This window comes from Cupressus sempervirens, chromosome 11 (genome assembly GCF_028749045.1).
Source record: "Cupressus sempervirens isolate cs-2001-9-10 chromosome 11, ASM2874904v1, whole genome shotgun sequence".
Lineage (NCBI taxonomy): Eukaryota > Viridiplantae > Streptophyta > Pinopsida > Cupressales > Cupressaceae > Cupressus > Cupressus sempervirens.
The window spans coordinates 190,024,838-190,096,926 of NC_143128.1; the positions used below are offsets into that span (position 1 = coordinate 190,024,838).

General features: G+C 33.6%; 2 pseudogenes; both read right to left on the reverse strand.

The window, feature by feature from the left end:
* Window positions 1-26,445: 26,445 nt before the first annotated feature.
* On the reverse strand, window positions 26,446-32,203 carry LOC149528831 (stearoyl-[acyl-carrier-protein] 9-desaturase, chloroplastic pseudogene; annotated as a pseudogene).
* A 1,793-nt stretch (window positions 32,204-33,996) lies between these two features.
* Window positions 33,997-34,641, reverse strand: LOC149528832 (stearoyl-[acyl-carrier-protein] 9-desaturase, chloroplastic pseudogene; annotated as a pseudogene).
* Window positions 34,642-72,089: the final 37,448 nt, after the last annotated feature.

The following is a 72,089-nucleotide window of genomic DNA, read 5'->3' on the forward strand; positions in this document are numbered from 1 at the left end:
GAGTGGGAGCAATGGTAGAAAAGGGTAAGCTGAGGGTTGATAGGTTGAATAAGTAGAACTTCCAATTATGGAGGATGCAAATGGAAGACTATCTTTATCAGAAAGATTTATGGAAGCCACTAGAAGGCAAAGCCAAGAATTAGGGATCTATATCAAATGATGAATGGGATCTTTTGGATAGAAAGACACTTGGAAACATTCGGTTATGCCTAGAACCATTGGTGGCATTTAATATTACGAAAGCAAAGATGATAGAAGAGTTGATGAAAACCCTAGTGACACTATATGAAATGCCCTCTGCTTCAAACAAGGTATTTCTCATGAAGCATTTATTTAATATGAAAATGGTAGAAGGTGGATCTATTGTAGATCATTTAAATTAGTTTAATATTATTACTAGTCAATTATCTTCTATGGGTTATTTTGATGAAGAAATTAGGGCTCTCTTGATTTTGTGTTTTTTGCCTAAAAGTTGGAATGGCTTGGTAATGGCTATGAGTAATTCTATTCTTGGATCTAGTACCCTAAAATGTGAATATGTGATCAATGTTGTTTTGAGTGAGGAAACTCATAGGAAAACCTCAAGCGGATCTACATCAGGAAGTGCTTTGAATGCAGAAAGTAGGGGTAGAACGATTGAGGAGGAAATAACTCTAGAAATCATGGGAATTCAAGAGGAAAGTAAAAGGGGAAGAGGTCTCAATCAAGAGGACTAAATGATTGCTAGTACTATGGGAAACCAGGTCATAAAAAGAAAGATTGTTGGAATTGAAAGAAAAATGAAGGAGATAAATTAGATGGAGACAAGGAGGAAAATGTGGTAAGTAACAAATCCAAAGAGGATGCTTTTGTTCTATCTTTAGAAAGTGTTGATGATTCATGGGTTTTAGATTCTAGTGCTTCATTTCATGCTACACCTCATAGAGGTTATTTCATTGATTATGTCCAAGGGGGTTTTGGACTTGTTTACTTGGGGGGATAATGAACCCTATCAGATTGTTGGAAAGGGAAAAATAAAGATTAAGTTGTAGAATGAGAATCATTGGGTACTACATGAGGTAAGACATGTTCCAAGACTAAGTAGGAATTTAATTTCAGCAGGGCAACTTAGTGATGAGGGTTGTGTAGTTACTTTTAATGGTAAAAATTGGTAGGTTTCAAAAGGTTCCCTGGTAGTATCAAAAGGTGTGAAAGTAGGCACCTTATATCTTTGTATAGGTCATATTTTTCCTTCTACTTTAATTGTTTGAAAGAAAAATGAATGTTCATGAACAATTGCTGCAATTGAGCAAGGAGAACAAATAGCTGATGTAGATTCTACTACAATGTTATGGCACGACAGACTTGGGCACATGAGTGAGAAAGGTATTAAATTAATTTATTTAAATAAAGTTTTACTAGGTATAAAATTTGTTAATATGGATTTCTATGAAAGTTGTGTGTATGGAAAACAAAAGAGAGCGAGTTTTGTAAAGATTGGGAAGGAAAACAAAAAGGAGAAATTAGAGCTTGTGCATATCGATGTATGGGGACCGGCTTAGGTATCTTCCCTTGGATGCTCTCATTATTATGTTACTTTTTTTGATGATGCAATAAGAAAGGTATGGGTTTATTTCCTTACATAGAAATCTGATGTATTTCAAACTTTTAAGAAATGGAAATGCTTGGTTGAAAATGAGACTGGTAAGAAATTAAAATGACTTAGATGTGATAATGGTGGTGAGTATTGTAGTCATGAATTTGAAGATTATTTCTCCACTAATGGTATTCATAGATAGAAAACTATTCCAAGGACTCCATAGGAAAATGGAGTTGCTAAACACATGAACATGACTATAATGGAATGTGCAAGGAGCATGAGGTTGCATGCTGGGTTGCCCTTACACATGTGGGTAGAGGCCATCAATACTGCTGTATATTTGATTAATAGAGGTCTCTCTAGTCCTTTGGGTTGTGGTATTCTAGAGGAAGCATGGACTTGTAAGAAGGTGAGTTATTCTTTTCTCAAGGCCTTCAGTTGTGAAGCATTTTCTCACATAGATTCTGAAAATAGAATCGAGCTAGAAACTAAGCCAAAGAAATTGTATTTATTGGATATCACATTAATGAATTTGGTTATAGGCTTTGGGATTTTGAAAATAATAAAATTGTAAGAAGTAGGGATGTAATATTCAATGAGAATATGTTGTACAAATATCTGTTGTACCAACATGAGAAGAAAGAAGATGATTATGTAGTGCTGGATGATACTTAAAATGCTAATTTTCCAGCCATTGCACATGATGTGAAACAACTACAACAACAACTATCACACACACTAGTGAATGTTAGATGATCAACAGGGCAAATTAGACCACCACAAAGATTTTCTCCCTCATTGTATTCTATTTTACTTATTGATGTTGGTGAACCAAAAAGTTATGATGAAGCTATGCAGGTGGATACTAAGATTTAGTGGGAGTCTATAATAAAAGATGAAATGGACTCTTTGCTAAAGAATAAGACATAGGATTTATGCAAGTTTCCAATAGGTAAAAAGGCTTTACAGAATAAGTGAGTTTACTAGTTGAAAGAAGAGGAAGGAGATAAGAAAAGATATAAAGCTAGGTTAGTTGTTAAAGGATTTGCACAACAAAAGGGAATTGATTTTGATGAGACATTTTTTCTTATTGTTAAACTGATTTCTATCCATACAATTTTAAGAGTTGTGGCTACTAAAGACTTGCATTTAGAGTAGCTGGATGTTAAAACAACTTTTCCTCATGGGGATTTGGATGAAGAGATATATATGGCTCAGCTACAGGGATTTGTAGTCAAAGGTAAGGAGAACTTAGTGTGCAAATTGAAGAAAAGTTTATATGGCTTGAAGCAAGCACCTTGGCAATGGTATCTAAAATTTGATAGTTTTATGCATGAGGATGGATATAATAGGTGTCATTTAGATTATTATGTTTATTTTAAGAGGTTGGATGATGATAGCTACATTATTTTATGTTTATATGTTGATGATATGCTTGTAGATGGGTTTAACATGGATCACATTAAGGGACTGAAAATACAATTAGCACATGCATTTGCTATGAAGGATTTGGGAGCAGCAAAAAAAATCCTTGGTATGAAGATTTGTAGAGATAGGAAAAACAAAACATTGATGCTATCTCAGGTTGATTATGTTGAGAAGGTGTTGCAACGTTTCTCTATAGAGAATGCTAAAGCTGTCAACACACTTTTACTTGGTCATTTGACGTTAACTAAGGAGATGTGTCCTAAGACATATGAAGAGGAGGATAAGTGTTAACCTCATAATGGTTTTTGAAACTTGAGTGCCAATACACTTAACTACTTTCTATATTGGAGCCGAGTACACCATGTATGTCGAGCCACAACAAAAGCCGAGTTAGGAAAGACTTCAGGTGTCGAGTGATCTTGATGTGCCGAGTAGTCTTCAAGTGTCGAGTGAAGTTCAAGTGCCGAATGACTTTAAGTGCTGAGCAGAATAAAGTGCTGAGTAGATACAAGTGCCAAGTGATATTCAAGTGCCGAGTCATAGATGATGCCAAGCAATACAAAAATGAAACAAGTGTCGAGTAAGCTAGTTTGCTATTAGTGTCAAGCATCTAGAATCAACAAGTGCCAAGCAACACAGAATGTACATATGAGTTTGTAACTTCATTGATTCATATGTAAATCATTTTCATGGCCAACATGTGATGAATCTTGAAGGATTAAATGATAAGATCAAATCTTTTTATTTTTCCTATGCAATCTATATGCAGCCAATAAGAAAAATGATGAAGGCATGCAACCAATGGAAGAAGTGCAAACAATGAGTGAGAAATAGAGACTGAATATGGATCGTAGATCCATACCTAACCCTAAAACCTTGAATGTCTTTATAAGGAAGATGAAAATTTTCATTGTAAAACATATGAGTGGATATACAAGGGTGTGTAAGGAAAACTACTTTCAAAGTAAGGACTATCAGATCACAAAGGATCAAGATTAGAAAAAGCAGATCAAGTGCCTATATTCAGCAATCAAAGGATTTTAATCTATTAGGTTTATTGTACCTAATAATTTCTAGCAATTTTATTAGAATGAAAATCCTATGGTAATAGTTTAGCTTAACAGCTATTTCATAGATCCTTTAAATAGGTGATTAAATCCTTTAACAGGGTGACACTTCATGTAAAGTGTTTGTAAATCCTCTAACCAGGTCACTATTGATACAGTGTAAAGCCTTTAACAGGGCAGACCATCAGAAGTGGTTAAAACCTTACCACTGTAGCAAATTTTGTGGGTATTACCCCCACCCCAGTTTTACCTTCTTATTCCTAGAGGGTTTTTGGGTTACCAAAATCTCAAGTGTTATGTGGTGATTCTTATGTGTTTCTCATAATTGTTTGATAGGTTTGTATGTATGCAATCTACTTTTAGTTTAAAGATTTTAAATACATTACTTCTGATTCATCCCCCCCCCCACCCTCTCTCAGAAGCATTCTTTCCATTTGAATATTCCAAGAATTGGTATCAGAGCAACTGGTTCTCACAAAAAGAAGTCTAACAACTTGAAGAAAAAGATCTAAAGATGGAAGTCTTCAAACTTGGGAAGATTATTGAAAATCAAGTGATTGATGTGCAACTGGCTCTACACAGAGTAGAGGAAGCAAGGGAAGAATTGAGAAAATCCTTAAAGAGAAGGAAGGATATAGCCATAGTTGAAAATGATATAAACTATAAGGAGATTGATACCACAAAACTATGTGCCAATGGAGACACTAAAGAGTTTGATGCAGCAATAGTAGAACTGATGGAGAAAAACAAAGTTTAAGCAGAGGAGATAAGATCTCTCAAGATGGAACATGAATCACAGGCCATAATGATATGTGAAATCACTAAACAAAAGAAAAGAGTAGTTGAGGATAGAGTCATGATAGAAAATGACAAAAGAAATCTTACAAACAGGCTTGAAGAAAAATATATTGAATTAACAAGGATCTCAAATATGCAGATGGATACACTTGCCCAAATGATGAACCTTCATCATGAACTCAATATGAAAGATATTGAGATGTCTACTTTGAAGATACATAATGAACAACTACAGAATTAATTGAAAAGAGAAAAAGAGGTAGCTGATAATCTCGACAAGTCAAGTGAAGCCATTAAGTATTTTGAATAGTTGCTAAAATCCCCAAAATTTGCCCATGATACATCAGGACTAGGATACAACAGCACTGAGGTTGGAGAATCATCAAAGAGTGTTGAGCACAAGGATGGCATAGGTAAGAAATCAAAACCCACTTGTCATTACTATAATAGGAAGGGGCATACTGCTAATATTTGCAAGAATAGGAAATTCAATAAGCAAAATACACTCAAGAGCAAGAGTTACTGTCACAAGTGCAACATGCAAGGACATATGACACAAGATTGTAGATCCAGAGTTACAAGGACACAAAAATATGATGGACACTATCACAATTGCAAGAAGTATGGGCATAGAGCATTTGAATGAAGATCAAAGCCTATATGGACATCAAATCAACTAGCAAAATCAAAAGAGAAAGAAAGTCACTATCATTGGGATTACAACACTAGGTATAGCGATCATTATTGTTAGGAATACAGACATATACCATAGAACTGCATAAGAACACATTTCAAAGGGAAATACAAAAGATGGTTGAATCAAACCACATGTTTCAGTTGTTTGAAAGTTGGTCATATCAGCAGAAACTGTCCTACAAGATCAAAGGCACCCAAGACTGAAGAAAATAAGGGCAAAGAAAAGATTGATGTCAAAAAGATAAGGGGGCAAATGAATAAGACTTGGAAAAAGAAAGATGAATGCAACACACCAAGTGGAGGGATCACTTCACCCAATAGGTCAGGTGATCACACTTCATCAAACTAAGCATGAGAAGTATACGGGACTGATATACAAAGCTATATCACACATCAGTCCCAAGACAAAGAAGCAATGCAAAGTATAAATCTGCATGAGACAAGATGTCAAGAAAAAATCCAAATGATGTTGCCAAGCTATCTTTGGATGCCAAGTTAAACTCCAACACATGTTGAGCTCCTAATAGCGATCGAGTTGATAATTGATACCGAGTTAGGTTAAAAATTTTTAGAAGATGAGTTGGCAGTTGAGCATTTAATACAATGAAAATAGGGTATATTATCGCGATTCTAATCAGTTTTCCTCATCGTGATCAAGATGCAAAGAAGAGAAAGAGAGCAGAGCAACTTCATAGCATAGAATCCAACATTTTAAGTAGATTGAAACATCTCTCAACATGTTTTCATCGATCTTGAGGTATTTTTCATTTGTGCCGAGCTACACAGTTTCATATTTTGTAAAAAGGAAACCCTAGTTTGCATAAATGGTGTCAAGTTCCAAGAAAATTGAGCACAAAGAGTCATTTGAAGTTTAGTTAGTGTCCAATGAGGTCAATCAACTTGATTTTTGCCCTATACCTGAAGTTGCATACAAAAATGACCCAGCCAGAGATCTCTCCCAAATACCCCCAAAAGGTGTAATGGTTCAAGACATGAGGATATGCTACAATTGTAAAATAAGAGCCCTAGGAGATTTGGAAATAAGGAAAGCATATGAGAAACTATGCGTAGATGGAGTCTGAAAAGATGAATTCAAAATTGTTCAAAGAAAGGGTTTGACCCAAGTTTTGAGCTTTCCCACCGTATTCAAGACAGAATGGGTTAAACTTGTGTTAAGCAGAATTCATGGTTGAAGTTTATGGTTAGAAGATACTCCCATCAAATTAACCAAATAAATTATACATAGAGTAACAGGGTACCCTATGCTAGATCGGTTCAAAACCTTGAGAAGTGAATTGAAGGAGGTTATTGAAAAGAACACTGGTGCTCAGTGGAATAAGAGAGGAATGACAATTCACACAATTTAGGATCCTCTAGTTGAGTTTGCTATTAGAGTCATTGCCCATAAGTTCTATCAATCTAGTGAACTCAACAATGTGCCATGTATTGTAGTAGATGTAGGTTACAAATTGGTGAAAAGGGATCATGCTTATGATCTTGTAGAACTACAACTACAATAGATTACTGAAAACCTAGCTGCCATAAGAAGGACAAAGGGTGCTCAATGCAAATTTGGAACAATTCTAATTTTTATGTTCTTCTATGTTCAAAATGACTTTCCCTCTTTTGGAAAAATTACATGGAGGAATGATAGAACTATCATTGTCCAAATCGATGAATGTATAGAACAAATGGGAGAAAATTTTGATACCCTGACGACAAGTTATTTCAAAGATTTCAGGAAATCCATGAAACAAAGGGTGAGAATACTAGTTTCTTTGGTAGAAGAACATGTTAATGATATATGCTTCTTGGTTGATATTGACTTCACATACATTCAAGATGCAATTCCAAGAGTGAGATGGCTAAGGCCATTTGGATATGAAATCAATGTTGATGAGGCATCTGTAGCAATAACTGCATTATTGGAAGAAGAAATAGATAAAAGTGCTCCACATTTTGGCACTTATGATGTAGTAAGGTCAAAAATAAACATGGAATTAAAGACTGCTTCCACATTAACGAAGAAAGACAAATTGTTAAAGAAGATGAAGAAGAAATTTGGTGAAGAAATTGAGGTTGAAGCAGAAGAAGAAGAAGATGAAAATGATGATGAAGATGAACAAGAACAAGGCCCAGTGGAATTAACTCAAGGCCTAGGTGAAGAGAAGGAGGAAGGTGCAGAAGACAAAGAAGCCAAGGAAGCACCAACTAAAGCTGAGACAAAGAAAAGAAAGGCAATAGAACAACCTCCATCTCAGTAAAAACTAAAGGAATCTACCATGCCATCACCTCAAAAGCCTACAACACGAGCTGCAACAAGGGCCTCCACTCAAAAAGCTAAAGAGGAAGTTACAAAGAAGAAACCAATCAAGGAAACACAAGAAGAGCCAAGGAAAAGAAGAAGATATGTGGCTCAACTTGATTCTGATGAAGAAGATCAATCTGAAAAGGTAAGGCATTCTTCAATTGATACTTTATGTAAAAAGATTGGAAATGGTGATTTAAGCAACTTGAATAAAGTTGATTTGAATAAGTTTACTAAAGAAGAATAGAATAGGATAGAAGAAACAGTTTATGGAATGATGGCACAGTTCAAGTACACTCCACTTGAACTAGATGGACAATTACCAAAAGAACTGTCTAAAATTGTAGAAGACAGATGGCATTTTTGTTTGAAAATGGAAAAGGAGATGGGTGAATCAACCCTAGCAAGCATATTGCTAGATTTGACTAGGGAACGAATAAAGAAAATAGTCAAAAGGCATAATAATAGGTTTACACCTAAGTACAGGGCATTCTTCATACTCCAAAACAAGATGGAAGAAATTGTTCAAAGAACAATGAAATCATGGAAAAAATTGTACAAAAAGATTGAAGGTTTTCTTGAAGAAGAATACAAGGAACAAGCTACTTCTCCACTAGAAGAGAGGAGAAAAAGGAGAGAAGAGAAGACAATAGTAGAGAAGGGAGAAGAAGAAAAGAAAGTAGAAGAAGAAAAGAAAGTAGAAGAAGAAAAGAAGGTAGAAGAAGAGAAGAAATAAGAAGAAAAGAAATATGGAGAGGAGGAAGAGACACAAAAATAAGACGTATCAACAATAGCTGAGCAAGAGCAGCAACCAAATTAGAGTGTGCAAGACACACAATTGCCACCCACTAGACTTCCTCATGTGCCAATCACACCTGAAGAAACTATAACTATTGTTGATGTTCCTGATACTTTTGGTTAGAACATCAATCCATTAAGTACAGAAGATCTCAAAAGAATCCTTGACCAATCTATACAACAAGCAATATTATGTGTAGATCCAGTATTGGTTAGTATGGATAAATTTCAAAAACTATTAGAAAGCACAATTAGAGATAAGGTAAATCCACAAGAACCACCTTCCATCATCTCTACAACTACTAGTAGTCAACTTCAAATGCCAATAATTATTTCAGCAAGCGTAGTTGGCACTATAATATAGAAGCAGAGTGCAGCTATAGAAAAAGGAACAGAACAAATAGGACAGACTATTACATCTAATCCTACAACACAAACACAAGGTGCACTTCCTAAGATTACCATAATTGATCAAGATAGTAGATAGCAGGAGGAGAAAATAGTGGAAACCCCTAAAGAGCAGGAGGCAATACAAACATTGATAAATTTGCCTACCTGAGGAACTCTTTCACAATAGCCATTGCAAATATCTATACCAACATCTAGTACTACAAAAGTTGCAAGGGTACTTCACTATGGAGACCCTGAATTAGATGAGGAGATAGTCATACCAAGCTATGACTCAAAAAAAATAACCATTGATCAAATAAATGAGGTGCAAGAAGCACTGAATAGAAGAAAGAGAGAAGAGATACTCAGGAGGGAGTATAAACAAAAGAAAACACTACATGAGATTAAGGACATCTTTATGGATGCCTTCAGTTTGCAATCACCGAATGAGTCAAAGCATATCACATAGTAATTACAAGATATTGTTGACTAGGTGACAAATGAAGACCAAGAAACAAATGCAAAACATATGGACTGGTTTGAAAGAAAATTTCAAGGGAAAGTGAATGAGAAAGTATCTAGTGAAATAGCACTTTCACAAGTTGAATTGGAAAATTTAGTAGACAAAGTGAAAAAGGTACTTGAGAATATATTCTCATTGTACAAAAAGTTGTGTGACTTTTCATACTTCACACAAGAGACAAGCCAAAAGACACTGAGCTTGGAAATAAATTTAAACATTCCAAGCATACAGCTATCAAATGATCCAGCTCAAAGTGAGAAGCATTTTTCTCAATCACTTCAAACTCACAAAGAAATAGCCATATTAACAGCAGATGAGGCCAATATCAAAGCAAAACTGATACAGCTATAGTCCTCCATTACCCCACATTTGGAATTACTCCACAAGGAACAAGTCAATTCAAAAACCGTTCTTAAGAAAGATTCTAATCTTTCTACATCACATGGACTTATTCATCTTGCTGCAGAGACTACTATCCAGCATAAGTCACTAGAAATTTCTTTGAACAATTGGGATATAGTTCTCAAGATGATTATGGGGGTAAACAACACATTTTTTGTGAAATACAGCCTTAACCCTTAAAATCCTTTGACATAAGTGTCAAAAAGGGGGAGATAAGAATAAAAGGAGGAGATAAGAATAAAAGGGGGAGATATTAACTAAAGAGGAGATACTATATGATGTATGAGGCACAACCAACTTAGGGGGAGTTACAATAATTTTGAGGTATCTATTGTAAGTTACAAATTTTGATCAAGTTTCCTTTAAAATCTCTATATATACCGAACAGATTAGTTAATGTACTCACAAGGTCAATTAAGTGTTTTTGTCACTCATGTCAAAGGGGGAGATTGTTAACCTCATAAGGGTTTTTGACATTTGAGTGCCAATACATTTATCTACTTTCTATATTGGAGCCGAGTACACCATGTATTTTGAGCCACAACAAAAGTTGAGTTAGGAAAGACTTTAGGTGCCGAGTGAAGATCAAGTGCTGAGTGAAGTTCAAGTGCCGAATGACTCTAAGTGTCGAGCAGATACAAGTGTTGAGTGATATTCAAGTGCAGAGTCATAGATGATGCCAAGCAATATAGAAATGAAATAAGTGTCGAGTAAGCCAGTTTGTTATTAGTTCTGAGCATCTGGAATCAGCAAGTGTCGAGCAACACAGAATGTACATATGAGTTTGTAACTTCATTGATTCATATGTAAATCATTTTCATGGCCGACATGTGATGAATCTCAAAGGATTAAATGATAAGATCGAATCTTTTATTTTTCCTATGCAATCTACATGCAGCCAATAAGAAAAATGATGAAGGCATGCAACCAATGGAAGAAGTGCAAACAATGAGTGGGAAATAGAGATTGAATATGGATCATAGATCCATACCTAACCCTAAATCCTCGAATGTCTTTATAAGGAAGATGAAATTTCATTGTAAAACATATGAGTGGATATACAAGGGTGTGTAAGGAAAACTACTTTCAAAGTAAGGACTATCAGATCACAAAGGAACAAGATCAGAGAAAGCAGATCAAGTGCCTCTATTCAGCAATCGAAGGATTGTAATCTATTAGGTTTATTGTACCTAATACTTTCTAGCAATTGTATTAGAATGAAAATCCTATGGTAATAGGTTAGCTTAAAAACTATTTCATAGATCATTTAAATAGGTGATTAAATCCTTTAATAGGTGACACTTCATGTAAAGTTTTTGTAAATCCTCTAACTAGGTCACTATCGATATAGTGTAAAGTCTTTAACAGGGCAGGCCTTTAATACGGCAGACCATCAGAAGTGGTTAAAACCTTACTACTACAGAAAATTTTGTGGGTATCATCCCCACCCCAATTTTACCTTCTTATTCATGGAGGGTTTCTGGGTTACCAAAATCTGAAGTGTTATTTGGTGATTCTTATGTTTTTCTCATAATTGTTTGATAGGTTTGTATGTATGCAATCTACTTTCAGTTTAAAGATTTTAAATACATTACTTCTAATTCACCCCCCCCCCCCCCTCTCAGAAGAATTCTTCCCATTTGAATATTCCAATAGAAAAGATGTCCAAGGTACCCTATGCTTCAGCGATAAGAAGCTTGATGTATGCTATGGTATGTACTATGCCAGATATTGCACATGCAGTGGGAGTTGTTAGCTGGTATATGAGTCATCCAGGAATTGAGCATTGGAATACAGTCAAGTGGATTCTTAGATATTTGAGAGGCACATCCAATAAGTGTTTACACTTTGGGGATTCTACTACTAATTTATAGGGCTATGTTGACTTATATTTGGAAGGGGATATTGATACTAGCCAGAGTACTATAGGTTACATCTTTACTATTGGTGGGGCATTTGTGAGCTAGGTTTCTCAGTTACAAAAAATTAATCCTCTATACACTACAAAGGAAGAGTACGTTGTTGCTATAGAGGCAACCAAGGAGATGATATGGCTTTAGTTCTTCTTGGAAGAATTGGGACATCCTCATATGGATAATTATTTGTTTATAGATAGTTAGAGTGCCATTCATCTTGCAAAGAATTCAGCTCTACATTCTAAGACCAAACACATATAGTTGCGGTACCATTTCATTTGATCAATTTTAGAGGAGCGATAGTTAAAGCTGGAGAAGATACATAGAAATGAAAATCTAGTAGATATGTTGACAAAGGTAGTAACAAGGGAGAAGCTAAACTCCTCTTCAGCTTCAGTTCATTTTCTAGACTGAACATGAATAAAAGAACAACAGAGTCTAGGGTGGTTTGATCCATTGAGAGCCCCATGTGGTAGTGGTATTGCTATAGGATCAGTCTCCAAGTTGAAGATCATTGTTTAGTGTGGAGCCTGATCACTCCCTAAGTGGGAGATTGTTAGTCTGTGGTGACTGATCAGGAAAGTATTGTACATACTTCATAAACTCTTTGGGTTTTGGGGCAATGCCTCGAAAAAGAAATTTTGGGCCATGGCTAATGTATGGCCGATGTTGTGGCTGACATGTTGTAACCCTAAAATAGCATAAATTACTTGTATAAAAGGAATTAGGTTTAGATATTTTTCATTATTATGTTATATTGTGATGCGAAATTGGTTCTTACGATGGTATTAAGCTGTAAGGGTTTACTGATTGTAATCTTGTTGTAATTACTAGATTGTAATAAGATCGGACTTGCTGTTTGGTGGACATAGGCCATGGATTGGGTGAACCACATTAAATCTTGGTGCCTTGTGTTCTTTTTTGTATGATCTATTATTTTTCTATTATTGGTTATATTTGCATTTAGTTTTTATTTCTATCTTTGGATAAATCCTAACAAAACTAGGGTGGGGATGAAACCCACAAATCTTTATTGTTGCAACAATAAATTTAACCTATTAGAGTTACAATGTTTGATTATAACCTATGAACTACCCTATGAGGGTTCTAACCTATTAAAATCTACAAGACTATTATGTTCTACCCTATTAAACGATTTCACACTTAAAATTAAGTAAGCTATCTATTAGGAGGTTTACATAGATCTCTTAGGATCACTCAGTTAAGAGATTTTCCCTAATTGAAAATTGATTTCATGCGTAACCCTTGGTTTTCTTTGGAAGCTAATTTTGGATCTCCTTTGTATAGTCTCTAATGCGATCTCTCAATCTATCTCTAGTTTTTCCTTATTAACTCCTTCACTTTTTCTTTCATTCATACATACACATTTTCCTCTATCACACACACACACACACACACACACACAAATTTGTAGGTTAGAATCCTCCTAAAACAAATGTTATGTGAAAGTTCTAGATCTTGATTGATGATTTACAACTCATGATCTTTTTCCATTTCTATCTAATTTTTTGACTGGTTGAATTATATTTTTTTAGGATCATTGCCTTCTGTGATGATGCATAATATCCATCTTGATTGTCTGTATAAATATTAAATCTCACATGGAAGCTAGGTAAAATGGTTTACATATTTTTTTGTTTAATTAAAAACTCATATGACAAAACTAAACTACTTGGCGCTCATTCATTATTCACGTTCATACTAGAACATAGTTTCTATATGCATGTTATTCTCTATTTTTGTAGCAAATATTGTCTTTCCAATTTACTCGATCTCTACTAAAATAACTTGGTTCATGTATATGAGCAGTCTCCACCCAGGTGCTCAGAAATCATTAATGTGTTTGACATGTTATGCAGAATATACAAGTCATTTTTTATGCTTGGCCTTTACTACATGACTCATTTAGAGTGATGATCGCTCATCCTTTCCTAGAAAATGACTATGTGTTTGGATAGTAATATACAACATAGGTTTAGACATCAATAGTAGAATTATCTTATAGGGATTTAGGAGCCAACACCTATATTTACAAGATCTTACTCTCAGTCCATCCTTAAACTATATCATCTAGGGAAGTATCTACCACCTTGTGACCTTTCTAGTATAAGTTCTAGACAAGGTTTATTTACCAGCCTATATTTCTATATAAATACTAACCATAGATGGGCTAAATTGTCAGTTTATTTAACCAAGGTTTTAGGTTTTGAGTACATTAATATCTCTAAGCATGCATGCATAGAATGTAGATTGAAATGGTGTATTAGTTATGGTAACATGGTTTTTTCAAGTGCCTAATGCAAGTCAATGAATCAATGGCGCAAGGTCAAAGTTGAAATCTTTCTATTTTGCATAAGCACTAGAGACTCATTAGAGTTGTGTATTCTTTTTAACTTTTCTCATTAAGGAATCAAGAAACCTTATTCCTCATTATTTTATCTCATGTCTTAGTCTCATACAAATTCATGTCAAACATTTCCCTAAAAAATAGGATACTATTATATTACCCCAACTCTTCAATGGCCATATTCTATATGCAACATTCCCACCTTAATTAATGTAGAAAAAGGCTATTATATATTTAATGAATAATATAAAAGGTTCACATTTTACTATAATTAAAGAGGGGCCCTTATAAAATAATATTATGTAGTAAAGGAAGGTTTTTCTTTCTAAAAAGAAAGGGATGGGGGATGTAATGTTAAGGAATTGGCCCATATCCTATAGCCTCTAAAATTTTACAAGCAACCAACCTAACTATTTGAATACCATAGCCATAGAATTTTAATGATAGGGTCATCATTTGTAATAATCTATTTGATGGCCCTTCAAATAGTACACAATATGAAGGGGGTGAAGGTGAGGGGTATAAACTTCTAAGGAATTTATTTGGAGCATAATCCTACATGCATATCAATTCTATGAAAAACATATGATATGTAATGGTTCACCCCTATTAATTCAATAGATAACTAATTATTATAGACCTTATCCATCTAAGAGTTAGTATATTTTTTGAAATGCCATCCTATTGAAACAATTGAACTTGTGTTAGTATATTGTCAAATCAAAATTTGAAAATTAATAATTTTAATCAAACTATGAAGCCTATAAAATAAAAGATTGACCTCTTGAAAAAAAATTGCCTTAAAAAATGAATCTTATAAGCCTAGAGAAAATGAGGGATTCTTTTACAAATGAGATCATAAATGAGATCCATAATGCTATGGGTAGGGCAAAGGGAAAACCTAAGACTATTTAAACATGAGTTTAAGGACGTGCTAAAGATGTGGAGATAGTAGTAAATATGAATATTCCTTTCAATGATGAAATATATATTACGAATGAAATATGTGGGTAAGTGTCACACAATAAATTTATCATTATTTTCTTATTATTTACATCTAAAAATAATTGATAGATTAGATTAATGAACAAGAAGATTTAGTTTAAGCTTTAAAATGTTAATAATTCATAGAGACTTTATGTTATTAGAAACTAATTTGTGTGTTCAGGATGTCTTATGCTAGGGAAAATTATATAAAGATAAAGATGATAGTTGGACACAAGATAACCAAATAGAAGGTTATAGTTAGTAGATGTAAGGCTATGTTCATACTAGAGGATTATGAGCTTGGGTTATTTAAGGAAATAAAGAATACAAAGTAGAGAGATTTAGAAACAAGAGAGCACAGATAAGATTTTTATAAGATACCATTATATTTTGACATCATGATTTATAAAAATTGAAGGTTGCTCGATACTTTAATGGTCTAAAAATTAACATTGCAGATGAGTTAAGTATGTTCAATATTGTTTTAATTTAAGAATATTTCATAATCTAAAAAGAAAATAAATTGCTCTTTTTATTATGTATAGAATAATACATAAAGGTATTGGAAAACTAGTAATTAGGGAAGAACCATTACCAAAAGAATCACGAAATGAGTATAGCTAATAATGGATATTTATAGGGAACTTTTTTAAAACATGGGAGTTTTAGTCATGTGTGTTTTTAATGTTTGGTTAGTTCCAAGAGAAAATAGAAGCTAGTGACACATGAGGAGAAAGTTGAGAAGGATAAACTTAATGAAAGAGAATTTTAAATTTAGATGAGAGAATATTCAATTTAATTATTACAGTTATGTTGAGAAATGGGGAACAAAAGACTTTTAAGAGGACATGGATGTTCTAAACTATTTGCAACTCCAATGGAAAATATTGTAAAGTAAAATGTGATTGCAAAAATAAAAATAACCTTGTTGCTAAGGAAATGGTATAGATGTTCATTTTGAGAACATTCAAGCATCCTTGTGTTAGTAGAATTAGTTGGGTTTAGGATAAAGATATTGTATAAGTAAAGGAATAGTGTTGGGTTATTTCTAATATTACACAATACAAGGATAATATCATGCATAATTTATTTGATATGAGAAAATTGCATGTTTAATGGATAGACCTTGCCATTATCATGTTGGTAATATTCATTATTCTCAAAGAAATGTATTTACAATAACCAAATATGGAAGATGATTTTTTTGTATGTCTTTTATTCGATGAAGGAATGAATTATAAGACCATGAGAATCATCAAGAATTCACCTTAGCTGATAAATCTATTTTATATAAAATTAAATGGATTCGCAAGAAGTACTTGAAAGGATTTCAAAGGTTTAAAATTTCTTGAAGGACTTGATAAACATAATTTAATCAATTAACCTAGATATACATAATGACAACAAGGTAATGTTATAGTTAGTTACTGGGTATGTTCAGGATCATGGTGTGCCAAAAAGTGGCGATCTAAAACATATGTAGTCCTTAAATGCATCAAAGAACTTCAAAATCTATTCAAACATTTTTTCCACCCATACTAATACTAAATGAAAACAATTAATACCTTTATAAGGCCTACTATATCTTTTGATACCAACCCTATATGATCAACTTAAAAAATCCCAAAATTGTATTTTTTGCCTATTCTTGTGTGTTTTTTATATCAAACATGTAATTGATGACTTTGTTTTTCACAAAAACTTGATGAAATAAAAAGGGTCTTTTTGATAATGTTCTTAGATTTTCATAAATGTAGGGTTTCTTAAATTATGAGTTTCATAAGTAACTATTACTTATTTTTTAATGGAGTTATGTATAAAGTGTTGATTGTCACACTACTTGAAAAATATGTATAAATTTCAAATGGTACAACAATTTTGAAATCCAAAAGATGCATCACATTCTATGCTTCTTCTACTATAAGGGGAAAACAAAAAACAAAAAATAAATTTTGTAAACTTTTAAGTAGTTAAGGTGTTTAGACATGAGAGTTATTTAATTCTAGAATAATCCTACAGTAGAAAATTAATAATTAATAATTTATTTAGAATAGAAAAAATAAAAAATATGTGCCACATCAAGGAATGAGTCTACTTCTTCTATCTAGAATATCATTTAAAACTATTATCATTTGGTTTTGATTAAGGTGGTCATACATACATCTACTTCTTATTTTTACCCTAATTTTTTAATAGTATTGCATTAAAATTAAAAATTTTGACCAGTAAATTTTACTTTCTTCAAATAAGACCTTTTAGTTTAGAAACTAAATTCAATTTCCTAGGGATTATTTTCTCTCAAATGTTTGATATAAAGTTTATAACAAGTAGAAAATTGCACGTCAAGTTGACATAACCTTGATTTGTTAATTTTTTATTGCCACTTAAGAGCATAGTTTGGTTGACCATGATCCTGCATATACCCTAATAGAGATGATATAGTAGCATTAGATGAGATTTAGAGCTTTCTAAACTTTTATTTAAGAGAAGTATGTCTCTTTATTTTAGAGGTAGACTCAAATATGAGAAGGTGATATTGATAATACTAATTAACTGTACAAGTGAGAGAGGTAGATGTAAGTGGACAAGTAAAATTTTGTCAGAGTAGAGATATTTGTAGAAGTAGATTTGTAGGGGTGGGCTATGATATCTAAACTTATTCATTATTCTATTAAATAAATTTTGAATACTTACAAAAATAATAGTACCGTAAGTCATGGGTATAATCAGAGTTGGAGTTATGTCATGCCTTAATACGGACCTTGAGTGAACAAGACAAAATGTTACTATGTTTAGTGGAAGGATTTTTTTAACACATCTATTTTACATAGATTTCAAAAAAATAATTTTAAAAATTACTAATAGGTTCTCTAAATGTGATGTTTGCACTATATGCATTCATTTAATTATTGAGATTCATGTTCAAAATAAAATTACATAGATATAAATTGCATACACTTGAATGAGAATTTTGTTTCCCTTTTAAGATAAGTTTACTTATTTCATATTAATATAATCTATAAAAAAATACCTTTCATTTTCAAGAGTAATTCTAACTTCATTTTAAAAAATAAAACCTTTTAACATTACATCAATAGTCAAAGTTTTCCATTAAACTTTTTAATACAATGGAGGAATGAAATATACATAATATACATGTTCATAATACACTTATCCTTATCAACCTACTTTAAACTAATATCTTAAAATGCAGTGCTTTTCGTTAAATATACATAAAAATGCCATTAGTCTTAAAAAATGTAATATTTTTACATTAATTAAAAATAATCAGCACAAATCACCATCTTTAATCAATGATGACTTGAAACATGAATATTACCTTAAAATAATTTAACACCCAACTATGTGAACCTTAATGATCCACTCCCTTGATATAGAATATGAGACCCTAATCTACATAGGTTCTATGGAAATCTAAAGGACATGCTTTACCAAACAAAACATTCAATGTATATGGGAAAATGTTCACATAGACTTCTAGAATTTATCAAACAAGATTGAGGGTATAGAATGCGACTAGGAGAGTTTTGTCACACTTTCTTTAATATTCAAATCAACCTCCTCAACTAATGCCACATGTCATATCTTAGACCTACTACATGATGTCATGCAGTTCTAGTACTCCAGTAAGGCAAGTATAGACCCAATATATTGTATCCTAATTAATGTTTGAATCCTAAAACACCCACTAACCCATTCATTTAATTAATTTTTCCTCTTTTAAAATTAAACTCATATGTAGATACAACCTACTATAGGTTCTATCTTGATGGGGTCAAGCTCGATAATAGAATGGACACAGTAGAAAAGGAAAAACTTTATTAACTATGAAAATATGCTAATACACTTAGTACAGAGAAAACATACTTCAAAAAATGCCCTATGGGCTTACAATAGTATAAATCTAGAGATAATTTCTCCTTCTAGTACCTCTTCTCAAACTCCACTCCAAACTTCCTTTTACAATGCCAAAATTTTTCTTAAATAGACCCCAAAGGGTTAAGGATTAGGAATACATTATAGAAAGTGCTAGTTGGAAACAACCACCCAAATAGAAGGCTCTAGAAGTCACATTAGAAGTCTAGGAAGAATTAGAAGAATAAAAAAATGGTAGCCCAACTTTCGCAAGGAAAAACTTTTAAACCATAGCTCTGATTGACGAACCATTTACATTTCTAGAAAGCTCCCAGAGTGCTCTATGGCCCGGTGGACTAGATTCACTCATACCCCATTTTTTGGTCCTATTCAAGGTCATCTAATGTCCCTAACCTTTCTTTGAAGCATTCTTAGGAGGTCCTCCAAAAGCTGAAAAATTGCAATAACTTTCAAACCGTGGGGCCTTTTGACCTGATTCTTTTTTTGGAATGTTCTAAATTACAATTACAATCATCTAACAAATTTACACCTTCTAACTAACAAAAATTATGGCTCAATTATATACTCCTATTTTTTTGACATTTACACATATCCCAAGGTGCTTAAAAAGTCTAACCCAAAACACCAATAGTGGAACTATGAGAGTTGGAAATTTTATTTGACCCAAATGGGTATCCAGAAATGAAAAAACATGAAATAGAAACTATATCTAGGTATTTTTTTTGGGTGACACGAGATTTCCCTTATACCTTTGGATGCTCCTGCATCAGACACTCAGGGTAGATTGAAAACTGGCCTTGTCACTAGATGGATGGTAGAGGAAATCCCAAATGGGAAACCTTAGCTCTTGATATCCAAGTTTAGTTCTCTATTGGCCATCCTTTCCACTTAACTAGGTACTCTTCATACTTCCTATTTTTGGTACTCTTGCCCACACGACTATCCAGAATCTTTGTTATCTCCTCTATCTTAGAAGTAGGAATTGGATATGGCTCCAACATCAAACCCTCATCTGCACCATCATCGTGATACTCTGTTAAGTCGACAATGTTGAAGATAGGAGATATGTGAATTCCATTTGGCAACTCCACCTCATATGCATTTCCTGAGTCATGTTTCTTTAGAATTTTGCAAGGGCCAAATTTCTTCATTTTTAGCTTATTGTAAGTACCTACTAGAAATCTTTCTTTTCTTAAGTGTACCATGACTAGATCCCCTACTTGGAAAAACTTATCTCTTCTCCTTTGATCAGCTCTAGATTTATACTATTGGTTCATCTTGGTAATGTGTGCTTGGACCTCCTCATGTAGACGCTTGATATGTTTAACAAATTCTTTTGCTTCAGCACTTGTCCTCTCCCCTTTCTCCATCTTCCTTAATTCTAGAGCAGTCCTTGGGCTATTTCCATATACAATTTGGAATGATGATCTACCAGTACTCCTATTTATAAAATTATTGTAAGAAAATTTTGCTTGTGGTAGAATCAAATCCCATCCCTTGAGCTTATCCCCAACTAAACATCTCAACAAATTTCCCAAGCTTCTATTTACCACTTCAATCTATCCGTCAGTTTGTAGGTAATGTGTAGAACTAAACTTCAAGTCCATTCTCAACTTCTTCCATAATGTTCTCCAGAGATACCCCGCAAATCTAGTATCTCTGTTAGAAACTATACTTTGTGGGAGACCATGTAGTCTAACCACCTTTTCGGAAAACAAGTCTACAATATGGATAGCATCATGAGTTTTGTGGCATCAGATGATATGTGCCATTTTGGAGAACCTATTGACCACCACAAATACTGAGTCATTACCCCTTTCTGTCCTCAACAATCCATGAAAAAAATCCATACTTATTTCCTCCCATGGCTTTGATGGAACAGGCAATGGCTGATATAGTCCAATATTGTGACTAAATCCCTTGGTCGCTTGACAAACCTAGAAACTTAGTACAAACTTCTTCACATCTTATGACATTTGAGGCCAAAAATAATGTTATCTAAGAATGGAAAAGGTCTTACCTCGACCAAAATGTCTTGCCATCCCTCCACTATGTTTCTCCTTAAAAAGATTTTCCCTCATGGAACTCCTTGGAATGCAGAATTGACTGCCCTTGAACAACATACCATCCTAAATAGAATATTCTAGCCACTTGGTTACATGTATAGCAATAGGTTCTTTACAAGCTTTCCACATTTCAACAAAATTAGGATCCTTAGGGTACAAATTCTTGAGTTCATAAAACCTAACTACTTCAACCTGCATTATTGTAAGCAACAACTGCCTCCTACTCAATGCATTTGCAACCCTATTTGACTTTCCACTTCTATGCTTCAACACAAATGTATAACTCTACAAGAACTCTACCCACTTCATATGCCTCTGGTTCAATTTACCTTTGCTATTTAGGTAATATAATGCCTGGTGGTTAGTGTACAAAAAAAATTCCTTTGGCAATAAATAATGCCTCCATTTCTTTAAGGCCTGAACTATCACATAGAACTCTTGATCAAAACATAATACTTCTTCTTTGAATCATTCAATTTTTCACTAAAATATGCAATAGGCTTACCTTCTTGGCTCAATACAACCTTAATAGCACTGCTGCTAGCATCACAATCCACCTGGAACACCTTACTAAAATTAAGAACTACCAACATAGGTTGTTCTATCACCTTATTCCTTAGTATTTCAAAACTTCTCATAGCTGTCAGAGTCCATTTAAACTCTTTTCTATCCCCTCTTATTGTGTCAGTTAGGGGTGCACATATGCCACTGAAATTCTTAATGAACTTTTGATAAAAACTAACTAGTCCATGGATTGATCTTACCTCAGTAGCAGAACTTGGAGTAGGCCACTCCAAGATGGCTTTTACCTTCTTTGGATCCATTTTGAGACCTTCAGGTGATTTAAAAAACCCCAAGTAGACTAACTCCTTTTAAGCAAAGCGAAACTTCTTCAAATTAATTAGTAGTTTCTCTTCCCTCAATCTCCTAGGAATACTATGAATATGCAATAAATGTTCTTCCAAAGTCTTGCTGAAAATTAAAATATCATCCAAATAAACAATAACAAATTTTCCCAAGAACTTCTTACGTACCTCATTCATAAGCCGCATGAAGCTTCTTGGGGCATTTGTCAATCCAAAGGGCATGACTAGCCACTCATAAAGACCGTCCTTGGTCTTGAAGGTAGTTTTCCACTCATCTCCTTCTCGTATCCATATCTAGTGATAACCACTCTTGAATCTATCTTTTTGAAGTACTGAGCTCCACTCAAGAAGTCCATAAGATCATCCATTCTTAGCAAAGGAAAGTGATACTTGATGGTTATCCTATTTATAGCTTTAGATTCTATACACATTCTCCACTCTCCATCCTTCTTTGATGCCAGTACTGTAGGTACTAAACATGGACTCAGGTTCTCTCAAATCAAACTCTTCCTCAATAGCTCCTAAACCTATCTATTTAGTTCCTTAGTTTTAGTAGGAGTCATCCTGTGAGTAGCCTTATTAGGAAAACTAGCTCCAAGGATTAAATATATCTAATGACTAATTTTCCTTACTAGTGGCAATCTTTCTAGAACATTATCAAAGATGATATCTCCAAACTCACTTAATAAATATGAAACTTCAAGTGGTATTTCACTACTAGCTTCCTTATCTTTTCTAGGAATCAAAGCATAACACATACACCGATGTTTCATACCATCCAAAAACTTTCTTCCATCAGCAAGACAGATCCTAGCACTATTGCATACCTTTTCACCTTCTTTTATCATGGGCTTCAGTTTGTGGTGAACTCCATTCTTTGTTAGAGAGTATGTCTTTGCACGACCACCATGTGTTGCATGCCTGTAAAACTACCATGGTATTCTTCCAAACAATAGATGGCAGACATCCATTTGAATAAAATCACAAAGAATTTCATCATGGTAACTCGCAATTTTGAACTTCACTAAACATTGTTCACTTACCAGGACCTTATGATTATCCTTCACCCAAGTGATCTGATAGGGCTAGGGGTGTTTCTCCCTCTTAAGATTTAGCTTAGAGACCATCTCCTCTAACACCAAGTTGTCAGTGCTACCACCATCAATGATCACATTGCAACATTTATCCTCACACTTGCACTTGGTACGAAATATACTCCTTTGTCCTAGTTCAATCTCACCACTTAGTAGGACCCTTTCATTTATTGAAGTCTCTCCTCTTTATGAATCCTTTGAATGTGATGATTGTGCATCCTCATCCACATGAGAAACCCTAGCTTTACCCTCAGCTCTCTTATCTATCCTTCTTTGTTGTTGGGGGCATTCAAAGGCACGATGACCTTCTTCATTATAATGGAAATAGGTACCACAAAAACCTCCTCTTCTTGAACCTTGTCCACATCATCTACCTCTTCCTCTTTGATCTCCAAAGTCTTGATCATGGGAGCAATTGAAACCCTCATTCCTCTGGTTCGTGCTAGTACCCACTTCTTCATTTTTCTTTTGGGTCTCATTTTGACCTCTAGATGACCTACCACTACCCCTTCCTCCTTGACCATGCCCTCTTTGTCTCCCTTCAAACATTTTATTTAGCTTCTCTTCAACTCGCAGGGAAAATTGGTATGCCTCCTCAATGCTGGTCATTCTTACCAACCTTTATTCCTCCTGGATGCTAGGTCATAACCCATTGATATAACGAGAAAACTTATCCTTATTTTCTTTTGCATGCCCTACTCTAATTAGAGGTTAGTAAAACTCCTCCATATATTCCTGGACTAATTTTTCCACTTGCTTTAACACATGCATCTTCTTAAACAAATCTAGCTCGTAACCAACATGAATGAACTGCTTCTTTAGTTTGTCCACTATGTGATCTTCTCCTTTCCTCTTCTATTTCTTTCCAATTGAACCTCTTGCCACCAAATTTTGGCATGTCATGTTAGTTTGGCTTTTGCAAACTTAACCCTATCTGGGTCCCTGATATCCTCATACTCAAAGTACTCCTCCAGTTCATTGATCCAGTCGATCAACTCATCTGGTTTTAGATTTCCTGAAAATACACCCACATCAAGTGTAGGTCTTTTTCCAAACTTAGTAATGGACCTAAAAAGAATTTCATTTGAATTTTCTAATTTAGAACTTCCCCTTCAACTTCCTATCCAATTTCTTCTTCTTCATTGTCGTCCTCACTTTCGTCACCTACGGCAATATTTGTTCCTCTATGGAGCTCCTTCTGCAATGCCTAAACCTGCCTTTGGAGGGCTCTAACCTCCTCAAGATTAATAGCTCTAGCCCTTCCACCACACTATCTTTATGAAGGCATCTTCTTAACTCAAGCCCACAAAAACACAGTCCTGGTGCAAACTATCTCATTGTCGGCGCTCTATCTACACACTCAGGAAAACCTACTCTGATACCGCTTGATGTTGTCAAGCCTGATAATAGAATAGACACAACAGGAAAGGGAAAAATTGATTAACTATGAAAATATGCTAATACACTTAGTACAGAGAAAACATACTTCAAAACATGCCCTATGTGCTTACAATAGTATAAATCTAGAGATAATTTCTCCTTCTAGTACCTCTTCTCAAACTCCACTCCGAACTGCCTTTTACAATGCTAGAAATGTTCTTAAATAGACCCCAAAAGGTTAAGGACTAGGAATAAATTCTAGAAAGTGCTAGTTGGTATCCACCACCCAAATAGAAGGCTCCAAAAGTCGCATTAGAAGTCAGTGCAAAATTAGAAGAATCCAAAAATGGTAGCCGAACTTTCGAAAGACATAAATTTTGAAACATAACTTTCAAAATTCTCTATGGCCCTATGGACCAGATTTACTTGTCCCCTATTTTTGGGCTCTATTTGAGTTCACTTAATGTCCCTAACTTGACTTTGAAGCATTCCTAGGAGGTCCCCCAGAAGCTGAAAAATTGCAATAACTTTCAAACCGTGGGGCCTTTTGACCTAATTCTTTTTCTAGAATGTTCTAAATTATAATTACAATTATTTGACCAATTTATGCCTTCTAACTCACCAAAATTATGGCTCAATTACATACACCTATTTTTTTGGCATTTACACATATCACAAGGTTCTTAAAAACTCTAACCCATAACACCAATAGTGGAACTATGAGAGTTGGAACCTTTATTTGACCTAAATGGGTATCCAGAAATGAAAACACATGAAATATAAACTATATCCAGGTATTTTTTTTGGGTGACATAGGATTGCCCTTATACCTCTGGATGCTTCTGCATCATATCTTTTACTATAAAGTGTACTGCCATAAAATGGATGAAATTGCATTTTAAGACCTTTTAGAACCCTTTCCCATAATTCATTTCATGGACCATAGAATAGCCTTTCTCAATGTCACTTTTTTTCCTCTCCTATTCAATTACATGTATCTTTTTCATTACTCTCCTTATAACATGGTCTTCTAGCTATTATTTTGCTACCTATTGATCATATCAATCTCTTATCTTCCTACACTCTCTAGGAACTTTCTATGGCCTTTTTGAACCATCATCTAGGAGCATGTTGACCTTATTGAAGACTAGGCCAACCTAAGTTGACATATTCCTTGGTGACTGTGGGGTTTATGGACTCAAAGTCTTGAACTTTTCCAAATTATTTAATTGTACTCCCTAGTCCATTTGATTTTTTTCTCACATGAAAAATAGTATAAAAGGATACTTGGGGGTATCATTTCTAGATATCTCATTTCAAAAATTTCTCAATTAATTCAAGCTCTTTCTCTCTAGCAAATATTTCAGCCTTTTGCATTCAAGGAGATCTAGCACTCAAGTATTCAAACCAAAAAGTTTCTTCAATCATTCAAGGATATTTTGTTAGCACTTCCTCTTTCAGATCTAGGATGTTGTTGGTGATCAATGAAAGAGACATAAATTGATGTGTTCATTATCTTCTTCATTTAGAAATATTTAAATTCATTGCTCCATGATGTGGTTCTAGTTGATCCTTTGCAAATATGGAGATATCATGCATCCTTCGTTCCCAATTAAAGATCTATGATACAACACATTTACATAGATTCAAGAAAGGTGAATCCGTACTACAAAGTTGGAGCATTTGAGGGTGATAACTCACACAAAAGTTGAGCATGGAAAACATGAATATTACCGATATGTTACAAGAATATAATCTTGGCATATATCCATCACCATTGGCCTTCCCAAGAGAGCCCTTTGAGAAAGTGAAATGAACAGACTTTCACCAATAGACAGGAACTTGGAGATAGCATGCCACATCTTCCCCAGTTACTACTTCTTCATGCAACAGCTGAAAAATGTTCAAACAAATTATCATCATGCCTATCTTACATCAAATGGGCCAGCATAGAAATCTTCTTTCATATCATGTCTTCAAAAGCTGTGACCGTACCATCAAGATCAATCTCAAACAACTTTTCAACTATTTTAGTATATGCAGTCTCGTGGCACTTCTCATCTGCAACAATATTTCCACATATTTGAGCTAGTTTGAGATCACCATGATCTTTGGCAAATATTTATGTATTACCATGCAAAATGAACATTGCCCTCTCCTGGAAAGATGTGTGCAAAAGCCAAAAAAAAGGGACTATTTTATATTCGAGGATTCATTCCTGATCCAATGAGACATTGTATGGTCTTTTAAATCTATCTCATGTCCACATGGACACACAATTAAAAATACTTATGGAGAATATCACCATGTCTATTCTCCTCAGCTATCTACATACAAGTCCATACAACCCAGGATGTGGGACTGGCACTGCTCTCATCTAGCACCCCATCTAAAGTGTTAAGCATAGTCTGACAAGAAGGTGATGCTTCCTCGTAATCATATCTCTTACTAGAAAAACTAAGTAATCATTCAGTAATTCACAAGACTACTCTCGTAACTCTTTCACATCATCAGCAAAGGCCTCAGAAGTAGGACTAGGCCAAGAGTCTTGTGTCTGCCAAGAATTCTCAATGGGTTTATCATGATCTTTGGGATTCACAAACTATGTGACTCCAAAATCTTTAGCAATGACAAACTTCTTGGGATCAATGTCAATGCCAATAAAACATGAAGCACTTATTGTTTTGGTATTCCAAGACCTGCAATCTGAGATCTTAGAATCATTTCTCAAGATTTCTACAAGCTGTCTCCATTCAAGATCTTCGCTAGCCTTGCAACTGTTGCAATCTTGGGATCAAGTCTAGACATATTCTTCAACTATTTTAAAAAAGAATCTATATCATGCATGAAATAGGCTGGCAGGTTTTTTGAAAATCTGGTGTGAAAATGATCTTGGATGGGCTAATTTGGGCATCTTTATGCAAATAGGGCTTATTTTTGTTCTTCACAATTAATTGCAATTGAATGGGCGACGCCTTTGGGAGAACCCACAATTTCAGTTGTCACAGAAAGCGGGTTTACATTTGCATTCATGCCTATCATGAATGGGATATGAGGGTCCTTCAAAATTGGTTGTTTTATCAGTGGCCTTTCTATCAAATGAATTTTTCACATTCCCCATACCTTTCCTTTAAGATAGCCACTATCCTAACCACATGGGCATTTTGGAAATGATTCAAATATATCTTCCACTACCTTTGAGTGTCTATGTGAGTCTAGCCATTTAACATGTGTGGCCTAATGGCCATTACCATGAATCCTCTATTGTATGCCATTCACTATTGACAAATATATTATTACTTACTTGAACTTACTAATAACCAAATTCCTTCAAGAAGGCTTCCTATTTAACAATTTGCATGAATTGCCATTCATATCTTATTGAAACTGAGAAGCTAATCTTGATATCCTTTGACTAATCCTTACATTCAGGAAACCAGAGCAACAAAACCACAATTTTAGTTTAATTATATATTGCACAACAAGCCATGATTGGATAGGTTTTGTCAAACATACTATGGTTTCCCTCGTTCATCAGAAAAAATTACCCTTGAATTGGGATCACGAACTTGTTGGTGGAGAGATAGACTCAGGTTGACCTCTGACCTTTTGTGGTATTCATGGTTTGATCTCAGAACATGTGAATGTGTTGGTTGATTTACATCAAAATCATGTTGACATTTTGTCAAATAGGTCATAGACATTCCTTTCTCGAGACTCATTTATTTTCAAATGAACTTTTCCCTTGTGTGCGTCGGTTGTGAAACTGTGGCTATGACATGTCCAAGATTTCGTTCCATCTATTGGGATATTGTGTTCTTTATAAATGATTAGCATAATATTGTATTAATCATATGAGAAAATGCCATCAGATCCCCCATATAGGCCTGAAGATCACAACTTCACAATCATCCTTTATCAGAGAAGATTGTCAATGAGAACATGATATCCGTGCCGAGCTAGGAGCTATGACCTACCCAAAATGACAACACTTGAACCAACCCACCCAACTTATGAATGAGAGGGCAAGAAAGAGGGAAACCCAAAAATGATGGACTAGTTATGAAGGACTTAGACCTCAACATGAAACTGACTAGACTGACTTGATATGACCAATATTGCGAAAAAAAATGGGTGAATTAAAGTCAAGCAACTATTGGCTCTGACTGGGGAATATGTACTACAAGGTGCATAGAGAATGCAACATCTTTGGTTAAGAAAGTGCCTTGCACATTGGGTTACAGAGTCTAGACCAAAGATCAATGAGAAAGTGCATATAGGGAGGGTAGAGGGGAGTAGGGAAAACAGAAACAAAGTGAGAGAAAACAACCACAATAGACTAAGCAAGAAGAAGCTACACTAGACATACCAAAATTGAAAATAAACGTTATTTACAAAAGGTGAGGAGACCTCACCAGTAGGACCAAAAGCAAGGAAAGATTCAAATGTGGCCATTCATGGGAAGAGAAAAATATGAACCTTTTCTGAATAGAGGAAGATACTCCATCAATCTGAAACAATGTTGGTAACCTTTAGCCACTCCTTCACTGTTGAACTTAAGTCCCAAAGCTATCTGCAACATGATGACCCACAAGACCTTTCCAAACAGCCATGCTTCATTATAGATCTCTGATTCATTTACGTTTCCATGTACATCCTTTCTTGCATACTCAAAATTCTATGATGGAAAGGAATATTCAACATATTCTAGATGCATTACTGGAATAGAATTTGTTTCATCTTTTTTAGTGTTATCATTTCTATTTGTTCCATCATCCTCCTTAGTAGAGATATCATCTTTCAAATCAAGATTAGCAAAACTAGAATGTTGAAAATCTTTGAGGAAAGAAATATCATCATACCTTTTGCAAGTACTTTCAAGAACAACTTCTGATTTCAAATCAGAGCTGAAAAATGTATCTGTATTTTCCACATGCTCTAACTTCTTTTGTGAAGGATAAAGACAATCATCAAATTTGGTATATGCTGCTAGAAAATAGTCACATATATTTACTTTATTACCAACACAATGATCAATAATATTAGCATCAAAACAATTGCAAGCATCATTAACTTGAAATTTCAAGCCTGGGGCCAAAATTGAATGGTTCTTTATTACTCGCAGACTCTATCAGAACTAAAACATCCTCTTCATATCTAGCATTTGTTAAATTTGAAAAATGTTCCTTTGAATTCAAAACTTTAATATTTGAATTAATTGTAGAAGATCCATATGTGTCTGATACCATGAATTGATCATTCTTTATTTTAAGATTATGAATATCTTCATCTAATTCTTTATCTTCTACATGAAATTTTAAAACTTCACTAGTGATTGAAATATTTTCCTCTTCAACATCTACATTCTTAGATTTAATAGGATGAACACTAAAACATAATGTAGCCAATTCATTAGTTTTAGGAAGATAACAATTGGAAGTATAATCCTCATCTATTTTTCTTTCAATTTTTATTTTTTTATTTTTTTTATTTTTTATTTTTTATTTTTTTTTATCAATAAATGGCCAAGGCCTTGATATATATTATTAATTTAAAAGTAATTACAAAGCATATCTCTGTTCAAATGGGCACTCTTAGGAAAGAATGGAGAAGAAAACCTCTAGTCTTGCCTAGGACAAATGTCCTAAATTATTACAACTTTAAAAGGGGCATACCCCAGTGAAATTGTTTCCCTAATAATTAAATGTAATCTGGGGGATACCCCTAATAATTTACAACTTAAGAAATCCATAATTTCTACCGAGTGATGCTAGGATAGTGATCAAGGGATTGATTATAATCTCTCATTTTACTTCCTACATTCAACCATTTTTTATGCTAGATATTCGAACAAAGGGTTAGTCGTTAATAAGAAAAGCAAAACACATAGATACCTATCAACATAAAGAGCTAATCATGTACACTGATTGAAAATAGTTAAGAAGGAAGGAAAAGAAACAGAGGTAGTGAACTAAACTACAAGAAGAGTAACAGTAGTTAACTATGCTAGATGACCACTATGAAAAAATCTGAATGTATTCATAATCATCAACAATATGAGCCAAATTCCACATCATAAAAGTTTAAGAAAGGAGTCTTGAGCCATGATTTCTTTACTAAAATCATTACTAAGCTCAAAGTAAAATCTTGAATTAACCAACTATAATAGAGAAGACCCTTTTCTATGAGATTGCCCAGCTATAGCTTATAGAGGAGGTTTTATTAAAGGATTAATTAATTAATAGATTTAAAGAGCCCATAATGAGAGGCTACATGCTAACCAATCATTACTAGAGTTAGAACCAGTGGCCAAAGTGAGGAGAAAGGCTTATCAAAAGATCAGTCGGGCGAATCTGGCCAGCTTAAAATTAGTCTTGATTAGGAAACAGAGTTCGACCCATATTGCAGATTTACTACTTATTACTGAATTACATAGAATTCCAAGCAATGATACTACACCTAGAATGCAAATTCGAAGAATTTCCTAAGGATGGAAATTGATACTCAATTCTGAGGAAGCTAAAAAATTACCAAGTACCAGATCTATGTAATATCTAAATACAAATCACCATTTGATTCATGATATCCTCATAAGAATTGTCATGGACTATAGCTAAATCTAAAGCTGATATTAAACATTTATTAAAGCTCCGAGTGTATAATTTCTAGGAATTTTAGACTTGGCAAAACATTCATCAAGAGGATTAGTCATTGGATTTTCTTCAAGACAAATGGATTCCAAAATAGGCCCATCATCAACTTTTGCAATTTGAAAATCAGTTTTGCATGAAATTCAACTTTTCATGATCTAGAGATACATTAACTACCCGATCATCTTCAAGCAATAGTTTATTTTTGTCTTCTTCAAATCTAAAACTTTTTAAATTAGAACTAAATGAAGGTATGAAAGAACAATCTTTATCTATTGTCCTTATCAATTCTTTATCACTATAGGAGATGCCTTCATCTATTGAAAGTTGTATTTCCGAATCCTTTACATCCAAGTCTAATTCATATTCTAAAAATAAATTTCCAAAGTGCATAGGTTTATTACTACATTCACTAGCTTGGTCTAGAAAACTTCTTTGATATGAATTGTTGGAGCTTGGGAGTTGTCTTTTCAAGGCAAGCAATTCATTATACAATGTCTAAATCAAGACTTCTTATGAGGTTGATTCATTGATGCTAACTTTGTTATGAATTTCATGATTCCATAAACCTGCAATGATCATGTCATCTTCCAATTCTACAACAATTCTTTTAGCTGCCTCCAAATTTGCAAGTCTGGATCTTCTCAATTTGAAGCCTATGTCAAGAGGCATACCATTGATAAAGAAAGTTTTCAAATTGTGTGTGGTAGGTCTATTTGTTGCTAGAATTCTATGAATGATCTTATTGAAGTTAGCAACAAAATCTCTCATACTTGTAGAAGATAACTTCTTTGTTGATGCTAGTTGAGTCATCAAATCATATTCATCTTCAACAATCTTGAAACGATCTTCAAATGTTGCTCTCATGGTATCCCAATTTGTGATGGATCCATTTGCCAAATGGTAAAACCAATCTGTAGCCTCCTCAATAAGAGTCTTAACAAATAACTGGACTGCAACATCTTCATGATTAATTCCCAAAATATTCATAGCTGTAAAGAATTTTCTTATGTGTTCATCGATAGTAATCCTTCCATCTCATGAGAACTTGGGTATATGCTTTCTAGAATTGGAAGGAAGAGTATGATAGGTTGCAAAATTAAGTGGACTAGTAGAAATTGCCCAAGGTGTAGCCATGTCTTATTGTAATAAAGTGACAAAAATTTGAATCAAATTTATGAAAAGATAATGATGTTACCTCAATCATGAGCAACCAACTTTCCAGCAGGTTCTCCAAAAATATATTCTAATAGGCATGATCTGTTTACAACGGATTCGCCAATCTCTGAGTAGCAAAGAAAATGAATATTGTAGCTTGAAAAAACCAAAGTACTCTTCCTCTTAGTCAACAAAAACATGAGCTAGGAACCTGAATGATAAGACTTTAAAATCTTTCAAACTCTGATATAAAATAGGTTCTTTTAAAGACATAGAGTTGCCAATCTCAAGTAGAGATAACAATAATAAAATTTAAAAAAAAAAAAAATCTCTAGCACTAATCTTCTTGTCCAACTCCCCAATAGAGTTGCCAAATTTTTTTTTTTAAACAGATTGTTCTTCTACTAATTCTCTTTTTAATTTGCCCAATTTGTAATGAAGAACAACTTTACACAACAATTGAGAAACTATTTCTAAGAATAACTAGTTTCCCTCTAAATTAAGGTAGAGCTCCCTATGTGAATAATGTTCAAAAAATTATGTTTCTCACCTAAACTAACATGGGGTATGCTCTTAACCCAAGAGCAGAAGAGGCAAATTGAATTAAGCCTAAACAGGACTTAATCCAGGCAAGAAAAACTTTCTAATCTATAAACTAAGCAATAGAACTCACAATTCTTATGAATCCATATGCTTAGCATCAACTAAACTATAGAAAGTATCAACAAAAATATAAATGAAATGATCAAGAACTTCCAATGAATCCTTCTCTGAATCTCCCAAAGCACATCTTACCTTAGTTAATTCATATCTTCATAATGAAAGAATGAAACATCTCTTCTTTCTTTTTGTAATTTGGATTTTAAAGAAAGAAACATAGAAGAAACGAATAACTAACTAAATGAGATAGGAACTTATTGATATAAAACAACCTTCCATTGACTCTGCAATATTAAGTCTATTACATCAATAGTTTACCCCGTCTCTACTTCAGCTCTTTGAGTGTATGCAGAAAAGGCTGAACCTGGACAGTAAAGAATTGACACCAAGAATGATTGTCTCTGCAATCTTCCTTCATATGAACAATTTTTTGACCCTCAATACTAAGTTTCCTACAACATTTATAGAATTTCCTTACAATCCATAGAGTTCCCAGGAACTCATGATCTTCCATCTTATCTAAATACTAAAAATCAAGAGACAATATATTGTGAAAATGCAAGGAATATGGATCAAGTCGATCTATCTTTTCACTTCCTCATAAACGAAACTGAATAGTTCTTTTACTGTTTAAAACTTTGAATCAAGATATGAATATCAAGCTATCGTTTATTACAAAATATAGACTTTTAATGCCTCTATGCCTCTGAAAAGTCTCTAAACCAAATTCTATATTATGATCTCTTGGTGTCACTTTAGATCTAGAAAATAATGTCTCATCCTTTGGAGAATGATCAAGAATGAAGCACATTACAACAGGATGTTTCTTAGCTATCATGATAGAAAGTTCCTGTACTACAAAACTAGAGTATTTGAGGGTAATAACTCACACGAAAGTTGAGCATGGAAAACATGAATATCAAAAGACCGATATGTTAGAAGAATATAATCTTGGCATATATGCATCACCATAGGCCTTCCCAAGAGAGCCCTTCAAGAAAGTGAAATGAACAGACTTTCACCAACAGATAGGAACTTGGAGATAACATGCCACATCTTCCCCAGTTACTGCTTCTTTGTGAAACAATTGAAAAATGTTCAAACAAATTATCATCAGGCCTATCTTACATCAAATGGGCTAGCATAGAAATATTCTTTCATATCATGTCTTCAAAAGCTATGACCAAACCATCAAGATCAATCTCAAACAACTTTTCAACAATTTTAGTATATGCAGTCTCGTGGCACTTCTCATCTATAGCAATACTTCCACATATTTGAGCTAGTTCGAGATCACCATGATCTTGGGCATATCTTGCAGTATTACCATGTGATATGAACATTGCCCTCTCCTAGAAAGATGTGTGCAAAAGCCAGAAAAAAGGACTATTTTCTATTCGGAGATCCATTCCTGATCCAATGAGATACTGTATGGTCTTTTCAATCTGTCTCACATCCACATGGCCACACAAGTAAAGATACTTATGGAGAAGATCACCGTGTCTATTCTCTTCAGTTGTCCACATAGCCTAAGATGTGGTACTGGCACCACTCTCATCTCACATCTCATCTAAAGTGTGATAAGTCAGTGATGCTTCCTTGATAATCATATCTCTTACTAGACAAACTAAGTAGTCATCCAGTAATTCATGAGACCACTCTCATAACTCTTTCACATCATCGACAAAGGCCTCAAAAGCAAGATCAGGTGAAGAGTCTTGTGTCTGCCAAGAATTCTCAATGGGTTTATCATGATCTTTGGGATTCACAAACTTTGTGACTCTGAAATCATTACCAATCACAAACTTCTTGGGATCAATGTCAATGCCAATAACACGTGAAGCACTTGTTGTTTTGGCACCCTTTGCCACTGCAAGATCAACTGTACCAAGACCAAATATTGCAACAATTGATCTAGCTTCCATTTTTGTTGTATTCCAAACCGCTCCAAGACCTACATTTGGAGATCTTAGAATCACTTCTCAGGATTTGTAGAAGCTGTCTCCATTCAAGATCCTTGCTAGCCTTGCAATTGTTTCCATCTTGGGGATCAAGTCTAGAAATATTCTTCAACTATTTTAAAAAATAATCTATATCATGCATGAAATAGGCTGGCACGTTTTTTGAAAATTTGGTGCAAAAATGATCTTGGATGGGCTAATTTGGGCATCTTTATGCAAATAGGGCTTCTTGTTGTTCTTCACAATTAATTCCAATTGAATGGGCAATGCCTTTGGCAGAACCCACAATTTTAGTTGTCACAGAAAGTGGGTTTACATTTACATTCATGCCTATCATGAATGGGATATGAGGGTCCTTCAAAATTGGTTCTTCTATCAGTGGGCTTTCTATCAAACAAATTGTGCATATTCCCCTTACCTTTCCTTTAAGATAACCACTATCCTGACCAGATGGGCATTTCAAAAATGATTCAAATATATCTTCCACTACCTTTGAGTGTCCTTGTGAGTCGAGCCATTTAACATATATGGCTTGATGACCATTACCATGAATCCTCTGTGGTATGTCATTCACCATTGACAAATCTATTATTATTTACTTGAACTTACTAATAACTAAATTTCTTTAGGAAGGATTCCTATTTATTTGCATGAATTGCCATTCATATCTTATTGAAACTGAGAAGCTAATCTTGATATGCTTTGACAAATCCTTACATTTAGGAAACCAGGGCAACATAACCACAATTTTAGTTTAATGCCATATTGTGCAATAAGCCATGATTGAATAGGTTTTGTCAAACATACTATGGTTTCCCTCATTCATCATAAAACATTACCCTTGAATAGGGATCACGAACTTGTTGGTGGAGAGATAAACTCATGTTGACCTTTAACCTTCTATGGTATTCATGGTCTGATCTCAGAACATGTGAATGCGTTGCTTGATTTACATCAGAATCATGTTGAAATTTTTTCAAATAGTTCATAGAAATTCCTTGCTCGAGACTCATTTATTTTCAAATGAGCTTTTCCCTTGCATGCATCAATTCTGATACTGTGGCTATGACATGTCCAAGATCTTGTTCCATCTATTAGGATATTATATTCTTTATAAATGATTAGCATAATATTGTATTAATCATATGAGAAAATCCCATCAGATCCCCATACAGGCCTAGAGATCACAACTTCACAATCATCCTTTATCAGAGAAGATCGTTAATGAGAACATGATATCCTTGGTAGGCTAGGAGCTATCACCTACCCAAAATGACAACACTTGAACCAACCCAACCAACTTATGAATGAGAGGGCAAGAAAAAGGGAAACCTGACAAGGATGGCCTACCTATGATGGACTTAGACCTAGAAATGAAACTAACTAGACTAACTTGATATGACCAATATTGCCAAAAAAGAATGGGTGAGTTAAAGTCAGGCAATAGATTTACATCTTAATCTTGTTGATTCTATTCACATAGCATCTAGATTTACATTATTTAAGAGATAAATTCAATTTCACACTCACATTACTCTATTAAGGGCCTAAGAGTGTATTTGTTTGTATTTCATTACTCCTTACAAGCTCAATTTAGTGTTAGAACCATTCTCACTTTGGCTCTTAACTAATATAGTTCAGATTTTATGTGGAAACTATTGGAAAACTTAATGGGAAATTGGGGGGGGGGGGGGTGTGGGGTGGGGTGGTGGGGGGTGTGGTTGGATAAAAAACTATACCTCACATCTCATACCATATAAATATAAACTTGAAATGAAATCTATCATAACATCCATGAAAATATCAATTCATAATACACTAATTTTGGTAACCAAAAAAAACTTCATTTTGAAGGTAAAACTAGGGTAGGGATGAAACCCATAAGTCTTTACTATTGCAAGAACAAAGTTTTCCTATTAGGGATACAATTTGATCATGTTTGATGATCTACCCTGCGAGGGATCTTCTCTATTAAAGAATTTAAGACTATTAGGTGTTACCTTGTTAAAGGATTTTAAACTTACATTAAAGTAAGGACTCTATAAGGATATTTAAATAGGCCCATTAGAAGCACTCTATTAAGATATTTTTCCTAACTCAATCTATCAAAGTTAATTTAGTTTTTGATCCCTTAACTTTCTCTAAAATCTATATTTTACTCATCTCCTCTTTTCAATATCTCAATTTGATTTCCTTATATGATATCTCTATTTTGTTCTCCATTGTTAGGTTTCTCTATCTGATCTCCTATTTGAATTATCATCATTTCTTTGCACTTAGCTTGTTTTCTTCTTCACTTCTCCACTAATCATTCATTATGATCCTAGGGTAACAACCCTTTCTTAAATAAATAATTGTATAAAGCTTCAAATCTTAATCAATGATCCATAAAAATAATTGATTAATTGTGTATTGTCTTTGATGTTACACAAAATGCCATATCATTTCTAGTCAATGTATGTTGAGCTCACTTGGGAATGGAAGATAGTTTCCTATGTCTACAAAGCATTCCAAAGTTTACATAGTTTAGAAGATAGTGTCTACCTAGTTCACTCAAATGATAAAGGGAAGATTGTATAAGTTGAGTGTTAACCAAGCGCACTCAATTAAGGACTGAAATGTTGGATGGAACTAGTCTTAACTTATAAGCTCGCCTGATTACCAAAGAAACTTTGTAAATATGTAGTGTTAACCAAGTTCATTGCTTAAAACCTGAAAACCATGTCAGAGTTAGTGTCTACCAAGCAAGGTTGGCTAACGAGGCATTTTTTTTTTTGGCATATTAAGTTCAATTGATGTTTGTTGGTTCTTTCTAATTGAGGAGATGAATATTAAATATTCTAAGTTCTATTCAAGCTAACTTGACAATGTCTAAGATATAAATATAAGGTGAAGTTGAGGATTGAGTGAATGAAAGAGAATAGAAGATTTGAAAGATTCTTAGAGGAAGCAGATTAGAAGGATTAAAAGGATCAAGTATTAAACTTATAATTGAGATCTATAATCAACAATTTAGTTTCATAAGAAATTAGGTCATTTGATTGTTACTCTCTAGGTATTGTATCAATGATCTCATTCACTTAATAGATTTAGCTTAAAAACTATTTGTAAATCCACTAACAAGGTGTCATTTCTATTTAAAGTGTCTTGAAGACCTCTAATAGGGCCACTCCTAGTAGGGTGATTAAATCCTCTAATAGTGTTGTACCTAGCAATGTGTTTTATGACCTTTAACAGGGTTGGCTCTTACTAGGGTTGACTTCAGAAGAGTGAAAAATAATAACTAGTTACAATTGGTAGTTTTTCCCAAATTGGGTTTCCATGTTAAATCTTGGTTTCACTTGTGTTCATGCCATTTCTTTTAAGTGTATAAAAATAAGTTAAATTTAAGGTTAATTAGAGTCAATCAAATTAAGATAAGTATATTTAGTTATTGAAAAGTTACAATTTATTCTTAGTGCTTGTTGAGATGTTGTATTTGCTAGTGTTAACCAAGTGCCTCTATGTTTGCCAAGTAACAACATAATATCGTTCAATCAGAGTTTATGTTTTGATTTTTATTTACATTTAAGGGATATGGGATTTGTTTTTGTGGTAACTAATTCACTCCTCCCCTCTTAGTTACTCCTCTTATATTTCCAATAATTGGTATCAGAGCTTTTAGTACTTGTAGAGAAGGCTTCAAGGACCTATGCTAAAGATCAGGATGTCTTATGGAAGAGAGATTCTGAACTTACATAAATAAAAATTTGCAACATGGAAAAAACTTATGAGTTTACATTTGGAAACTATCAGTGATTTAGGTTGTAAATATCTTGATAATAAATACAAGGCTCCTACTAGAACATTGATAGTTGAAGGGATTACTAAAATGAAAAATCACCATATCATAATGAAATGCATTGCTTCTTCTCTCAATTATATTGAATTTGATAAGGTCAAAAGTTGCACTACTACTCATGAAATGTGGAAAAAATGGAAAGATGTGTGGATTTGATGACAATGTAAGGAGAGACAAAGAAGAAATTCTTAGAGGCTAGTTTGATCAAATGAATATGAGATAGGATGAAAACATTGCAAAATAGGTCGAGTGAATTAAATCAAGTGTGAGTGCAATCAAAGCATATGGAGACAAAATTGATGACAAAATAGTTGCAAGAAATGTATTTAGAACCCTTCTTCCTATCTATGCAATTAGATTGTCTACTATTGAAAAGATAAGATGCGATACAAATAATAAGATAAATTTGGATGGTCTAGTGGGATGATTGACATCTTTTTAGTTGGAAACTATGCTACCTATGTCCATAGTTCCAAAGGTATTAAGTTTTCATTTGAAGCCAACATTTCACTCAAGAAAAAAGGTAGAAAATAAAAAGGAAAACAATCAAAAAGTGAAGAAGAGGAAGAAAGTTCAAACAATGATCTTGAAGTTGTTGAAGCACTACTTGTAAGGAAATAGTCCTAAGGTAGAGGAAAGTACAAAGGTAAGATATGAAGAAATTGGTCACATCACTACATGATATCATAACAAACAAGGAAAACATGAAAGAAAAGCAATAACTTCAAAGACAAGACAGAATTCAAGAGCTACAAGGACTACAATAAGAGAGGTAAGAAATCTTGTCTTATGGCTAAAGATTCTAATATCAATGATAATGATGAAATGGTTTATATAGTTGTAAAAGATGAATTAGTTGATAAGACAAATAAAATGACACTTATTTCTCATGTTAGTATGAATATACATGGATTATTGATAGTTACTCTCATCATATGACTGGTGACAAATCAAAGTTTGAGCATATTGAACACTATGATCATGGAAGTGTAAGTTTTGGAAATCATGAACCTTGTTTCATAAAGGGAAAAGGTTGTATCTCACTAACCAATGAACTTAGACGTGATAATGCTTATTGGGTTAAAGGACTAAAGCATAATCTGCTGAGTGTGGCATAGTTGAATAACATTGGATTCAAGGTAGAATTAAGGAATGCGAAGGCCAAGCTACTGGATGAAAAAGGAAATCTAGTTGGTTTTGGAAAACAAACAAAAGGTAACATATTCTACATAGATATTAGGGAAAGTTCATGTTTTATTGCTCAAGTAGAAGAAAGTTTGTTGTACAATAAATGGTTATGTCATGTGAGCTTTGATAATCAAATCAAGATAAGCTAGAAGGAAAGCGTAAGAGGTATTCCTAGTCCGAGAAAACCTAATATGGGCGTATGCAAAAATTGTTAAATAAGTAAGATGGGAAAAACAAATTTCAAAAGAAAGGACTATCATTTTGAGGAATTCTCAGAGCTAGTTCATACAAACATATGTGGACCCATTGGAATAAAGAGTTATAGTAGAGATACTTATTTTATTATTTTTGTTGATGATTATTCTAGAATAATTATTGTAATGTATCTGAAAGAAAAGTCTAAAGCATTTCAAAAATTTAAGTGGCATCTTCCAAGAGTAGAGAAAGAAACTAGAAAGAATATGAAGTGTTTGAGATTAGACAGAGGTGGTGAATTCATTTCCAATGAGCTCAATGAATTTTGCATTGAAAGAGTAATTAAGATACAAGTATTAGCCCCTTGTACACCATATCAAAATCATGTAGCTAAAAGAAGGAATAGATCCTTCATGGGTTGTGTAAGAACTTTAATGAAAGAAAAGAGTGTTGCAATCAAATGTTGGAAGGAAGCAATCAATATTTTAGTGCATACCTTGAATAGTGTACAAATAAAGAAAGACTCAAGTAAAACTACTTATGAATTATGGTATGGCTGCAGACCTAATGTAAGTTACTTGAAAGTATTTGGTAGAAAATGCTATATCTTGAAGGAATATAGCAAAGGTAAATTGATGTCAAAGGTGATGAAGGCATATTCCTAAGATACTCCTACACAAGAAAAGCATATAAATTTTTAAATCATTTGTCAACTCATAAGATCATAGAAAGTGCACATATAAGAATTGATGAATTTATAGAAAAGAGTGAAGAAGAAAGCAACAAAGAACCTAAGGAATACAAAATGTTTGTCTACTATGAACTAGATGCATTACCAAATCAAATTGGAAGTCATCAAACTTCACCTCTTGACTCCCCAAAATCTCCAAAAGCTACCGAATTGCAACTAGTGCAACGTAAGTCATAGTCTGAAGGACCCGAGTCACATTTAGAATCTACCAAGATATTGCTAGAGTAAACTAAATCTGGTGGACTCGAGACATAGATAATAGTACTTGACCTTGATATAGAATATCATGGTGAAATTACTAGAAAAAATTATAAATCCAAAGTACCAATGTTAGCAAGATAAGTTAAAAGGCAAGATGCACCTAATCAAATCATTAGAGACAAGTCAAATGGAATAATGTCATGAAACAAATTGAAAGGTACATGTTTGCTCACTAAATTTGAACCTAGATTAGGAAAAGATGCTTTGGATAATGAAATTTGGATTGAATCTATGAAAGAAGAAATATAATAGAGATAAAGGAATAAAACTTGGACTCTTGTTCCTAGACCAAAGGAGAAAAATGTAATTGGCACAAAGTGGGTTTTTGGAAATAAGTTGAATGAAGATGGAGAAGTTTCCAAAAACAAAAAAAGGTTAGTATGCAAAGGTTATTCCCAAGAAGAAGCTATTTATTATGGTGAAACTTTTTCTCCTATTTCTAGATTGGAAGCTATTAGAACTTTACTTTCTTCTGATGTACATAAAGGATTTAGATTTTATCAAATGAATCTAAAATCTAAATTATTTAATGGAATTCTTGAAGAGGATGCTTACATAGAACAACTTGAAGGTGTTATGGATCCTAGCAAAAGGTATATCGTATGTAAATTACACAAAACATTGTATGGTCTCAAGAAAGCTACTAAAGCATGATATGAAAGAATTCATAGCTACTTGATAAAGATTAGTTTTCAAAAAACAATTGATAACAACAACCTGTATATCAAAGGACCAAACAAGAACATTGTATTAGAAGAAATATTTGAGGATATCACATTGTTTACTAGAAATGGTGACTTGTGCAAAGCATTTTCCGAAGAGATGTGTATAGAATTTGAGATGTCCATGTTTGGAGAGAAAAAATTCTTGTTGAATTGTAGATTCAATAGAAAAAAAAATTGGTATCTACATTACTCGGTCTTAATACATCAAGGGGATACTAAAGAAATTTTGAATGGAAAATTCAAAGCAAATTGGAACACCTATGTCTACTAGACATAAGCTTTCCAAAAATGATGATTCCAAGGAGGTAGATTAGACCACATACAAAAAAATGACTAAAAAATTAGAGTATGTTGTACATACTAGCCTGATATTGGATTACTAGTTGGCATGGTGGAAGTATTCTTAGCAAATCCCAAAGAAAATAACATGATTGTAATAAAGAGAATCATGATGTATCTGGAGGGTACTAAAGACTATGGATTATGGTACAAGAAAGGAGGCATTTTGGACTTGAAAGTAGTCACATATGCTGATTGGGTAGGAAGCATTGATGACAAAAGGAGCACTAGTGGTGGAGCATTCTTTCTTGGTAAAAGACTAGTATCTTGGACAATCAAAAAAAAAGAATTGTATTTCTCAGTCCACAATAGAGAAAAATATTTGGTAGTAGTAGCTAATTATGAAGATAGAAATCAAATTTCAAATGGTTATCTTCTACTATAACACTAATATAATCAACATATCAGAGAATCTAGTGATCCATACCAAAACCAAGCACATTGCTATAAAATATTACCTTTTTGAGATAAATGGTACAAGATAAAAAGGTAAGATTGGAATATGTGAATACTAAAGAATAAATTGCAAACATATTCACTAAGACATTACCTAAGGATGCATTTTTATATCTTAGAGGTAAGTTAGGGGTCATTCCTCTATCTGAATCTCACTAAATGAAGTTTAGTGATGCATCAACCAGAGCATGTTGAAGATTAGTCAGTTGATGCAAAATTGAAAAGTGCACATTGCATATGAATTAGTACATAAGGTACACTAATATTCTATGAATATTTTATTTGGCATGACATGTCAACGAGGGAGAGTTTTTTTTCATATAATAGAAAATTTTATAAAGAGGGGGAGTACACATTTCACCAAAAAATTGTTCGAAGATGTTTGAGAATGCAGATGAACTTGGTCTAATATCATTGAGGGAGAGTTTGCTATGAGATGTTGTAGACAGAGTTTTATTGATAGAGGGTGAAACTAAAGGTAGATGAAGTTCACACTAATAAAGGGAGTTTTTATGGATGAGAATAAAAATTAAACTAAGGATATGTTACTTTATTCTTGCTCTAAAATGTTGTTGTATTATGACATGTTGTCTTGCCATCAATGCAAAGAGGGAGATTGTTGAAAATAATTTATTAATTGTGTATTATATTTGATTTTACACAAAATGTCATATCATTGCTAGTCAATGTATGCCAAACTCACTTAGGCATTGAAGACAATTTCTTATGTCTACTAAGCATTCCAAAGTCTTACTAGTTCAAAAGACAATGTCTACCAAGTTTACTTAGGTGAAGGGAAGATCACAAAAGTTGAGTTTTAACCAATCCCACTCAATTAATGATGGAAATGTTGGATGGAACTAGTGTTAACCAAGTTCAATAGATTACCAAAGAACTTTGTGAATATGTAGTGTTAACCAAATTCACTTGGTTAACACAGGAAAATTGTGTCTGAGTTAGTGTCTACCAAGAAGGGTTGGCTAAAGAAGTATTCTCTTATTTGGAATATTGAGTTCAATTGATTTTCTTGTTGGTTCTAGCCAACTAAGGATATGAATATTAAGTATTCTATGTTTTATTCAAGCTGACTTGATAATGCATAAGATATAAATATAAGGTCAATTTAAGGATTGAATGAATGGAAGAGAATAGAAGATTTGAAAGATGCTTAGAGGAAGAAAATTAGAAGGATTAGAAGAATATCCTTGTGAATCTAGAAAGATACATTTGATTAGGAAGGATCAAGTATTAAAGATAAAATTGAGATCTATAATCAACAATTAGCAATTTAGTTACATCAAAAATTAGGTCATCTCATTTTTACTATCTAACCATTATAGTAGTGATCTAAATCTCTTAACAGAGTTTTCTTAACAACTATTTGTAAATCCTCTAACAAAATGACATTTCTATTTGAAGTGTCTTGAAGACCTCTAACAAGGGCACTCCTAAAAGGGTGATTAATCCTCAAATAGGGTCACACCTAATAGTGTATTTTATAACCTTGAACAGGGTTGGCTCCTAATAGGGCTCAATTCAAAAAAGTGAAAAATAGTAACTAGTTGCAATTGGTGGTTTTCTAGAATTGGGTTTCCATGTTAAATCTTGGTGTCACTTGTTTTCATGGTATTTATTTATGTGTATGCAACTAAGTTAAATTTATGGTTAATTACATTCAACCACATTAAGATCTATATATTTAGTTATTTCCATGTTATTGTTGATTCTCAGTGCTTGTTGAGTTGTAGTATTTGTTAGTGTCAACCAAGTGTCTTTGTGTTTGCCGAGTAACATCAAAAAAAAGTTTACTTAGATTTTATGTTTTGATTTGTATTGATATCTAAGGAATCTGGGATTTTTTTTTTTGGTAACTAATTCACCCGTCCCCTCTTAGTTAGTCCTCTTATATTTCCAATAAATTTAAATAGGTCCATTAGAACCACTCTATTAAGATATTTTACCTAACTCAATCTATCAAAACTAATTTAGTACCGATCCTTTAGTTTTCTCTAAAAGATATATTTTACACATCTACTTTCCTCAATATCTCAATTTCATCTCCTTATCTAATATCTCTATTTTTTTTTCCACTACTAGCTTTCTTTGTCTAATATCCTATTTGAATTATCCTCCTTGCTTTGTACATAGCTTATTTGCTCCTTCACTTCTCCACTAACCATTTATTATGATCCTAGGGTAAGAACCCTTTATTAAATAGATAATTGTATAAGGTTGTAGATCTTAATAAATGACACACATTGCATCCTTTTTCCATTATTCCTTCTAATTTTGTGATTCATTAATCTTGTTTTCTTGGGATTAATTCCTTGTAAGAAAATGCATAATCTTATCTTTAGTTGTCTCTACAATCTTTAAATATCATGTAGAATTAAGCTAAAATACATTATGCAGGTGTTTGTGTAATTATAAACTCATATGTCAAAATTGATTTACTTGACACTTGAACATTGTGATGCTTGGTCATTGCTAGCATTCATGTTCTCGATCACCTTCTATATGTTTGGCATAGACTGACTCATTGAACATTGAATGTCTTTCCAAATACTCCATCTCTTCTGTGTTACTTGACATGTATGATGGCTCAGTCTCTACTAGGATACTCCACAACCTTTGACTTACTTAGCATATGATAAAATATAAACAAGTCCTTTATAGCTTGACATTTTCTAGATAGCTCGTTCATCTCTAGAAGTATTGGTCCCAATGATGACAATCCAACATTTCCTTGGAAATGACAAAGTGTTAGAGACTCATAGACAATTTAGGCTCAGAGATCAAAAATCTCTCCCTTTAACATTAGTGACAAAAATAGTTTGTCAGGACTTAGCTATCCATGCCTAAATAATGCTCCCCTTGAGACTGTAACTTTGCCCTCAAAACTTAATCTCTTTTAGAGAGTATGTACATGTCTATAAAATTTGAAGTTGACTCATTTGATACTGTTCTTTTTTATTCCTATCTCCCCCTTTGTGTCATCCTCCTTTTTGTTAGATTATTCCCACTTTAGTGTATTCATGTAAATATTTCTCCCTTATTTTTGTCACTTATGGCTTTGATTTTGTAGGGGTTAGCTTGTATTTAATGAAAAATGTTTGATGAATTGCAAAAATTTCTTCAAGTTCTTTATTCCATCCATCTCTTACATTTTCCATGAGTTGAATAGGAATCTCTAGCTGAGCAACTATATCAATTCATCTCTCTTCTTGTGAAAGATGTGTATCTCTCTTAGTTAAGTTATGAGCAATGGATAATTGCCTCTAAATTATCTCCAAATGGGGTAGTAGAATGAATTAAAAATAAATTAATTTGCTCCTTATCCCACTGTCTCTATCCATTAACTCACCTATTCTCTATTGATCAAATGTCACCTTATTATATGAATTTGAGATCTTGAATTTGTGTTCTTTCCCAGCAAATTTGTACACAACTTCATATCTACCTAAATCATATCAGTAGAACAATGATTCTCCAATGTGAAGAACTCAACATCACAAAGTTTCATATATAGAGAATGAATGATCAAAATTCCTTCCAATTGAGTGGTAAGGTTAGAAATCTCAACTTACCTAATTCCAAGTTATACTGAGACTTTGTACAAAACTTTGTGCTAAAGTTTCTTCTGAGATCATCTCATTAATTTATCTTTAGTCTCTATATCTTAAGTTTGGACCTTATTAGCTATATATAATAGCTGATCCAAAATTGGATGTTGCACATTAATATCAAAACTATCAAATGCATCAACAAAAATGTCCTTTATATGGTGCAATACCTTCTTCCTTCTGTGTTCTCTCCTTAATTGTTCTCTCCTTAATTTTTCCATCTATTCCAATGTCATTTTGTTCAAGTCATACATAGGAAATGTGATGACTTCAGCTAAACTCACTTACTCTTGTATTGTATCATCTTAAAGTTCCACCATCTGAGATCAAGGAGTTCTATCACTACATAGTGAAATTTGCACATGTTTTCAGTTTACACTCAATCTAAGTGACTTCTCCTATTGAGTTTATTTAACCCATTGAACATGTGTAACCGTTAATTTTTTTACTAGTATGAAACTTTGTAGTTTTATAGGAGATTGAATACATTCTTTTCCTTTAGGTCTCTCTATCTCTATCATTTCTTTATCTTCCTCATCCTTACTCTCATCTAGTTTAAGATCAGTGACATGGGTGAAATGTGAAAACACAATTATGGCCTTACACCATCGCTCGACACTCATGTCATAAACTATTGAACATACTGATGTAACATTAAAATCTTTAGTACTTGCACTCTTAATCCTTAGATAATATTGAATTTTTAATATCTTTAGACTATTGCTTTGTAGAGAGGTATTTGATGTAGCATTTCTCAAATCTTCCTTTGTCAATACATTATGATTTTGTGGGGATGAATTTGGAATATCTTCAATTATGAAAACATCTTGTTTTTCACATCCCTCTACCAATTATCTTATCCTCTATAAATTTCAATGTGAGTCTTCAATATTTTATTTCCTTTAATATATTTACACTAGATTTATATTTTTATTGGGGTGATTGTATTCACAAACATCTAGATTTATATTATTTAATAGTTTAGTTGAATCTCACACTCACATTACACTATTAATGGCCCAAGAGAGTGTTTTTTTTTTTATTCCATTCCTCCTTACAACCTAAATTCAGTATTAGCACCCTTCTCCCTTTGGGTCCTAGCTAATCTAATTTGGTGTTTAAGTGGAATATGTTGGAAATCTTAATGAGAAACAAGACATTGAGGGGGGCAAGGTGGGGTGAATTAGAATCTATAAGAATTTCACTAATAATGAAATTTATTGTATTCACCCCTAATCCATCTCATATCTTAGATCTCATACCATATAAACATAAACTTGTAATATAGAGATTAAATATATCTAAGCATAATATCCATGAAAATATGAAAACATAAAATGTTCTTTTTGGTAACCTAGAAATACATGAAGTTGAATTTAAGAAACAACAAAGATTGCCTATTAGGGATACAATTCGATCATATATGATGATCTAGTCTATGAGGGGTTTGCTCTGCTAAAAGCATTTAAGACTAATAGGTCTTACCTTATCAAAGGATTTTAATATTATAATAAAGTAAGGCCTCTATTAGGAGATTTAAATAGGTCTATTAAAACCATTCTATTCAAATATATTCCCTAATGTAATCTATAAAAAATAATTCAATACCTTATCATTTAGTTTTCTTTGAAATATATTTATGAATCTCCTATCTTCAATATCTCAATTTGATCTCCTTGTCTAATATATCTATTCTATCCTGCACTAGTAGGTTGATATACCTGCTCTCCTATTTGATTGAGCCTCCTATCTTTGTACTTAGCTTATTTTCTCCCTCGCTTCTCCATTCATCATTCATTATGGTCCTAGGATTAGAACCCTTTCTTAAATACATAATCATAGGAAGTTCTAGATCTTAATCAATGATCTATATTTCATCCTTTTGTCATTTCTCCTTCTAATTTTTTGATTGGTTAATCATATTTTCTTGGAATTAATGTCTTCTAAAAAATTCATAAAATTCTCCATAATTATCTCTACAATATTTAACTTTCATGTAGTAGCAAGCTAAAATAATTTACATAAGTGTTTGTGCAAATAAAAACTCATATGTGAAAACTAGTTTACTCGGCACTTGAATGCATTGATGCTTAGTCATAACTAATAGTATGTTGGAAATGGTTAATGGGAAATGAGATATTGAGAGGGGTTGTGAATCAAGATCTCAAACTTTCACTTCAAAACAATAGTACTAAATTCACACCTAACTCATCTCATCTAATTGATCTATAATTAAAACTATAATGCTAATACATAAATGAATACATCACATCTATGAAGGATTCAAAACATAACACAATGATTTGGTAACCTATAAACACTTCAATGTTAAGGTAAAATTGGGCTGGGGATTAAACTCACAATTCTTCACTATTGCAATAATAGAGGTAATCTATCAGGGTTATAATATTCAATCATAAGATATGATCTACCCTGTGAGGCGTCTACCCTTTTTAAGCTTTAGAGACTATTAGTTCTCACCTACTTAAAGGATTTTATGCTAAAAATGAAGAAAGGACTTTGATAGGAAGTATTAATAGGTCTATTAGAACCACTTTATTAAGATATTTATGTTGACTCAATTAATAGTAATTGATTTAGTACCTAACACCCAGTTTTCTCTATAAGATGTTCTTGGGTCTCATCTTTGTTATAGCCATGATTTGATATCCTAATATGATATCTTTATTCATTCCTTCACTTATTTAATTGCACTCTTTATGATCTTCTTTCAAACTTCATCTTCACATTTCTTCACTCGCATATATCTAGCTATTCCTTCATTCGTGTATATCTTTGATTCTAGGGTTAGAATCCTGCTTAAATAGATGTTTGGTGATGGTTGTAGATCATGATCAAAGGTTTAAAATTCACCATATTTTTTTCATTCTATCTAATTTTTTGATTCATTGAATTGCATTTCTTAGGATCATTACCTTCTATAATGACGTATCATCACCTTCTTAGATATCTCTATATGTTAAAGTGGGGTTACTATTGCACGAAAATATTGATCTATCAATCTCTAATACAACCACTCAACTTATAGTATGTAGGAGGTGTTTAAGCCATTTTCATGAATCTTGAGGGGAGCGCTACACAAATTTACAACAACCCCCCCCCCCCCCCCCCCCCCCTCAAGCATTACCCGAGGGTTTAGGAATTTGAATCTATTACCAAGCTATGATACCACTTGTTAGAGTGGGGTTGTAATTGCCCCAAAAGATTGATCATTCAATTCTTGAGACAACCACTCAACTTGTAGTACACAGGAGGTGGCTAAGCCCTTTTCATGAATCTTGATGGGAGCACTAAACAAATTTCCAATAGTATAAGTATTAAATATCATAAAAAATTCAACCAAAATATTTTACATATGTGCCTGTGCTATTACAAAATCATATGAAAAACTTAAACTACTTAACACTTGAGTACTCTGACCTTTGGTCATGTAGACTCCTTCATGTAGATACTTACATTTTGTATACCCATTTTCTCATCAATCATTAACTTGTATGTGTTGGGTTCCAACTATATTTCTCAACTCATACATGTTCTTATTCTTTATTAAATACTTGGCAATCACTATTGTGTTGGGTGTAAGCTTTGTATTCTTATCCTTTACTAGATAACTTGGTTGTAGTGATGACCTTGTAATCTTACCTAGTAAATGACTAAGTGTTTGGATGTTAATAGATGACGTAGGCATACAGATCAACAATATCCCCTTGTGACATTAGTAGCAAAAACACTTTGTCATGAATAATTGTTTCTTTCAAAATGAGTACTCCCCCTAAGACCATACTCATCATCTAATGTCTTATATGTTGCATTGTACTATTCTATTTCCTTCATTATCACTTCATAATTTATATTTCCCCTTCTGTTTCTTATTTCACGAATATTCCCCTTCTATATATTTTACCTTTTATTTTTTGTCATGAATGGCTTGGGGCTACTTGGGCTAACTTGTACTTATCAAAGAATTGTTGATGACTTGCCACAATATTGGCATATCATTCATTCCATCTCTCCTTTACTTAATCCAAAATTTTATATTGATTATTCAAATTGTGATTTCAAATACATCTAAAAAAATGTTTGTCATAGTATGTAATACCTTCCTCCTCTTATTCTCTCTCCTTAGTTATTCTTTCTTTTCCTTATGACTCAAAAAACTTTATAGTACATGCATTTTCTCAACTGTTAGATTGTTCAAATCATACATAGGTAATGTGATTACCTCATCAATACTTACTAACTCATCATCCTCACCTGATTGAGTCACATCTTGAGATCATGGCAGTGTATCACTTGGTAGTGATAATTTTAGTTATTTCCCCATCTCATTATGTATTGATCTTGATTGCTAGACTTATGTAGGAATCACATGTTGTATAGGTCTCTTAGTTATGTGTTTTACATCTTTTGCACTTGGTAATTTCATGAGAGCTTGAGTGGCCTCTTTCTCTATTTGTGTTACTTCTTTTTATATCAGTTCAGTGCATGTGTCCTTTACAAAATTTACCTCTATTTGCAAAATAGGCATACAAGTAAATGGTCTAAATACAATTAAAGCTTTACGAAGTTCTTCAACACTTGTATCCTTTATAACTAATGTCACATCAATATCATTAGTCTTATTATTGTCAAGCTTTAGATAATCTACAATTTGTAACAAAATGAGGTTAGTGTAGAGCTTTCTTGACTCTATCATTAATCTTTGAATGTACTCTTTAGCGAGTATATTCCACTTCAGTGAAGGGGTGTTAGTGTCATGTTCTATTGTGACAATCTCTTGTTGTTGACACTATTTGACTAGTTGTTGAATTTCCTCAGTCAGTTCAGAAAGTTCTTCCTTGTAGCCATCTTCAAATTCTATAGCATGTTTTCCTTCTCTCACTTCAAAAGATGGAGTAAGAAATCTAAATGCTTCTTTCCATATCTTCATGCTATCTTTCTCAACTTCATCAACTTTAATTTTCAAAATCTTATATGCCTTGTCTCTCTGAGAAACTTATTTGCAAAATCCTTAAGGACTATAGACATATGAGTCTTCCCAAAAAATTTCATAGCTTGTGCTAGTGTTGTCTCTCTTTTTTTCTCTTGGTGACTAGTGCCCACTTCTACTTTGCATCCACTTGTTGATACAATCACACTGGGAATCCATCTCCCAATTCTAAGGGTGTACATCTAAACTTGATCATCAAGTCAATCATAGCTCCTTCAAGCTTATCTTGGTCATTATTATTCAAGGAATGATAATGAATATCTTTGAATCCCATGAAGCTTCCTAGTTTTCTTAACATTTCACATACCTAATCTATAGTTATTAGAGATAGTCTCTTCACTACTTGAATTTTTTTGGGTTTATTAGGTTTGGGCTTTTCATCAGCTTCCTCCTCCTATTGTGCTATGATAAGTATTCTTCTTGGATTCTCTTGTGGTAGATTATTTTTCACTTCATCCAATTTCATCTTCTTTGATGGACTTCTTATGACTTTTTTGGAAGGGGGCTATGATGTCTTTGACCTGGTGATAATCACCTTGCCCGTCCGCTTCTTTGGTGTCACCATCCCTTGTGCATTCTTCTTTATGTCAAACTTTACCTTAGGTTTAGTAACAATAACTTTACTTTTCTTAGTTTTCTTAAGCTTTGCAACAAAAATTTGTTTTCCTTTACCTTCCTTGAACTGTATAGGTTTTCAAGACCCTCGTCCTTCTTCTTTATTTCCACTCTTGACATTATACATTATGCTTTGCTTTCCTTCTATAATTGTGCAAGACTCAACAGTTATCTTGGCAATTACTATTTCATATGTGCCAAATTTCTTGACACCTACATCTATTTCTTTAGCCAAAGGTGTAGTGGTTTCTACATTAATACCATCTACATTCACTTCATAAGGCATTGGCCTTTGCCATGCTATACTCAACAAAACTGCTTTGTGCATATATAAAAACTGTATCTACAATAAAGCACACTTCATCATAGTACTTGTATACAAAATACTTAGGAATTCTCATCCTATTTCTCATATTTTCTTTGAACTCTTCAAAATAATTATCCATTATTTCTTCAAAACATTCTCTCAATCTACTAATTAAGTTACTTATTTATTCTATAGTTGATCAATTCCTATCCCAAGCAACTATTTCAATAGTAGGAAAAGGGTTTTGTACAGAGAAAAATATACATACTAATAAAGATCCAAACTTACAAGAGGTATTCTTCACTTTCCTAACTACTTATAGATTCTTTGTAAGTTGGTCAAATTGCATCTTAGCAAGGTAGTAGGAATGATTCTTCTTCATAATTTTGTGTCCCAAATTGACTACTACACCCAATACACTATTTAACTTGCTAGATTCATTAAAATTGTGTGCAATCCCACAGACAACAAGTTTAGCTAATAGCTCCTCATTTCCATCAATTGACATTCCTTGACCATTCCACTTAGCCTTGGTCAGATTTTCAATTTCATTCTTTGATGTGCTTCTTATTCTTTTGGGTCGATCCAAGGTAGGGTACCTAATTACATTGTGAATGATAGCCTTGTCTATCTTGATCATCTGACCTTCTAAACATAATTTCATGTTATGAATGGGGCTAAGAAAAATATTTATTTATTGGACTTTAAAAACCTTTAGAAACCCTTGGGCATAGGTAAGCCCTTTCTTGCCAAGGATCTTATATTCATCCTTCAAAATTCCATCAACACATAGTTTACCATAAGATGCTCTAATCTCAAGATCTCTAATTTCTCTTACTTTTCATGCATAGCAAGATCTTATATCATAAATAGTCAATAGTCTACATAGAATTGATGATAAAGCTCCAATATCATCAACAATGTTTTTGAGGATTATAGAATATCTGAGATTAGGTGGATATTGGTAATTTCTTTTAATTTGTTCATTTTTGGACCCTTAAATAATTTTCTTCCAAATGCTATCATGAACTATGGTTTCACAATAACAAGTCCTTTTGCAATATTTCCACAAAATAATCAACTCAGCGTTGACAATAATACTTACTTTATTTGTCAAAATTTCTTATATTCTACTATTCTTCTCTCAAACTTAGTCACTGAAACTATTTTGATCACCTTAAAATCTCTTATGAGCTCTTGGATCACTTGGTGAATAAAAATGAATGTCTACATTTTATAATGAAATTTATATTTTTGTTCTAGGTCTACATTTAATACCTTCATACTTGGTTGGTGCATGAAAGCTAGCTCGGTCTCCATTTCTTACTCTATCAAGATTAACTCAATTATCCAATATTAACTCATTTAGTCAATACATCAACTTCCTTGATCACTAATTCTATACTAAAAAACTCAATCAATATAGTCCATGCCACTGATGCTTGGTACTCTATGATTTTATTTTGTTTTTAGTTCTCAATGGATCTTTACTTATATAGATATGAACCTTTAGCATTTATATGCTAGGAAATAATGCAAAATATTACATTGAGTATGCAATTCCTGCGTACCTTATTCATTTAGTGAGATGCGGTGTAATCACCTAGTCCATTGGATTGGATGATGTCACCTTTTTCTTCTCTTTGCTTCTATCTCTTACTATCTCTATCGATGTTTTCTTTCTTTCAAGTGTGTCATTCCTATTACTCGGTGTTCGTGTCGGTGATCTCATTTTGTAGTTTCTAATGATATGTCTTACTTTGAGACAATGAAAACATACTACTTCTCCATTTAGCCACTTATTATAATTTCCTCTTAAGTATTTTTTGATTCACTTCTCTCGAATGTGTCCATATTCTCCATAATAGTTACATCTATGACATGTATTGTAATCCTAGTTGTAGGAATTGTCTTTCCTTGATGTATGTACTTATTTCTCAAGTATGCACTTTGAATTTTTCTTGAATATATAATCATGAATTCTATGTCCATAATTTTGATAGTTCTAACAATTACCTTGGAATTTATATAGATTTTGGGTTGAGTCATTGTTTCTTGATCTACATTCATGTGTTTGACATCCTTCTTTCTTTTAATTAAAATAATTACTATTTAATTTAATTTTAGGATTTTTCATACCATTTTTTCTTTTGCAAATGTTAGTTTTCTAACTAAATTTCCCATAGTAATGACATGTAGGCTTTCTTTTAGATTTGGCATTTCTTTGTTCTCCATTCTTGGATGATTCTCCTTCTTTAGTCGATGAAAGGTGCTTCTTGTATGCATATCAAGAGGTGTCTTTTTTTCTAGGTGACCTTAATAGTTCTTCAAAGTGTTTGATGGATTCATTTTGTTCATTTCTTCTCTTCATAAGTTCTTTTTGATGCCTTCATTTAACCTCCAGTTCATTATCCCCAAACCCTTTTTGTTTGCTTCTTGATTTGCAACTACTAATTGATTTATCATATCTAATTGATTTTTTGTGAGTTTTTGATCTTCAAATGATCTCTCTTTCAGTCTTATAGCCATCTATCTTTTGTCTCCCTTGACCATGAGCTTGTCTTCCATTTCTTTCTTCTTTTGTTTTATTGATTTACGTAGTGTAACTAATTGTATTTCATGTTCTCTCTTGAGATCTTTTTCTCCTTTGGTTAGGGAACTATTCTTTTCTAGTAATTTTTTCAATGTTTCATCATTTCTAGCATTCTTTCTATTGTTAAGTAGTCATTTTTTGTCAACTTCTTCGTATTGTATGTCATTTTGCTGAATAGCTATCCGTTTCCTTATTTTTGAGGGTTTCTCTTAACTCTTCTTTTGCTACTTTTAATTTTTGTAATATGATCTAGATCTCAATCATCTACTTCTCAATGATTTTTCCCATCTTATGCACTTTTATCTCCATAATATAATCCTCTCAAGTTGTTAGGCTTCCTGATAAGAGAACAAAGCTTTGATACCAACTGTTGGAAAGAGCTAATTGGAAACAAGATACTGAGAGGGTGGTGCATTAGTATCTCAAAATTTTGTCTTCAAAACTAAGTTATTCAATTGACACCTAACTCATCTCAAACAATAGACCTACCATTAAAACTATAATGCTAAAATATAAATGAAATACATCACATCTATGAAGGATTCAATACATAACATAATAATTTGGTATCCCAAAAACATTTCAATGTGAAATTAAAACTAGGGCGGGGATGGAACCCACAAATTTTCATTGTTGGAATGGTCCTCTCCCTCTTTGTCTATTCTAGTTAATGGTCTCCCCTCTCCTTTCTTCTCCCCCTTAAGGGGTTTAAGGTAGGGTGACCCCATATCTCTTATCCTTTTTGTCATCTTGGTAGAATGCCTAGGTAGAATCATCCAGATGAAGATCTGGGATAGGAATTTGAAAGGTCTAAGGCCTTCTTCGGGACCCTCTACTTTCACCCACAAGAAATTTGTTGATGATACTATCTTGGTGGGTGAAGCCTTTTTCCAGGAGGCTAGGACTTTGAAAAGCATTCTAAACTCCTACACCAGGGGCTTAGTAAAGGCTATGAATTTTAATAAGATTTTAGTTTTCTTCCTCAATACCCCTTTGGAGAGGTAGAGGAAAACTGCTCGCATCTTGGGATGTGGCATCGAGTCCCTGCCAGTGACTGATCCTGGGCTACCTCTTGGAACGAAAACTCTGAATTCCTTTTGGATCAGCATTATAGACAATTTCAACAAGAAACTTTTAGGTTGGAAAGGGGCCACCCTCAATCAAGCTGGAAAATGCTCTTTGGTTAACTCTATTTTCCAGAACCTCCCTACCTACGCCCTCAGTCTTTTTAGGATTCTGATTAAGTTTGTGGAAAGAATGGAGAGGATTGAAAGGGATTTTCTCTGGACAGGGAGTAATAACCACAAGAGATACCACCTGGTTGCATGGGACCTAGTCTGCTAGCCCAAAAGCCATTGTGGTCTTGGTATTAGAAAAATTTCTCACCTCAATCAATCCCTTTTAGCTAAACATCCTTGGTGCATCTTCCAAAGCACAAGTGTTTGGAGGGATATTATGGCTGAGAAATATCTAGGTGGATTGTCTGTTAACTCCATATTTCAAGGGGTTGAGCTGCCGATGGGATCCCATATTTGGAATGGGATCTTGAAGGCCCTCCCCCTTACTAAATCCAGAGCTAAATAAAAAGTTGGAATGGGAGACAAAATTCTTTTTTGGTAGGATAGCTGGCTATGTTAGAAACCCCTCATTAATCACCCCATATGTGGTAGGTGGGCTGATAAGTGTATTGGTAGATATGATTTGATGGTAAGGAACTACATAAATGGTAATGAAATGCACAATCTAGCTGAACTCTTGCAGGACCTCAAGCCTTTAATGTACTCTCTCAATTCCATCTTCATCAACCAAAATGGTAACTCTTTAGTTTGGGGAGATTCTTCAGGGGGCCTTTACTCTATGGCCACTGACTATCTATCCCTTGTGAGTAAAGAGGAGAAACCTATCTGGGCCAAAGCCTAGATCCCTGAGCTTACACCTCAGACTAACATTTTCTTCTAGCTCCTCTTTCAAGATAAAATCCTCACCCAGGATAATTTTTCCAAGAGAGGCCAAATCTTTCCTAATAGATGATACCTCTGTAATCATGATATGGAAATGGTTAATCATCTATTCATCCACTGCCCCTTCTCCTCTAGGGTGTGGAGCCATTTGACTACTAACCTGGACTTCAACTGGTGCCCTCTACCTTGAATCTAAGATTTCTTTAGTCAGTGGAGAAGCCACCACCAAGGTTTGAATTCTCAGTTATTGAGCTCCTAGATCCTCCCACAGTTCTGCTAGGGAATCTAGAAGGAGCGCAACAATAGGATATTCAGAGATAAAGAAGCCCTTGAGGTTATTATAGTTGAGAAAACTAAAACCCTTATGACAGAGAACTATGCCATAACCAGAGGAGGAGACATAAAATTCAGAGGGAATAGTAAAGCTAGAAAAGAAGATAGGATCAAAAGAAGACAGGAGGCTATTTGGTCTTTTCCCCTTGAGAACTAGCATAAAGCCAATTTTGATGGTGCAACCAAGGGGAATCCAAGTCCAGCTGGATGTGGAGGTATCATAAGAAATAGTTTAGGAGGTTGCATTGCTACTATCTCTTCCCCTATTGGCCACCAAACCAATCATCTAGTTGAAGCCAGTGCTGCTAGGTTCACTGTTAAGTTGGCCCTAGCCTTAGGGATTGAGTAGTTGTGGCTTGAAGGTGACTCCTTAAATATAATAAACTACATTTTAGGAGTCAAAAAACCCTCCTGGACCATTGAAAGCATTATTGAGGACCTAAAATCAAACTTAAGGAAATTTAAAAATTAACATGCCAGCCACGTTTATCATGAAGCAAACACGGTCACTAACTGGTTCGCTAACGAAGCAATTGCTAGCAACTCGATGATGATGTGGGCAAGTAGCAATGACTTTTCAATGGCATTGATTGAGCTAATTCAAAAGGAGCAAATCCATGGCACCAACATAACATCCTTTTAATGATGATAGGATTTTCAAAACCATACTTCAAAAAGGAAATTATTTGGAGTTATGCAGAACCCCCTCTACTCCATAATCATGTGTACAGAAGACATGAGCTGAAGGAAGCTAGAAATAAACCCATAAGCATGCACAAAATTATTTTTTCTCTTAGCATCTTTTTCTACTCTGAACTTAGCAATACTGCTAGTGGTTTAGGGTTAGTTGAGCTAAAAACTACAATGGTGGGTGAAAGGATCAGAAGAGAGCCATTGGGCGAAGTAGAGAGATGGAAAGAGAAGAGGAAGGTCTGGAGAAAGCTCTAGAATGGAGGTATAACCAAATTCACAGAGAAGCTTCATGGATTTGATGTAGAGGTTACTAAAGCTATGGTTAATTCCTAGCAAAATGGCAAGGTCAAAATTGATGGTGTTTCCCACCAAATCACTGAGGTTCTTATTGCGGAGGTGACTGGCTTTTCTCAAGATGGCTTGAACTTCTACAAGGACAAGAAGATGTCTGCCAACGCTATCAATGACTTTGTCAAGGATGATAAGGAGAAAATAAAATTGGTCAAGATTGACACCTACTACAACATTGATTCCATCAAAAAGTTCTAGAGGTATGTTCTGAAGATTATCATTGAATATGTCACTCTTGACCCTAGGTTTGATAAAATCAGGACTCATCATTTTCTTCTGTTAAATCATTTTAGAAACAAAGTGAAAACTTCTTTTCCTTTTTACATTTTCACCTCCATGGCAAAGAATATAGAGGGGTTCAAGAAATGCCCTGTCAAAAATACTGCCCTCCATGAGGGTCTCCTGCTTCTGATTTATGAGTTCTTGAAAACCCAAACTAGAGGTAAAACCATTGGGGATTTGGGTAGTACCTCAGAGGACACTGCCAATTTTGATTCTAGGGATGAGCTTGTAGTGAAATCAAAGAAAATTGACACCGCGAGAAAAGCTATCCCTGTTACCCATGATCCCCGTATCCCTAGTAGGAAGAGCCCTAGATGTCTTCCCCCTATCCCCCCCTCTCCTCATCCTAAGGAGGTAAAAGAGGCCAGTGATGATGATGTGGAGTCTAATATGAAGTGTAAGGAGGAGGACTTAGAGATGGGGAAGGAAAGTGAGATGGAAGAAGATAAAAGGAGAGAAAATGACAAGGAGGTGGTGACCCCTATGGAGCCCAAGGTTAACCCCAAGAAAAGAAAAGTGAACCAGGCCCTACCCCAGGATCATCCTAGCGGCCTTGTTGATGTTCCCCCTAGCCCCACCCTACCTAATTCACCTCAGGAAGTTCCCATTTTTCCCTCAGAGGAGATGATTGAAATCATGGTTGAAAAATGGGGGTAGGTAATCAGACAGAACAAGAGGAGGGCTTGGAGGAGCTTCTATGGGGACAAGGTCAGTTTAGGTATTGTTAGAGAACCTACTAAAATCTAGGTGCTAAAGGACCTTGACAAAAGTGCCCACTACAACAAGCCCATTGACCCAGCTCTTTTGGTTATCTCTGACAATGTGTGAGAAATTGGCTTCAACTTCTTGGACAATGCAAAGAACAACCTGATTGACAACTTTCATTCCATCAAGTGGCTTTTTTCAAGAAATTGAGGCTTTGAAGGAAAGGAGCAACCAGCCCAACAACTAGGATTTTGACAAGGACCAAGAAGCTAGAGGAAGCAAGGACCAGGTGGGTAGCCAGGAGAAAGATAGAGGCCAACTCTCCAAAGACCATTAGGATGACAGACTCACCTAGCTTGAGTAGAAGGTCCAAAGGCTAGATTCTGTCCACCAAATAATCACCAAATAGATAGTGGACACCCTTCACACCTTGAATGAGAATATTGTCAATCTAGGGGAATATCTGACTACAACTGGCCTTGAAAGGGATGTAGAGCAGAACATAGAGCAAGGATTCAACCATGATGAATTTTAGAAAGAGGCTAGTGACCAGGTGAATCAGGGGAACCAAATGAATACTCCTACTAGGATTTAGGAGGGTGCAGCCAGTCAGAAGGACAATGATGTTGTAGAAACCCTACTTGCCATGGACACAGATGGCCACTAGCTTGTTCACTTGGCTTTACTTTTCTATCTCTAGCCTTTGTACTTTGGCTTCGGGCCTTCTTTTGTCTCTAACCTTTTTATGGCAGTTTTTTGTTTGTTTAGTCTGTTTCATCTTGCTCTTTTTGCTGTAAAACTTTGGGTTTCAGGATCCCTATAAAACCTATTTTACCTAATAAAAAACAATAAATTTAACCCATTTGGGTTATAATGTTTGATCATAAGATATGATCTACTCTATGAGGGGTCTACCCTTTTAAAATCTTTATAGACTATTAGGTTTCACCTTGTTAAAGGATCTTAAACTCACAATGAAGTAAGGACTCAATTAGGAGGTTTACATAAGTCTATTAAATGCACTATGTTAAGAGACTTACATTGACTACATTAACAATAACTAATGTAGGACCTGTTCCTCAATTTTCTCTATAACCTAGTCTTAGGTCTACTCTTTTCTATATTTCTAATTTGATATCCTAATCTAATATTTGTATTTCAGTCCTTCACTGGTATGATTTCCCTCATTATGATATTAATTCAAAATTACTCTTCACACTTCTTCACACACATATATTTGTTTGTTCTTTCCTTCATGTTTATATTTTATTCTAGGATTAGAATCCCCCTTAAATAAATGTTTGATGAAGGTTCTAGATCTTGATCAATGGTTTACAATTCACCATCTTTTCTCATTTCTATCTAATTTTTTGATTGGTTGAATTGAATATCTTGGTTTCATTACCTTCTATAATGATGTGTGATCAGCTCCTTAGTTGGTTCTATAAATATTAAATATCATACAAAATTTGGTCAATATAGTTTACATATGTGTTTGTGCCATTACAAACTTATATGGAAAAATTGAACTACTTAACACTTGAGTGCTCTAATGCTTGGTCATGTAGACTCCTTCATGTTGTTAGTCAACTTCTATATTCCATTTTTTTTGCCAATCATTAACTTTTCAATGTGCTTGATTCCAACTATATTTTTCTAAGTGTACATGTGTTCAGTCTTTTTTGAATACTTGGTACTCAATATCCTACTTGGTGTAGGCTTTGTATGCTTAGCCTTTACTAGACAACTCGGTCTCATTAATGACTCTGTAATCTTCCTTAGTAAATTACTAAGTGATTGACCACTAATAGACAACATAGGCTTAGAGATATACACATTCATATTGCCCCTCGACTTCTCTATGCTCAACATATACTGACTCATTTGGCATTAACTATCTTTCCAAATGTTTAGCCTCTTTTATGTTACTCGACATGTATACAAAATAAGTATCTACTAAGTTGATGAGAAACCTTTGAATTTATCAATATATGAGAAAATATAAACAATCCCTTAGTAGCTTGGCCTTCTCTAGATAGCTTGGTTATGGTGATGAACATCAAATGCTTTTTTGGAAATGACCAAGTGCTAGACACTAATAGGAAACTTAGGCTTGGATATCAACAAAATAATTTATAGAAATTTTCCTCTTTACTTCACACACATATTTGGAATGTGTCACTTCCCCATAGAGTGGAAGGCTACACCCTATTATAGTCCTCCCATTTTACCACTCAATATTTGGTGAACCCTCTTTCTTTTTGTTGGATATTCTTCTTTGGAAATATCTCTTCTTTGATCATGGCTTTAGCAAACCAAACATTTTAGTGAACCCAACATATTACCCATTTTGCTGGAGCAATATATTTGTCTCTTGAATATATCACTTATTTTTTATTAAATTCAGCATTTACCTTCTTTAGGTGAACCCATCCATTTCCTCCTTTCCTTTGGAGTTACATCTTTCTTAAGCATTCCTTTATTTTCCATTGACCTATTTTGTATTTTAGTGTTATAACCTCTAATCTCCCTTGTTTCCCTATTTTTATCTATAATTCCTTTTTATAGATTTTGTAACACTAAGTTTGTACATTTAATGACTTATTATTCAAATGTTTATGGTATCATCCATACATTTTAATGAATCACTAATTAGTGGGATCTACATTTATAATAACTTCTCTTTTGCTCATATTTCACAAGTATTTTAAATATTTTTTCAAACATTATTCCCTTATTTTTACATTAAAAATCACCCTCCTATTAACTTAGATTTACTATACAAGGATGAGTGGCAGATTGATATTGGTTCTTCTCCTAATATAGATATTGACTATGGGGATGCATTGATTAATGATATTCCAATACCTTCTTTTAATCCTCCCCTCTTAATGATTTTTTCTTCAGTACCTGATAATTTGTATGTGGTGTCATATGTCGATAGTTATGTTCATTTTATTGTGAATGCCACTGTTTGGCATGGAGCTCTATTCTCTTCCTCATAAAAGAGGTAACATGACTGATACCTTCTCAGTTTAAAATAACAAGCTTTGTCTTTTTTTTTTCATAACATATATTAGGACATCTCTTAGATATATTTTAGAGAAAAAGGAAGACTTTATAATTACTTTAATCAATGTAAACTTTCCTTCATTTGAATCTCCTAGTAGAGATATATTGTTGATGGACATCCATAATCCCTATTCTATGGATGAAAAATATTGTAATCAAGTTTATCTAAATCAACCTATTGTCACTCTCAAGTGTTACCCTTTATCAAATAAATCTCTCATCATCCTAAAGGCTTGTCCTCCCATTAATATTAAAGGAAAACCTAGTAATTATAAGGATTATCTTATGGTGTCTTAAACATGTCATACAAGGCATAATCCTCAATGTCCTAAATCTCTTCCACCTTGTCAACCCATTCTTCCCCCTCCACCTCATCTTTCTCAAAACCTTTGGTTGGGTTATGATTTGGTATCGTAGTTATGTAATGCCCCCACCAATATTTATCTTTAGAAAGTTCTTCAAACATCTCATACATATCATAAAGCCTTGAAAAAATATTTAATTGATTAATCTCTAATTGATAATAGATTTGGACTTCATATTTGTACTGTGGATATGACAAAAAAAAATTCACATTGGTCCTTCACATATTACACCTGACATTAATATGACTTGTTTCATTGATAATATTTCCTTGATATCTTTAGGAAGCAACACTTTACCTATCAAAGTAGCTCTACTTGTTCTAAATACTCATATTCATGTTATGTGTGGACCTCTCATCTAAAATTTTATTTGAGGTGGACCTTGGTTACATGCTATGCTTGTTGTTCCCACAACCCTTCCTTAAAAAATAAAGTTTATTTATAATAATATGATGTACATTCTTCATATGGACAATAAAACAAATAAGTTTCTAAGTTTTTAGAAGAAACAAAATCAATAATCCAATGATGTTCCTCCTTCTATGAGTACCCTTAAATGTGATGATTGGGGATCCTTAGATTTTAGACCAACCTTTAGTGAAGAATATAGAGTTAAAGACTTGTCATTCATGATAGATCGTGCGACTCCTTTCTCTAGATTTTTTTTTTTACTTTTTCTATAAATCTAGTGATAAAATTGACATGTTCTTATAAAATGGGGTGCATAGGCAATCTTTTAATAATAATGCCAATCCTAATCTAGGATGTGTGCAACTAGGTGTTAAACGCCAATATTTTTCCACATCCTCTCACACACATTCTTCTAGTAATAGAGAGTCTCTCTTAACCAAACTACTTCATGCTACAATGACTACTAGGCCTAAACATAGAAAGAAATATAGTCAAACACTTCTGAACCTTTCATTTTGCATGTACGTCATAGAACAAAATTAAAGAACTCATTAATAGAGAGGTTCACATAACACCTTATAATGAGCTCACCTTTTCCCCTAGGTTCTTTAGATAACATTTAAGACCTTATTATGATTTTCCACACCATGTAACATTCTTGGTATTCTTGTTGAGGGCTCATTATCATACATGGTTTTCCTTGTCAGTAGAATAATATGTTGTTTTATTGTGTTGTGTTCCTATACTTGGGAGGAAAATGGAACTATATCCTCATCTTTGTTTCTTGTGGATCTGGTATTTCATTTGGTTGAGTGTTATTTGTTGATCATGTCATATCCAATATTATATAATTAGCAAGTGGGTTTCCATGATTGATAGTTCACTTACCTTGAAGACTCATTATAGTGTATCATCTTTTATAAGGATTTCCTTTTTCCCTTCCATGACCTGATAGGAGTTGTGACCTCTTTTGTTTTGAATGGGTGTTTCTTGTGCACACTATTTTGATGCTAAATTTTTTTTATCCGTCTTCACATTCTTAGGATGCCAAAATACGAAAATATTTTTCCATAGTAAGGGGAGGCATACAAGATCCCCTTATTTTATTATATTTTATTTTTCAAACACAACATATAGAGTACACTAGCATAACACAACTTTATAAAGCCAACTATTCTCTATATTTACATATCTTGTATTGGTTGAATAACATGCTAGACATAGTTTGTAAACCATTCAACCTATCATAGTACATACATAAACCATTCTCATAATATAGGAGTACTATATTATGGGAGTGTAAAGTTTCTATGGGGTGCACATATCTAGGTTTGACTATTGGGAACATAAAGTTGCTAGACCATTCAATCCTACCCAATTTTGTGTACTTAAGGAACACAAACCTTATTAGGAAAGTTGATCACTCTCTATTTTCTCTCTTTATTTATTTTTAGTGACATCTCTGTTATTGTGATTTTTCCATTTGATGTAGACTCAAGTTTTTTACATGAAAATATGGATCCTAAGTATGGATTAGAGTACTTGATCCTTTGTGTCTCGGTAAAATTTCTACATTATCTCCAAATCTATGCATTATTCCTGGATGTATGATTTCTTTGTCTCCTAAGTTGTCATAAGACCGTATTTTTCTTTTGATATACTTTACCATGAGTTTGAGGAAACTCATACTCCTCCTAAATTGGGGACTAAATGTACCATATTAAATTTATTGGAATTCCATTTTAAGACCATTTGGCACCCTTTTCCATTATACCTTTCTTGGACCATGGATGAAACTATTGTCAATATTGATTATTTTCCTCTCCTTTTCCATTTTTCTCTTCTTTATCATCTCTTTCCTTCTAACTTGGTATTCTAGGTGTTATTTTTCTACCCTTTTGACCATATCAATTTGTTATCTTCCTAACTTCTCCTATCACTTTTTGTGGCATATTTAACATGTTCTCTAGGATGAGGTCAATCTAGACTAGGTTGACTCAGATTAACCTAGTTCTTGCTCATTGTGAGATTTGGGCCTCAAGAGTCCTTGAGTTTTCCAATTATTTAACTCTACCCAGCCATTAGTGTAGGCTATTTTGCTAGCAAAAATCTAGTATAAAATGAGGCTTGTCAACTTCATTTTCTTATCTCATCTCAATAATTTCTTAAATAGTTCAATCTCTTTATCTCTAGAGAATATTTTTCCTTTTTCATTCAATGAGTTCTAGCATTCAATCATTCAAGAAAGCAAGTTTCTTCAAGAATTCATGGATATTTTGTTAGCATTTCCTCCTTAGGATCTAGAATTTTTTTGGCCGTCAAGGGAGGAGATCTATATTGAGGCATTTATTGTCTTCTTTAGTCATGCACATTTACATCCATTGATCCGTGATGTGGTTATGGTAGATCCTTTAAAATTTTGGAGATACTTACATCCTTTATTGGTAATTCAAGGTCTATAATACAACACATTTACATATATTCAAGCAAGGTAAATCCTAAAATTTATCTTCTTTTATAAAAATTCACATTTACGTTGCTCAATTATGGTTAAAATCCCTTAACCTAGAACTTAGCCAAGAAAATCCCTCCTCAAACCCCAACCTCCAAACCTTTCTATAATTTATTAATTTGCAGATTGGGAGTAAAACAAATTATAGATCAAGAACCTATAGTTCACAAGCATTTTGGAGTCATTAGTTTGAGGGTTGTGGACTACATGACCCTAGTTGTAGGACACCCTTCCACATCAACCTAGTCCTTTAGTCTCCGATTTCAAGCTATTGAGCATAAATACATCTTCCTCTCTACATTTCAAGGTGAGCCTCTCATTTTATTTTTCTTTCATATCTTTAGATTATATTTGCATCTTAATCTGGCTGATTGTATCCACATACCATATATATTTACATTATTTAAGGTATTAGTTCAATTTCACTCTCACTTATTCTATTAAGGGTCCAAGAGAGAATATTTCTTTGTATTGAATTCATCTTTACAATTTGGATTTAGTATTAGTCACTCTCTCTCTTTGGCTCCTAGATAATCTATTTTGGATCATAAGTGAAATCATACTTTGAAATCATATCCTTTCACTCACACACATATTTTGAATGGCTCAGTGACCCATAAACTAGAAGTCTACATCCTATTAAAGTGCTTCCATTTTACCACTAAGCACATAGGATATTCTAGTGACCACTTATGGGTCCTAACACCTATGGTGAGCCACTCAAATAGGAATCATAACTAGCTATATTCAACATTTAAAGCTAATATAAACTTACATAAAGATGTAAAACATATAACATTAATAGTTGTTTGATATTTTTTGGTCTCATACTTGTAGAAAATCACAAGACCCTAACCCTAGCATCTAGGATTTCAAAAAAATAGATAACCAATATTCATAGTAGAAAAATAATAGTACAAAATAGCATATCTAAATTTTTTCATAGTGCATATGCAATATCCTTTAGTGCTTATATGATGTAAAATAGCACTTATTCAACTTTCTATAGTGCATTTGTTATGCTTTTGCATAAACTTAAGATTTACTTAATTTGATTTAATTTTTAATTTTTGGGTTATTATAGATCTCTTTGAATAGAAAAGAAAATAGGTCATCAAAATTGAGGAAGTAGATTAAAGCAACCATAAAAAGTGTCTGTAGCATTCTCTAGCTTCACATCAAGCCTAAACTCTTTTTTTACTATACTTAATCTACGCCATTCAATTTCAAAATCTAGTTCAAAATTAAGCAAGATATTTCAAATATTTGACTTGATATAAGTCCTATGCTATTAGGATTAAGCCTTAGATAGAAATAAAAAATTAGATGCAAGTATAATAAATAATACAAAATAATAGATCATACAAAAAAGAACACAAGACACCAAGATTTAATGTGGTTCACCCAATCGCTGGGCTTTGTCCAGAAAACAACAAGTCCAATATTATTAAAATCTAGTGATTATAACTTGATTACAATTCATAATCCCTTATAGCTTAATACTAATGCAAGAACCAATTTCGCATCACAACTATGAAACAATCCCTAACCCTAAGCTATTTTATACAAGTATTTTTACCCTTTTTGGGTTATAATGATAGTGAGCTAAGGAACTAATGAAAATCTTGAATACAAAAGAGCCTCATAATTTGTTTAGATTAAAGGCACTAAAATTGAAAAAATCTATTTGGCATGTTCAACAAATTAAATTAGTAGAGATATACTCTCATGTTTTCAGGGTGTTCTAACTCCCCAACCTACTTTTGATTTATTCTTCCTTTATTTTCCATAGGTAGATTACATAGCCATAGAAAGGAATTTCTCCCAAGACTTTCCTTAATAGGTCTAGTAAGAGCAAAAACCTTTGGAATTGCATTCTTAATAGGATGAAACACAATAGTGTTAAAAAAATAGCGTTCTTCTAGTAGTCCTACATGAGATCATGCCAAGCCTCCCCCATGTTGGTAGGAATCTCTCTTTATAGAGAGGTAAATTTGAGCATTATTGAATGAATCTAAATCATTGTGGTTGTTGAGCTATCATTTTCATGATGCTTGATGACAGGAATCCTTTCAAACTCCTCTCTTGAAATGCTAGTCTGGGATCAACTCCAAGATTTTGGGTGATCATGCAACCTACTAGAATCCACTCAGTTGAAGATAAATGTGTTTTTTCTCATAGAGGCATTTACTGGATTTGACCAATTTTGGATCAGATGTTTAATCTATTTTTTGTTTCAAAATTAACATCAAATGAGATATGTTTATGGTATTTTCTATTATCTAATTAATAGAATCTATAAATGCTACTATTTGAACTCCTAATTTAACCAAGTGTTGGTAAAGAAAATAGTGAAGATTAGGTAATGAGAGATGAAAGAAAATAGTATGAAAGGTAAATTCCTAACAGACGTAGAGTATGGTAACAACACATCTATGAGTTAAATTGTTGAAAAGGTCAAGTAGGAAACCAATGAAAGTAGAAGTAGTGCTTCCTGGAATCTATTGATGAAATCATCAATCAAAACTTAGTAAAAATTGAAAGGTGTTTCACTTCTTATCAAATCACAAGGTCACAGAAAGTGTGTTGATGTGAGACAAGAAGCTATGTAAAAAAAATAGGGTGCTATCCTCCCAAACTTGGTATGTTAGTAGAATCGATCAACATGTAGAAATACTAGAACTAAAATATTGCACAATCAAATAAACACAACAAATTTATTAGCTCCATTATTATCATGAATAATAATTCCCACAAACCACTCTAGTAAGAATAACTACACTTAGAATGAGAGCACCAGTAACATATATTATTGCATGAACATAATGACCTGGAATACATTTTACATTTCTAAATTTATAAGAAATTGTCTCCTCAATATGTGTTCAGAGTGAGAGATCTCTTCATACAGATATATGCTTAAACCTAATAAAACAACACTAATTAAGTACAAACTGACTCTCTAAAATGGTGCTAAGTAGGACTCCACCCTTATTTATATCAATTAATAGGTGCATGAGCCTTTACATGTCTTTAAAAAAAAAAAAAATAGTATATAAGAAGAAGGAAGTTTTAAGAGAATCTTAGAGTAATTGGAAGCTGTAAAAATGGAAGGTGAACCATCTCTAACTATTTGTAGGAGTTAAAATTTTGTTAGAATTCATTTCTAGTGTATGGAAAGCTCTAAATTTGGAACTAGTAGTTAACTATCAATGCACCTCTAGAATAGCACACATTTTGCACCTTGCACACCTTGGTGGTACGCTCACAAAATCCAAAATTTTCATAGTGTCAAAACTAAATTTCTAGCTTCTATTCATCTATGTAAAACCAATAGGGTGGTCTCCTCACCAACTTGGTACATCAACAAAAAATTTCAACACACAATAAATACTAGAACTAAAATATCACACAATCAAATCAACACAACAAAACTATTGCCTCCATTATTATAATGAACAAGAATTCACAAAAAGTAACATACTCCATTAAGAATAAGTACACTCAGAATGAGAGCACAAATAGCATATATTATTGTATTGAAAAATTCACTAGAATACATGTGTTACATTCTTTAACTTATAAGAAATCATCTCCTCAATTTGTGTTGAGAGTGAGAGATATCTTCATGCAAATATATGCGTAAAACTAATAATTTAACAAAACTAGTAATGTAGAAACTAACTCTCTAAAATGGTGTAATGCAAGACTTCACCCTTTCTACATCAATTAATGGGCGCATGAGCCTTTACATGTCTTTAAACAAAGAATGAAAAAGTAGATAAGAAGGAAGTTGTAATACAATCTAAGAGTCACTAGAAGCTCTAAAAATGAAAACTCAACCTTCTCCAACTATTCGTAGGAGTTAAATTATCATTAGAATGCATTTCTAGTGCATGGAAAACTCTAAATGTGGAATTGGTAGTTAACTATTGATGCACCTCTAGAATATCCCACCTTGTAGAACTCACACACCTTAGTGGTAGGCTCAAACAATCCAAAATTTTCCTAATGTCAAAACTAAATTTATAGCTTATGGGTTTTCTTCCCCTTTATACCAAAGCTACGTCTAGACATTTTCTCTTGAATTTCTATATAATCTCCACCACTTATAAAGCTTTTAGTAAATGAAATTCTTTATACTTGTCCTTAATTGTCTATTAGTAGTCATTGATATCCATAAAAATATATGCAAAATCATCTAGTTTAGTGTCTAACTCCAACAATATGTCTCCTATCCTAAATTTTTTTTTGATATCTTTTTCTAGTGAAGAATATTCAAAGGATTTTTAGTATTGCTAAATCACTAATTATACTAAAATTAATTTATTCCTAGACTCACAATCAAAAATATCAAGGAAGGCATCATTGCAATACTTCTCAGCTTCCAAAATCTACTTTTGTGCTTGATATTTTGACTTTTGAATATCTTCATTAAATCATTCAATTACCTTATTTATAGTAGCTATCTTTTTGATCCATTCTTCTAGTTTATCAATCTCATCCATTGTATAAACCTCTCTAAGTGGACAATACATTCAACCATTTATTATTTAATGTTCTTGAAGGTCTTTTTTGCTAGGTATGTACCTCATCCATTAGCCCAAAATCCTAGTCCACTATGGATACTAGTTTATCCATATTAGTTTGAACATGGTGTAACAAATTAAAATTAGCCTATATAATTCGTAGACCTTTATCTTCAAAATTGTCACACCATTTTTAACATGCACCCAAAAATGAATCTTACTATACACTTTGTTTATCTACCCTCTCCAATACTACAACAAGAATGATCTATGGATTATCTAGGACAATGGGGCCCACAACTTCATTCAAATAGCCTCTCAAGAGCTTAGTTTAGTTTCTTAGTGTTACCAACTCTGACTCATATCTGTCTACTTACTTAAAGACCTCCTTTATGAAAATAGTGGTGAAAAATTTAGTAGTGTCTATTGTGGGCTTTCCTAAGAGGACGTCCTTGATCTAGTAATCACTAGGAATCAAATCCTTGACTTCAACATGTGGAGACGGGATGGAAATATGTGCAAATAAGTCATGATCTTGATTGTTCATTACAAAGGCCAATGTTGATGCATCACTTGTAGGTGGCTTAGGCTTCTTGATGACTTCCACTAGCTCCTCCACACTCTCCTCTTCATTCAGGTTTAGCTACTTCTTTTATCTAACCATAACTTCCCTCTTAAGTTAGGATGGTTTAGTGTCCATAGGAGACATGTAATTAGATGAAGAGGGAGTTTGGCTTTCCAGCCCTTTCTCTATCACTCCTTTCTATAGTCTTCTCCTTCTAAGAGAGATATATAATTAGATTTTTTGTATCTATTGTAGCCATAATTCTTGCCTCTATATCCTAGAAAGTTTGGTGAGGCTCTTTGTGTATCCTCCCCTCCTTTAATACTTCATTGAATGGCCTTTTTTCTACATCTTCTCCATGTTCTTCTTGTCTTTTCTCTTCTATGACATGAGGAAGAGGAGTTGCTAAACCTTTTTCTCAGAATGAAAAATCTTGAAATGGTGGGGGTGATATACCTAGAAACCCTTGTGATCATGGTGGAATTTGGTTCTAGTCCTATCCTAATGGTTGATTCATAGGTGTATCTCGTATGTTATCACCCACCATTTTAGTTCATATGGAAATAAAATTGAAATTAGATATGTTGAAGACATCTATTTCTTTTCCTTCCTTCTGATCACTCTAGTACTATTGTTCATCTTCAAAAATGGTAACCTGAATAGGTTCCTTGGCAATGGATGTTGGCATTGTGTTCAAGATCCTTCTTCTTTCTTCTATTATTACCCTAGCAAAATGAGTCCTCTAACTCGAGGGGAGATTATATTCTTTTTAATCTTCACCATTTTCCTCAAGGATGGTTTTAGGTAGTAAAGGGATAGGAATAAGCTTATTTTGTATCTTTTCCCTTCTTTTCCTTCTCACAATAGGTCCAACCCTAGCTTTCTTACGAGCTGAAGGAGAGGCTTCTTCCTCTTGAGCTGGTAGTGTCACCTCTTGTGCTTCCTCCTCTAGTTACTTCTCTTGTTCCTATTTAGGTGGGGGCACTTGTGTAATATCTTGAGCCTAAGTTACTTCTAAATTTTGAGGCTCTTCATTCTTAGGTGCTTAAGATACCTCTTTTTGAGGTGCTTCAGATTCAGGCTCAACTTTTTCAGGGGAACCTATTTTCCTCTTGTTTTTTCCTTTATCTACTCTAAAGTATCCAATATCCTTGTCATGTTGATATATGATTGCTAGCCTAACTAGAGATTGGGTAGGGAATATTGGCATTGTAACTTTTCCATCTTTACCTTTTACTAGGCATGTTGTGGCTGGGAAAGTGACAGGCTATGGAAATGGGTCAAGGTTAAAAGGCTTCTTGATCTAGCCCCTTGTCAACTTAATTATGTGCCTAGTCTTGTGGTTTATATATGTATTTTCATCCCTATTGATCTCCACATTCATAATAGGCCTATCATATAACTTTTCTCTAT